Source organism: Mauremys reevesii, linkage group 8, assembly GCF_016161935.1.
Source record: "Mauremys reevesii isolate NIE-2019 linkage group 8, ASM1616193v1, whole genome shotgun sequence".
Taxonomy (NCBI): Eukaryota; Metazoa; Chordata; order Testudines; family Geoemydidae; genus Mauremys; species Mauremys reevesii.
This window is the reverse complement of record NC_052630.1, coordinates 10,770,740-10,842,828: the sequence shown is the minus strand read 5'-3', so window position 1 is coordinate 10,842,828 and position 72,089 is coordinate 10,770,740. Positions and strand designations below refer to the sequence as shown.

The 72,089-nt window shown below is 42.8% G+C and overlaps 1 protein-coding gene and 2 long non-coding RNA genes across 3 annotated transcripts; 2 read left to right on the top strand and 1 right to left on the bottom strand.

Annotated features, from left to right (window-relative positions):
* The first annotated feature begins 23,524 nt into the window (after positions 1-23,524).
* Positions 23,525-28,488, top strand: LOC120369876. The gene is made up of 2 exons (XR_005583480.1): positions 23,525-23,754; positions 28,242-28,488. It is a non-coding gene; the product is annotated as an uncharacterized LOC120369876 (long non-coding RNA).
* Positions 28,489-29,199: 711 nt separating this feature from the next.
* Positions 29,200-63,854, top strand: TGFBI (transforming growth factor beta induced). Its single transcript, XM_039483634.1, has 17 exons — positions 29,200-29,394; positions 34,597-34,695; positions 45,789-45,853; positions 47,847-48,004; positions 49,082-49,246; positions 50,761-50,907; positions 51,719-51,860; positions 53,620-53,832; positions 54,535-54,672; positions 54,980-55,125; positions 55,561-55,697; positions 56,530-56,660; positions 59,684-59,808; positions 60,138-60,240; positions 61,139-61,218; positions 62,392-62,416; positions 63,711-63,854. The coding sequence occupies exons 1-17, from the start codon at positions 29,273-29,275 to the stop codon at positions 63,749-63,751; spliced, it is 2,037 nt and encodes a 678-aa protein (XP_039339568.1). The 5' UTR covers positions 29,200-29,272; the 3' UTR covers positions 63,752-63,854.
* A 2,411-nt stretch (positions 63,855-66,265) lies between these two features.
* On the bottom strand, positions 66,266-69,330 carry LOC120369875. Its single transcript, XR_005583479.1, has 3 exons — positions 69,120-69,330; positions 67,059-67,184; positions 66,266-66,464 (listed from the first exon to the last, which is right to left on the bottom strand). It is a non-coding gene; the product is annotated as an uncharacterized LOC120369875 (long non-coding RNA).
* Positions 69,331-72,089: the final 2,759 nt, after the last annotated feature.

Genomic DNA, 72,089 nt, shown 5'->3' with positions numbered 1-72,089 from the left:
TCTGAGGCAATTCTTCCTTGTATAAAACAAACTGTATAGGCCAGTATTTATTTTTTAGGCCTGATCTGTGGTGGCTGCACAGAGAACCATCCCCCCGCACCTCCCAGTGTAACTGTATCTAACCCATAAATAAAAGTATTTTCTCCACTGCCACAAAACTGTACACTCTGAAAGCAGAACCTTGTCAGCTTTCACTTAGCTTATTTTACAAACTCAGTCCTTGCACCATAGCCCCCACTGGCAGTCTCACCCCCATTTGCCAGCAAAGGTTTAATAGCTCTGCTGTAGGCTAGTCTTACATTGCTTGAGCCTTCATTAGTTTTACAGAATAAACAGCAGTGCATTACTCATGTGCACTGAAAAAATTTAAACTAATCTCTTCCCACCCAAATTAGAGATGGGTTTTGACTCACAATTTCAGAGCCAATATTTTGGTTGGGGGAGGAGGGAGATTCGCATCTTGCGGCTTTGGCCCAGTTCTAATGGAAAGAAGGTACATTTTGTGATTGAAATATCCATGATTTTTTTAACAGGTTTGTCCACATGCTTGATCATTTACACTGTGTGAAAGTCCTGAGTCTCCCAATCCTTTGTGCCAAACACTGAGATTCTCTGGAATTTAGCATAATAGGAATGAGGAAAATGTGATCGGCTCCTTTTTATTTTACCTAGTCCTTTGGCCTGCGTAAATACTTCAGCATTTATCAGCTTGCCTTGAAGATGCACCATCTCAAAGCTAGATCTGGATGTGTGTCCATCTCGTATGTAAGGACTCATCCACGTTTAAGATGGGACCAGTAATGCCCACTTCTCAGAGCTGCAGAATGTCGAGTTTCCTCCCTTTTGGGGGCATCGGAGGTGCTGAGGTTGGAGGTGCTCTGGGATTTAAGCGTCCATATAGAAGATGAGCCTTCTGGTGCTGCAAAGCAGCAAGTTATTGCAAGAGCTGTGTAAAACTGTGAGAAGAGAGAGGTACAAAAATGCATGGATGAGAGCGGGAGTAGAGAAGGATGGTTATGCAGTGACAATGCTCTCCACTGAAAGATTTCATTTCCTGTGTAATAGCACATGTACCCTCGCGGGATTAATGCAGTTGGATTCAAGTTACATTTTCTTACAAATTCATTATGATTTTCAGCAAAATTTTTTTTTTACAAGAAAGACACAGAAGAAAAGCTAATACATGGCCGTATCCTGATCCTTGTTGAGACCCGTTTGCACTTCTCCAATGGCACAAAAGGGTCTTTAAAAAGTCTGCCCTAAACAGGCAGTTGAAGATTCATAGGGAAATGCTCTGATGGTGTAGCAGGCTCTGTGCCACCCCTTCCTGCTTATCTCAGTGGACTGGCAGAGGATGGTGTGGACTGGTGAGGCTAGAGTAAACCATGATCTGGTAAGAGAACTGTAAGATGTCATTATTTAGACTGCTAGAAATTACACCGAGAGCAGATCTGGCACCTGTCTGGCCCCAGCCACCTTCAGCCCCTTCATACGCTTGTCCCTTCACGGGTATTGAGCCCACAGTTCCCATATGCAGATATCTTAGTGCTTGTCAGGAATTTTACAACAGAGTGTTCATCTGAAAATGTTGATTTGTCGAAACTGAAACTGGTTGTGGGAAAAGGTTGGTTTCAGTCAATTTTCTAATTCAACTTTTTTTGACAAAATAATTGAAATTGTCAAAATGTCTCCTTTTGGCATTTTCAAAATGCAAAGGTTTGGGCTTTATTTTTGCTTCTAAGCCCATTTTTTTCCCCGAAATATTAGTTAATTTGTACTAAAAGAAGGTTAAACATTTTTTAAAGGTCTAAACTGAGACAAAATGTTTTGATTAACATATCTATTTATTTTTTTCAGATTAGCAATGTGTGACCATTGTCAAGACTTTGACTTTTCATCCCAGTTTGGGACAGGAACATTTTTTGAAACCTCAAAAACTCTCACAGTATGGAAAGCCTTACATTTCCCTCCTAGCTCTAATTTTACTCCTAAATCTCTCTATTGCCATATAATGAATTGAGCAATCTACTCCTTTACAATTATACTATTGTGAATGTGGGCACTCTTGTGTATGCTAAAAACAAAACAGAAACCCCAAATCAAAACGAACCCTAAGAAATGCAGGAAACATTAGATTTGTATGTCTTCCAGAAATTACTTTGCAGTGAATTTCCTCTTTGTCACTGTTTCAATATGAGTCTGTTTCCAAGTTCTGTGCATAGTACTCAGAGTTAGGATTGTAGGATATTATGAGGCTTCTTAATTATTGTAATTTATACTGTAGAGGAGTATAATTCACTGCTTTTAACACTAATCTACAGTCAAGCTTTGGACTAGTAAACTATTGCATTATCATCCAGGAATATGAAAAACAAACAAATCACAATTTAAGCTATTTGTGTAGAGTTTTGGTGCTAGTCAACGTCCTTCTTGCTACTTTTGCAGGATCTGGATATACACATCTTTGTGAAGTAGCATATGTTGTAGCAAATAGGAAATGTGAGAAGATATAAAGAACTCATCCAGTATTTCATCCCAGAGACATTAGTATTAGCCCCTATTATATTCTGCCTCTATATTTCTGCCTCTGATCTTAAATCAGTCCTTTTTCACTTGCGTTTCCAAAACTTTGGATCCACTCATGCAAACCCTTTTTATGTAAAAGTCCCCACTGGCACCAAGAAGAGTACTGCACATAGTGGATTTCCAGTCAAAGATCTGAACTTGGGCTATCATTCAGAAGTCTTCAGTACGTGCTGCAAAATGCTTCACTGGAAACTATCGGAGATTCTAAACAAGCTGTGATTTATTACTTCCCCATAAAAGGGAACTTCCAGGGATGTGCACTGGAAGAGTACAATAATTCTGTGTAAACTCGCTGGGAAGCCTGAGAACCACAGAAAGGTTGAGAAAACCTAAGATCCTGGTTTTGCAGACCAATTACCGGTGATCAGTAACTGGAAAATATTCCTCCAACCAAACTGTCTGCGTACTGAGTCTGACTCATCTAAAACCAGACTACTAAGACAAGTCACCTCTCATAATAAAAAACTTGGCTAGCCCAACACATAAATATTCTTTTCAAGTAGCCACATTACTATATCCGTAAAGCATGTTCTTCTAAGCCTGCTGTGGGTCATTTTCCATGAAAGCACAACCCAGGCATGATAATCCCAGCTACTATATAACATCTGCTCTACATTTTCACATGATTTATGTTAACTTATTGCAAACTATATATATATCTATATGGATGATAGCCATGGTTAAAATGCCAGCGTCACATAAAACAACATCAAAAAAATAAAAATTCTGCTTATTACTATAATGCAATCAAATGTGATGTATTCATTTAAAAAGCTATTTTGTGACCCAAATTCAAGCCAGGCACGTCTAACATTTAAAAAAATCCACATAATAGTTTTTGATATAAAAGACAGGGGGGCCAGATGCATACTGAGTAGCATTTTACTCCCTGAGTTAGCCATGGATTTCAGTGGGACTTAAATACTACTCAGTGTGAGTAAAGGTATCCGAGTATTTGACAGCTCCATTAAGTTGCCTGGTTTCGTGTGAACACTCGGGAACCTCTCGTTATTTTGTGTCTTGTAGGGGTTACAACATCAGTTCACGTTCATCACACGTCTCCACTCGCTCCCCTCTTTAATTTTATTCTTTCAAGGGCAAATCCTTTTTTTATTTTTCCCCTTAAGAGAAAATGTTTTTCTGGCTGAAGGGAAGCCTGAGTTCTATATTAGGGGGAAGTAAAATTCCCACTGAATGCCAGAGTGCCACAAAGGGGACTCTATGGACTGGATTTGTGTTTTTATTAGAATTCTTCTCTCTCTCCCTTCCTACTCCTGTCACTCAGTTGGTCTCCTTTTTTGTTGTACTTTGTTGTGCTCTACTTTTCACCCTGACTTTTCCCGCTTGAAGTTTTTTCTCTCTGCTGCTTTATTTCAGTCTCTCTAAGCAGAATGGCAACCAAATAGCATTGGAGTTGGAGTCCAGTTTTGAAGCGTGCCCAACTAGCGTGTCAAAAGGCAGATTGGGCACTCTTCTAATATTACAAAATTAAAAATCATCATTAAAAAAAAAACATACAGAGGAATTAAGTCAGACCTTGGGCCAGATCCTCAGCTGGTGTAAATCAATATAGCTCCATTAACTTCAATAGAGCAACCTCATTTCACAGCTGCTCAGGATGATGATGATGATGATGATTTTATTATTATTTGTGTTTTGGTAGTACCTTGATATCACCACTGAGATCGGGGCCCCGTTATGCTAGGTGATGCACAAACTCAGAGTTGGGAGAGTGGTCCTTCCAGGCCGTATGTAACCCTTTGATATAATAAACTGATGCAATATCTTGCACAGATGCTGTAACGAACTGTCATGGCAATGCCCCATAATGACTGGTTTGTGGAGAGTCACAATCCATTTGGTGACCAGCTGCCAGTCTGGGCATCCAGCACTGAATGCAACTGATTGATAAGGCCTGATCCTGCAAACTTTAAGTTGTGTGAGAGAGGACAGTCCGTGCGAGGGTTCAGTTTGCTTCCATTGGATGAAAGTCGCCCCAGAGCACAGGTTGAACACAAGGCCTGTGCACCCAGTAAGTCCCACTTAAGCATTCAGAACTGGTGGGTTGGCCTGTGCGGGGTGAATTTTACACAAGTGACCTATTTGATTGCTTTCTAGTGGACTAGTCACATGAATACAATTACTCATGTGACTAAAGGTTAGAAGGGCTGGACCTCAGGAGATCTAGGCTGAAATCCTGGCCCCACTGAAGTCAGTAGGAGTTTTGCCATTGACTTCAGTGGAACTGGGATTTCACCCTGGTTTCTATTTCAAGTTCTGCTGCAGATTTACCTTGTAACTGTAGACAAGTTGCTTAACTTGTCTGTGTGCATCCCCTGCATAAAATTGGGATAATACTTATATTCCTTAAGAGGACTTTGTAATGAGGTCCTGGAGTGGGAGGTGCTGTATACATGCAAAGCACGATTAAGTTTATATAGTAATTAAATGGTTGTGATATTTTTCTCCTCCATTCTCCTCCGTTAATGTTAACTAGTCTTTTTCTGGTATGATAACATGCTCTTAAACATAATGCACACAGCAGCACAGTGGGAGCTTGCGTCTCAGTCTCATGTTCCCTTCTAAATGATTCCACTTTGGGATGAAAATTAAAAGCAGCCCTTGCCAAACAGACTTCAATAGCAGCAAGAAATCAGCTGTAGGTGCTCAAATGGATTTGAATCACAGCCTGCAATCATGATATGCTCTACAATATGGTTTTCATTTTCTGAAGCAAGGCATCTATTAGACAATAGCATAGTGTGCTTTATGCTGAAAGGCAAGAAAATTGAAGGGAAGCTTAGAAGGTGGAATAACAAGAGGAAAGAGTGTCCTTGTTTAGTAAGGGACCTTTTTTACAATTCAGTCTCCTTACTGTTTTTCCCGGTAGGATCAATTTTATGTGACTATTTTTTGTTTTCCCTCCCTTTAAGCTGACTGGGGCCTTCCATTGTAAAAATGTTCTGTTATTCAACTATTTTTTTTCTTTTAAAAATCTTCAACTGTGAGTGGCAATTATGTAATTGGATTTTTTTAAATACTCCTTAATTATTACAAATGTTTTTTGGAACATGTTAGCAGCTCTTTCTATGAGTTAATTTCCTAGCAGATGCTCACCGTTGAGGCAAATCTTTGTGCCATGCTTTTGGTCCTATAATGCTGCTGGGAGACAGGTATACCTCCATGTTAAAGCAGGGCAAACTTTTTGCAGTTGAACAATGTATTCAACTTATCATTATTTACTTGTATTATAATAGTGTCTGGATGCTGCCACCAAGACCAGGGCCTCATAATACTAGTCATGTAATTGCCTATAATACACAACAGTCCTTGTCCTGAAGAGTTTACAGTCTAAACTGGGAAGCCAGACAAAATCTGGGAAAAAGGAAGTGGTGTTATATCTATTTTACAGGTGGTGGAAGCTGAGGCATGAAGATTCAGTGACTTGTCCAAGGTCACTTAAAAACCCTGTGACACAGCCAGAAATTGACTCCAGATCTCCTGATTCCCAGTTCAGTGCCTTAAGCAAAAAACTAACCTTCCTCTTGATGAATCATTGGACTGGAAGGGACTTCAAGAGGTCATCTAGTCCAGTCCCCTGCACTCATGGTAACTAAGTATTATCCCTGACAGGTGTTTGTCTAACTTGCTCTTAAAAATCTCCAATGTGCCCCAATTTTTGTTTGCAAATTATCCATGAATAGACAGACTTTTACAAATGTGTATATTGTTCTAAGTTACTCAGTTAGTGGTTTATAAGAACATATTCTGCCTCGAGGTTATTTATCAACTATTATTCACCATGACTATTACGGTGAATATTTGCTATTTCTAATGTGTGCTGTCACGTGGAATTGTTTCTGCTCCCTGCATAACTCACATAACCCAGATTGCTTTGTAGATGGCTGTGCAAAAGCTTCCATCATGAATGCAAATACATGATCATTCATAACACTGTCACTTTCCCTGGACCTTCTGGCTAATGACAGCGTAAGATCCCTGGAAAGTGAATCGCGGGGTTACGAATGCTGTCAAAGCAAAAGTTCACAAAGAGTTACCTCCCCTCTACTCCAATCTTTAATCTCTCGGATGTTATTCATTGATGAAACTTGCTCCTAAAAATGGGGTTTGTACCCAGAGTTAGAGTGAAATGATGGCTTGGATTTTCTAGGGCAGCAGTCAGATTTTCTGGGTAAGTCAGAAAGGAGAAATGTTGATGTCTTTCCATAACGATTGCAGCAGCACAAGAGACTGCTACTGGGATCTTGCTTTCTGCCCTCACTTCCCTGCATGACCATGTAGAACGGGGTCACAATCAAGCTCTGATTTATTTTCTCTCAATAATTTTTCTAAGAGCTTTATTCAGATTTCCTGCCCCCCTCTAAATACTGTATTATCCTCTCCAGTCCAGCAGATCGGGATTACTCATAATTAGTGGTAAACTGAGCAGTTAGCTTCTTTGTATTCTTGCAGTGTTATTTTTTACTTGATTATTTCTCCAGCTTCCAATCCATCAGCACCAGTCACCTCAGAATCTTTACATCCCCAAGAGATACAGATTACTCTGAAGCATGAAAGTTGAGCTTAAATGACACATATACCATATAATGTATGTGTGAAACAGTTGACAGCTCTACTCAGCCTTGGCCCTAATTCATCAAACCATCCCTATTTAGCTGAGTAGCTAAGCATGTGCTTGAAGTTAAGCTAGGGTGACCAGTTGTCCTGATTTCATAGGGACAGTCCTGATTTTCGGGTCTTTTTCTTATATAGGCTCCTATTACCCCCTACCCCCCGTCCCGATTTTTCACACTTGCTGTCTGGTGACCCTAAGTTAAGCACATGTTTAAGTGCTTTGCTGAATAGGGATGGACTTAGGCACAGCTTTGCATAATTGGCCTTTCTGATTACAAAGTGATGGGAAAATTTTGTAGTAGACACAGGGGCAGCTCTAGCCATTTCGCCGCCCCAAACATGGCAGCACGCTGCGGGGGGGGTGCTCTGCCGGTCGCCAGTCCCGCGGCTCCAGTGGACCTCCCGCAGGCGTGCCTGCGGATGCTCCACCAGAGCTGTGGGACCAGCGGACCCTCTGCAAGCACGCCTGCGGGAGGTCCACTGGAGCCGCCTGCCGCCCTCCCGGCGACCGGCAGAGCGCCCCCCGCGGTATGCTGCCCCAAGCATGCGCTTGGCGTGCTGGGGCCTGGATCCGCTCCTGAGTAGACATTAACATTATCCTAAGATTATTCATTGAAATCCTGATTTATGTACTTATAAAAAAGAAAAAAATAATTCACACTGATAGTAGAAATTTTTTCTGATGAGTGACTCTAATCTTCTGATCTTCACATTTGTGCAGAAGATCAGGAAACAATGTTGATTAACTAAAGCTAGTTGACTGCTACAAAACAGTTTGTGCAAACACTGATTTGAATTTTGAACCATTCTGCAACTTGATACAATCTTGCAAACGGGTCTTTGTTCACACTTATGTTCACCCCACTCTGTTGTTCGTACACAAGCCTGAGGTAACATGTGGACAGTGGTACTTGAGCATGAACAAGAGTGCTCATTATTTGCTATTCTTCTGTTTAAATGTTCAATTAGTCAGGAAGTAGAAACACAACCACCTGACTAAGAGTTTATCTACAATGAATATGTTTGCTCACCAATGTATCAGCACCGGTCCAGTCAGTCAGCTGGGTAGGGTTTCTGAAAATATTTTCTGCACAAAGTGGCAAAACACCTTGGGCTGGCCCTGTGTCCAACCCCCTACTGAAGATGTGCCGTGCCACCATAAAAAGTGATTTCCATTAGAACAGCTTCTCCTGGTTTCAGAGAGGTGTGAGCTGAACAAGTCATTTGTATGCAGGCTTTGGATTAGGCTGGTATGGGGTAATATGGCATACTGACTCCTCTCTCAAACTGCATTCTTGGCCTCTAGAATCCCACCTGGGCTTTTAAAAGCCCCATTAAATCACTAGTTGTTATGGTTGTGAAGAAAACCTCTCAAATGTGAACACAGTGTTACCAATGAGTAATGAGTCCATAAAGAGCATGGAAAAATAGCTCCTTGAGATGTGCTCTTCCCCATTCATTTCAACAAGGTGCCCAGTAATGACAATTTAAATGTAAATATTATTAACTCTTTCATTCCTCATGTAAGAAAGGAGGGAGAAGATCACAGATCCGCACAGTTTACTGTAAATGATGTAGCATTTGGGTGCCACACATGGGTGGCATTTGGGTGAGTTGATATCACTTACTTTTTTCTCATCCGGAAAGAGCCAAGCCCAAGATGCCCAACAGAGCCCATGTGCTTATTCAAGCCCCACTGAGGGGGATCCAAGGCCAAAGAGCTGAGTGGAGCTTAGGGAACGTGCACAATCATTTTGGACATGTGCACAATCTGCGGGGAGAGGTGTTTCACATTTTGTTGAAATGTCTTTAGTCTTTCAGATCTTGCAGAGTTTTCTCACTGCAGTAGTGGCTAGTCTGACTCTTCTATGTATGTCATCTTCACAATTCCCATTCTTCAATACTAGTCCTCCAAGGTACACAAATGTTTCCACTTGTTCTAGTTCTTTGTCTCTACCTCCTGTCTTCTGGTTGCTACACTTTTTATCATCTCTGTGCTGATGAGCTTCAATCTGAATTTTCTGCTTTCCTGCTCTACCTTGTCAGTTATTCTCTTTAAATCCTCCTTGATCAATGCTGTGAGGTCAATATTAGTCTGCAATTCTAAGTTGTTCACTGTCCTACCACATAAGATATCCACTCCCATTTCATGGCTCAGTGCTATAGCCATTACTGCTTCCATTACCGAGTTGAACAAATCTGGTAATCACATGCATCCATGTCTTACTCCTACAGTTGTCCTGAGCTATTCCATCAGCTTCTTGTCTAGCCTCACTGCACTCACTGACTTGCAGTAGATGTTTTCCGCCAGTTTGATCATTTTTTGCGGATGCCATACAGTCTCATAACTTGCCCTCATCTTTTCTGTCAGATGCTACCAAAAGCCTATTTGAACTCTATAAAGTTGTTGTAACAGATTCAGTTGTATTCTATGTACGTCACAAATAACTGATCTGTTGGACTTCATCCTAGTCCAGATTTTACATGTTCCTCTGCAAGTGCCAGTTCCACATACATCTTCATTCTCCTTTGCCACATCTTGACAAATGCTTTTCCCGGCACACTCAGTAAGGTGATTCGTCTATAGTTCAGTAGGCTGACTGGAGAAATAAAACAGAAAGCAACGGAGACAAATGACTGGATGAGCGAACAATGTGAAGAAGCAGAAGACTATGTGAAGAGAAATGTGAAACGGGGGTTGTATCTCAAGATAAAAGAACTGAGTGGGACAGACGAGTTGAAGATGTTGGCGGTGAAAGACAAACGCAGGCGAATAAGTGAGGACTAACACGCAGAGAATACGCCATGCAAAGAATATTTTGAAGATCTGTACAATGTGCAGAACACAGGAGGTGAAACAATCCTGAAGAAACTTCTCTGCCCAAATGAAGGAGAGCATTCGCCAGAATTCTTGGAAGAAGAAGTAAAGATCCCAAAAGAAAGCTTGAAAAAACAAAAAGGGACTGAAAAGTGAAAACATAACCACAGAGCTGCTGCAGGCAGGTGAAGAATGCATGATAAATATAATGCATGAGCTATTCAACAAGATTTACAAACAAGAGCAAGTGTTGAGTAAATGGGGGGTGGGGGGGAGGAGAGAGAGCAATTTGTAAAAAAGGAGATAAGAGTATGTGCAAGAACTACAAAGGAGGATTCATGAAAGCCACAATTTCCAGAAGTATTCACTAAGTTTTTGTGCCTCTGTTTTTGCATACCTAGGTTAGACACCGTGTGCCTGACTGCTGAGGAACCATAGCACAACTTCAGCTGCTATGAATTGTCATAGCTCTATAATGGAATTGTGACAATTTACACCAGCTGGCCCGTATGTTTGCAAGTGTCCAACCCAGAAATTTAAGAATAAGGCTAAACAAATTAGAGATAAGACAGCCTATTGCCCCACCAACTCAGATGATTTACATTAATGCTAGTAGAACTTGTGTGTTTGAAGCCACATGACTAAATCAAGGAGATTGAGGCTATGTCTACACTACCGCGGTAAGTCAACCTATGCTATGCAACTCCAGCTACGAGAATAACATAGCTGGAGTCAACGTACCTTAGGTCGAGTTACCACAGGGTCTACGCCGCAGGGGGTCGAAGGGAGAAAATCTTCCATTGACTTACCTTACTCTTCTCGTCATGGGTAGAGTATAGGGGTCCACTGAAGAGCGATCTGCAGTCGATTTGGTGGATCTTTACTAGACCAGCTAAATCGACCGCTGGTGAATCGATTTCAGAGTGTTGATCCCCACTGAAGTGTAGACCTGCCCTAAGCCAAAAGAGCAGACTTTACATTCTTAAGTCCATAAAGCATAGAATCCGAAGGTGGTTATAGTAAAAGCATACTGCAAGCAATCCACTGCTATTTTCTGCCCCTGTAAAGCAGCCACAATGCCCATACATGATGGGGACAAAGTTTGAAATGGCTTTCATAAGTCAAAGGACAAGCACAAAAACAAATCTCTCCAGCCAGAACACTAGTTTCATGTTAAAAAGCAACACGACCATTAAAAGAACATTTTTGAAAGACTTTAGCACAAGTCTTGGCCTGGTGTGTCAAGCCAACATCTGTGCCAAGGAAGGATGAGCTACTGAATATAATTTTTTTCATCTAATGTGGTGCTGGCAGTCATGGTTGGGGAGTGAGCCAAATGGATTTTAAATCACTCCCTCCTGCCACCTGGCCAAGAAACAAGATTGGAACTCTCTGTGGAAGAAACCATTTATCCTTACTGTCAAGACAAATGGTTCTTAATTATACCTGTTAACTAATATTGAAAGAAAAAACAGAAATGTAATGCATTTTCATATTGGTTGGCATTTATTTTGATCCAGAAGTGCTAGAAGGTGCCTCATACTGTCTCTCATGATATTGGGAAGAGCTGAATGGATAATTCAAAATCTAAATGGTGACATGCTGTGGGTAAGCAATGCAGCTCAGATTTCAAATAACACCATATTGATCAAAATTCACTAAACGTTTTGTCTAATAATTTTTTGAATAATGAAACAATCTGAGAAAAAGGTGATGCATTTGCAGGTCTTCCACAAACAGAAAAAGAAGGGAAATTCATCACATCAATTATGTATCATGAATAACTCATTCACCTCTAATATTCACTGTCATGGAACTGAATATATGCCTTGCAATTCAATCGAAAGAGTATCATACCAATGGTATGTCGAGTTCACTAAATATAGGAAAGAAATGAACCTCAGGAGACATGGTTCACATAAACAACCTATTGCCTGGATGCTTATTCAAATCAGTCCCACCATACATACCCCATCTGTTGTAATCCAGGTTTTCCTGGGAGTAAAACAGTTTTGGCAAAAATGCTGACCTGTATAACAGATTGTCTAATGTCAGTGAATGTTGTACACATGGCGCTAAATCCCATAGTCCATACAGTTGGCCATAACTCCCTCAAATTAGTGTGTACAACTCCAATAGGAGTCTATGAAAGTTGTACCTGGCAGAATATTTTTTGGGGAAAATCCTGCTGTCTTTATTCAGACAAAATTCCCACTGAAACTTCTGCCAGCCTTACCTGGGTAAGGATCTTAGAATTTGTCTCATACGAAAGAATATTCTGCACAATGTTAATGTGTGTGCCAGGTAACTAATATGCATGGTGTTAAAAAATCTGTTTTCAAATTTATATTAAAATCTTAAAATTCTCCACAAAAAAAGAATGTATTTATCCAGCACTGAAGCACATCTAGGTCTTTTGGGTCAGCGCTCTTCCTCCCGGAGCTGAGATCTTTGAACTTAGCAATAGAGACTACATTTTTTACTCACTGTAGCATTATCCTGCAGTCCTTTTGGTGAAGTTTGATTGATAAGAAAGCAGAAGGAAGAAATGCTCCCTGCAATATTACTTTAGCGACCTTACTGGAGTGGGGAAAAAACCACACACACACATACACTGTTCTGCCAGGAAACAGTAGCTGTCATTAAGGAACAAGGAGCAACTTGTCAGTAGGTCATGTCAGTGTGTGATACATTTGCTGCTGCAGACATCTGGAAGTGGTTTAGTAGAAAGGAGTCATTAAGGTCTGCTCCTCATGATACTGCTTCTCTTTTATTTATTTTTCTTTTGGAATAAGAACATAAGAACAGCCATATTGGGTCAGACCGAAGGTCCATCTAGCCCAGTATCCTGTCTTCTGACAGTCGCCAATACCAGGTGCCCCAGGGAGAATGAACAGAACAGGTAATCATCAAGTGATCCATCCACTGTCTCCCATTCCCAGCTTCTGGCAAACAGAGGCTAGGTACACCATCCCTGCCCATCCCATCTAATAACCATTGATGGACCTATCCTCCGTGAATTTATCTAGTTCTTTTTTAAACTATTATAGTTATAGTTAAACTGTTATAGTCTTGGTCTTCACAACATCCTCTGGCAAGGAGTTCCACAGGTTGACTGTGCATTGTGTGAAAAAATACTTCCTTTTTTTTTGTTTTAAACCTGCTGCCTATTAATTTCATTTGGTGGCCCCTATTTCTTGTATTATGAGAAGGCATAAATAACACTTCCTTATTTACTTTCTCCATACCACTCATGATTTTATAGACCTCGATAATATCCCCCTTACTCGTCTCTTCTCAAAAATGAAAAGTCCCAGTCTTATTAATCTCACCTCCTACGACAGCCATTCCATACCCCTAATCATTTTTGTTGCCCTTTTCTGAACCTTTTCCAAGTCCAATATATCTTTTTTGAGATGGAGCGACCACATCTGCACACAGTATTCAACATGTGGGCATACCATGAATTTATATAGTGGCAATATGATATTTTCTGTCTTATTATCTATCCCTTTCTTAATGATTCCCAACATTCTGTTCACTTTTTTTGATGGCCGTTGCACACTGAGTGGATGTTTTCAGAGAACTATCCACAATGACTCCAAGATCTCTTTCTTGAGTGGTATCAGTTAATAAAGACCCCATCATTTTTTATGTATAGTTGGGATTATGTTTTCCAATGTGCATTACTTTACATTTATCAACATTGAATTTCATCTGCCATTTGGTTGCCCAGTCACCACCCCGTTTTGTGAGAACCTTTTGTAGCTCTTCGCAGTCTGCCTGGGACTTAACTATCTTGAGTAGTTTTGTATCATCTGCAAATTGTTCCACCTCAGTGTTCACTCCCTTTTCCAGATCATTTATGAATAAATTGAACAGTGCAAGTCCTGGTACAGATTCTTGGGGGAATCTGCTGTTTACCTCTCTCCATTCTAAAAACTGATCATTTATTCCTACCCTTTGTTTCCGATCTTTTAACCAGTTACCAATCCATGAGAGAACCTTCCCTCTTATCCAATGACAGCTTACTTGCTTAAGAGCCTTTGGAGAGGGATCTTGTCAAAGGCTTTCTGAAAATCAAAGAACACTATATCCACTGGATCCACCTTGTCCACATGCTTGTTGACCCCCTCAAAGAATTCTAGTAAATTGTTGAGGCATGATTTCCCTTTACAAAAACCATATTGACTATTCCCAAACAAATTACATTCATCTATATGTCTGACAATTTTGTTCTTTACTATAGTTTCAACCAGTTTGCCCGGTACCAGCCTGTAATTGCCAGGATCACCTCTGGAGCCCTTTTTAAAAATTGGCATCACATTACCTATCCTCCAGTCATTTGCTACAGAAGCTGATTTAAATGTTAGTTTACAGATGGCAGTTAGTAGTCCTGCAATTTCACATTTGAGTTCCTTCAGAACTCTTGGGTGAATACCAGGACCGGCCCACAACATTTTGGCACCTGAGGCGGGGAGCTCAAATGACGACCCCATGCCCCTTTGCTTGGGCCAAAACTTTGAAAGATCTCAATTCTGCCTTCTTCCTGTTCTACTCCTCTCATGGCACTGCTCTGCTACCTACCCCAATAAAGGAGAACTAACAACTTAAAATGCTTTGTTTAAAAATTTTAAGTAATGCTTAACTTTGAAACACCTGAACAGCAAATGTAACTTTTCTTGTCTGCATAGTAAACACTGGCATTTTTATCTGTTTGAATAATCAAAGTGGTGCTTTCCGTGCCTTCGTGGTTGCAAAGATTTTAACTGCTTCCTGAAGATCCACAGTCTAGGCCAGCTCATGCTCTACTGAGATGGTTGCAAGGCTGACCAGCCTCCCCTGTGCCATTGTGGAGCGTAGATGTGTTTTTATTAACTTCAGCTTGGAGAAACTGCGTTCTCCATTGGCAACTGTTACAGGAAGTGTTAGAAGTATGCGCAGAGCAACAAAAGCATTTGGAAAGAAGGTGGTCATCTTATTTGTGCACATGTATTCCAGAACAGCCTTTGGAGTTGATCCTGCTGAAATGTATCTTGAAAGGGCTTTCAGCTCATCACCTAAATCACTCACATCAATATCACGCATGTCATCATGTGTCAACACTGTTTCTAGTGCCCTGCATTGCTGGTGTAGGTCTTCAGGTATAATGAGGAGTTTTGGAATATCATAAAACATCCCAAATATACTGCTGTGTTCCTTGAGCTGCATGAAATGTTCTTCAATTGACTGTATTGCACAATCTAGCACCTGGTTAAAGAATTCAACTTTGAATTGTTGTTTGGGGTCTCTTATGGGATTATCCCGTGCCTCGTAATCAAAATGTCATCTTCTTTGGTGACTCTTGTATTCTTGAATGGGTGGGAAAATAGCTTCAGTGTGAAGTTCCTCTGCCAACGTCTGTGCACTCTTCAGAACGTTTTGAAATCCCTCATCTGACCGGTAAGACTGTAGGTATGACTTTGCTTTGTCCAGTTGTTTCATTGCTCCAGATGTATCAAGGTCAACACCTTGGAGTCTCTTGCTTACAACATTTATTTCAAACAGTATTTCATGCCACAACACTAAGCCATACAGAAATTTGAAGTTATGTATGTTTCTGGTCATTCCATTTCCCTTTGCCACTGTTCTCCCATGAACAGTTCCTGTCATAGCATTATCCTCCATAATGGCAACTATGGCATCACCTCTCTTCCCAATTTGGTGTTTGATAGGCTTTATCGCCTCCACTCGACTTTCCCATTGTGTGGCACTCAGTGGTTTCAGTGTCAGAGAGGATGTTCCCAGATGTTGCTTCAAAATTTGCCATTGATGAGTTGATGCAGAGAAAACTACATAGATGCTTTGAATTACATTAAAAAAATCAGCAGTCTCACTAGAAGCTGATGCTGCATCACTGACCACCCAGTTCAATGAATGAGAACTGCATGGGACAAAAAAAGCTCGAGGGTTTAACTCTCGGATCCGTGTCTGCACTCCTCTGTTCTTTCCTCTCATGTTGGCACCATTATCATAGCCCTGACCTCTCATGTCAGCTATCACAATTCCCGTATCTTCCAGCTATTTAAGAAGCACATTTGTCATACCAGCAGCTCCTATAGTATCATCAATGTCAATAAATTCTAGAAAATGCTCTCTGACAGTCACTATTGCAGGGACATTTTCACTAGGGTCTGCTGTTGTTACAAAACGCACCATTAAAGTAATTTGTCCCATATGGCTGATGTCCGGTGTGCAGTCCAGAATAACAGAGTAATATCTTGCTGACTTCAGATCTGCCACAATCTTCTGTTTGACTTTTGTTGCCAGTAATTGTATGATCTCATTTTGAATTGTTTTTCCAAAGTAGTGGTGTGTGTACATTTCTTGGGTGGTGACTCTTCTTAGATGCTCCTGGTGTACAGCATCAAACTCAGCCATCAGCTCCACAATTTTAAGGACGTTTCCATTGTTTGGCACATACAGCTGATCTGAAGTGCCACACAGTGCTAGGTTTTGGGTAGCAAGCATTCTCACAATGGCAATGAGCCTTTTCAGAACATTTTGCCAGTAAAGAGACTCTGATGCAATCTTCTCTTGATGCTGATCATCTATGGTGGCCTTTAACCACAGTCTCATCTCAAGCTCTTTCCACCTATGGAATGCTATCTGGTGATTTGCTGCCTTCTAATGGCATTCCAGATTTCTAGCCAGATTTTTACAGTCCTTTGTTCCTGTAGAACCCAATGTGGCTGGAACATTAGACTGGAAGAGTTTGCAACAAAAACAGTATGCAGCATTCTGGGTTTTTGAGTACATAAGCCATGGCCTCTCCAGTTTGTCACCGTTGGGGATTTCACGCCAGTAATGTGTTGGATGGAAACTTCTCTTTTCATTGTCTTTGGAGAACATGAAGTTTTTCACTTCTTGTGGCCCATGCAGTACAAGGAAGTCCCTCAAGCTACTGCTAAAGTGGGTCCACAGTCCTGGATCATCTAGACTTAAGGAACTAAACTCAGCAGCAGCTGTTTCTTGCGCCTCCACCACACTCTTCTCTGATCTACACTTTTCTTTGGGAATGTGCCTGGTTACATCCATTTGAGATGGAGATATGGATGCTGCAGTAGCTGCCAGGTCACCTGCACTCTAACTGGAAGATCAGGCATCTCCTCACCACTCACATCCTCACTGGAGCCGGAAGGCTCACCGTGAAGATTTGTGTCTATGTATCTCAGGAGAGCGCCTCCCTGCTTAGATAGAAAAGCTTCCTTTGCTTGCTTTCTTTTTCTGAATGCTGCCCCCAGAGGGGCGTTTTCTTCTTTTACTCATGACTGCTGTTCTGTGCCAGCTAGAGTGGCTCTCAACATTCAATTGAAGGGAAGAAATAAGCAGGCTGGTAGCAGGGCCTGAGTGAGGGAAGATATCAGTGTCTTAAGGGCCTAACTGGCTCCTACTACTTCAGTTGACTGCCTGTTCTCCTCAAGTGGGTTCAGGGAAGCAGCAGGAAACAGGAAGCTCCCTGAGAAGCTGGTGTTAATCAGTCCAGGCTCCTGGGGGTGCTAGAGGGGTACATAAGAGGCTCCTCCTCCTCTTTCTCCCTGCAGCTTCTGCTGCTTTCTGTTATTCCCTCTCACCTTTTCTCCTGCCTGCCTGTTATGTCTCTTGTGCCCTCCTTCCTCCAGCACAGCACTCCATCTCTGTGTATGTAGAGCAGAGAAAATGCATATGCACCAGCAGCAGACACAATTTTCTAGACTCTGGGTCCTAGTGGTGCCCTTCCCAGTCTGGCACTTGAGGCAGCCGCCTCAGTTCGCCTCATGGCAAGGCCAGCCCTGGTGAATACCATCTGATCTTGCTGACTTGTTACTATTTAGTTTATCAGTTTGTTCCATAACCTTCTCTAATGACACCTCAATCTGGGACAGTTCCCCAGATTTGTCACCTAAAAAGAATGGCTCATGTTTAGGAATCTCCCTCACATCCTCAACCATGAAGACAGATGCAAAAAAATCATTTAGTTTCTCCGTAATGGCCTTATCGTCCTTGAGTTCTCCTTTGGCATCTCGATCGTCCAGTGGCTGCACTGGTTGTTCAGCAGGCTTCCTGCTTCTGATGTATTTAAAAACATTTTTGCTATTACTTTTTGAGTGTTTGACTAGCTGTTCTTCAAATTCTTTTTTGGCCTTCCTAATTATATTTTTCACACTTAATTTGCCCGAGTTTATGCTCTTTTCTATTTTCCTCATTAGGATTTAACTTCCACTTTTTAAAGGATGCCTCTTTGCCTCTCACTGCTTCTTTCACTTTGTTGTTTAGCCACGGTGCCACTTTTTTGGTTCTCTTACTATCGTTTTTAATTTGGAGTATACATTTAAGTTGAGCCTCTATTATGGTGTCCTTAAAACATTGCCATGCAGCTTGCAGGGATTTTACTTTTGGCACTGTACCTTTTAATTTCTGTTTAACTAACCTCCTCATTTTTGTGTAGTTCCCCTTTCTGAAATTAAATGCTACAGTGTTGGGCCTCTGTGGTGTTTTCCACACCACAGGGATATTAAATTTAATTATATTATGGTCACTATTACCAAGCGGTCCAGCTATATTCATCTCTTGGACCTGATCCTGTGCTCCACTTAGGACTAAATCAAGAATTGCCTCTCCTCTTGGGGGTTCCAAGACTAGCTGCTCCAAGAAGCAGTCATTTAAGGTGTCAAGAAACTTTATCTCTGCATCCCTTCCTGAGGTGATATGTAACCAGTCAATATGGGGACAGTTGAAATCCCCCTATTATTATTTAGTTTTTTATTTTATAGCCTCTCTAATCTTCCTGAGCATTTCACAGGCACTATCACCATCCTGGTCAAGTGGTCTGTAATATATCCCTACTGCTATATTCTTATTATTAGAGCATGGCATTACTATCCATAGAGATTCTATGCTACAGTTTGGTTCATTTAAGATTTTTACTTCATTTGATTCTACTCTTTCTTTCACCTATAGTGCCACTCCCCCATCAGCACAACCTGTTTTGTCCTTCCAGTATATTTTGTACCCTGGTATTACTGTATCCCATTGATTATCCTCATTCCACCAAGTATCTGTGATGCCTATTCATGATATTATATCAATATCAATATCATCATTTAATACGAGGCACTCTAGTTCACCCATCCTATTATTTAGACTTCAAGCACTGGTATATAAGTACATTAAAAACTTGTCCCTTTTTAGCTGTCTGCCATTACATGATGTAACTGAATGTGACTTTTTTTCTTTTGACATAAAAATACAAAAGTGTCACAGCCACAGTATTACTGAAACATTGCTGACTGTCTCATTTTACCATGTAATTATAAAATAAATCCATTGAAATATAAATATTATACTTACATTTCAGTGCATAGTATATAGAGCAGTATAAACAAATCAATATATGAAATTTTAGTTTGTACTGACATCACTCGTGCCTTTTATGTAGCCCGTTGTAAAACGAGGCAACTATCTAGATGAGTTGATGTAACCTGTAGAAGACCTTTTCATATCCCATGGTTGAAAACTCTGGCTTAAACCTCTCACTTACATGATGGGTTCTGAAATTGCAGAGTCCTCTAAGAAAAAGTACCTGGGAATAGATCGAGTAAAGAAAACCCTGATGGATGGAGCCACATGCAGCAGTAGCTAAAGATGCCCAAAGCGGGCTTGGGATAGAAAACAGTACTGCGCCCTTGAGAGTGACATTAGGGTGAAGAATGGCCCATCCTTATCTGGACTTCACCCCTATGCAGAGAGCCAGCGCTATGTATCAGTTAACTCATCAAACAAGGGAATGTCACCCTGGGAGCATGGCACTGCAGTCTGGGCAGCTCACGGAGGTTATGAAGGTCCAGCAAAGGCAGTGAAGGTGGTCCGAAGTGCAGCAGGACTTGCATGTTACGAGGGACCCCAAAAACTGACCTAATCTAGCCTTGAAATTAAATATGAAGCGCAAAAGGAAAATGGAGCAGTCTTTCCTTTTTATACTAATATGAGAGTAAGCCACTATTTAAGGGTAATCATGAACCAGTTAATAGCACACAGCTAAATCTAAAATCAGATTCAAACTAATACTTCCCCCTACAGATTGTAGTTACCATCACAAAAAGTCAGAGAGTCAAACAGTTATGGTTACTGGATAATTTTACACCAGTATTGGTATATTTACCTATGGATAGGTTAAGGCTTATTGTACATTGGGCATAGAATAAGCATATTGCTATTAGCAACGATCCCACTCTTTGTTTGATTCCCACTACGTTTATATACCACAAGGTTGAGTCAATCCATGTCATCCCCCTGCCTGAAAGCAACAGGATTCGCCCAGTGCGTTGTTGTATGCAGGTGATGGATGATCGTTCTTGGATACCTTCAGCATTCTCAGCACATCTTTGCCCCACTCCTTCCCTATTACCCAGCTGTTTGTCCTGTTCCATTTCCCTCTGCAGAAGGGCCACTACGAGACGTACATTAACCTGCTGTGCATGAAGATAAAAGTCGGGAGGGATGATCTGGAGAAAATCGAAGCCAGCCTTTTCATGGTGGAAGCTGATGATGCCTCCTTGTGGAAGACACATTCAAGCCCTTCCCTGAGCCAAGGACACTTGTCTGTACACAGCAAGGTGGAAAAGAACATTATCTAGCAGAACACTTAACAGATAATGATAGTGTGGGTGAAACCAATCAGTGAGGCTTAGTACTCCTTGACTAGATTGATGAGCACAATTAGACCCAGGAAACCATATGAACAAAACCGGTAGACGTACATGACGTGGTTTCTGATCCAGCGAAAGAAATCACAGAAGCTTTAGTTTACACTTTGATCATTATTAACCAGTGCCCTGATGTTTCAGTGTCATTGGCTGTCTATTTTCTCTTCACATCTGTTACCCCCTTCAGTGTTCATTTTACTGCTGCTCCTTGCGTGCATGCAATAACTGCAAACACTCACAGGTGTAAGTCAATGGGATTACTCATGGTAATAAAGTTTAAAATGTGCATAAATGTTTGTAATATGAGGTTCTTAGAAATTAAGTTCCAGAAACACTGCAAAGTATCTACCAATTCAAGTTTCTTTCTTCTTCTGAGAAGTAACTTTTCCTCTCTTACTGTGGAGTAAATTGAACAAAACATGCTGGTCCTTAATGCTGTCTTACATAGTAATGCTATACCAGTCTCTAAACAGTTTCTTGACTTAACATCACTCTGTAATTCAGAATATTTTAATATGTTTCTCAATATGACCATATGGTTTATATAAAACTTTTGGATTACCTCATAAATGTAATCATAAACTCTGGATAATACATTGGAGAATGTACAGTAGGGAACACTCTTGTTCTGGCAAAAGTATAGTAGACTGGATGATCTAATAGATCTTTTTCATCTTTAATTTCAATAATTCCATGTGAAATATATCCAGAAGGAAAGGAAACAGGTGATTGTGAAGATGTCTTGTGACCATTAAGTAATTATGGACCAAATAAAGCCCTCTGGGTTTTGTGGGAGGGGGGTAGGGGAATTATGTGGTTATGGGGTAGAGGTGGGGAAATGCTTTTATGTGTAGCCCTGTCTCCCTAAAAATCCACATGGAAATTCTTATGCTGAGCTGTGGAATCCCATCTCTGAAATTTGACTCTGGAGTTCTAGCCAGGCCACGTAGGGTGAAATCCTGGACCCACTGAATTCAATGGGAGTTTTGCCTGGCCGTGGGGCCAGGATTTCACTCACAGTTAGCGGGAGTGCAGAAGCAGAGTTCTGGCTAAAGTCCATTTCTAGTTATTGACACAGCATGGTTTGTGCATCTTTTTGGCAGGAAATGGTTATCTTCCTTGCATTTCAGAAGAATTTTCAGCCTCTTGTCGTTTAATTAAAGCTAATAAATCTCGGTTTTTTAGGCAATAGAACTACCTCATAATAAAATAAAAGAAATCAGATTTCAAAGTTTATCCTCCCAAAATAACAGTCTATTATAGTTTGGCTCAGGACACTTGAAAATTTACTCTATTGCTACATCTGAAAATGGCCTACAGCCAACCACAGCAGATTACAGCATTAACATTGGGCATCTATCAAACATTTAAATCAGTTGCAGTGGGCCAAGAAAAAAACTTTCTTTTATCCATTGTAAAGTCTGAAGACGCCACTCTCAAAGTGGAATGTTCTCCCATGGTGCCGTGGAGTTTTCCATTGCTTACGCTGCTAGGCCTAAATGCAAATAAATACAATGATTCAGGGTATAGGGTTGTATATTTTCCTTAGGTTCTTGATAGTCTGTTTATTGAAACATGGGGGGGGCAACTGAAAAATAAGAAAGAAAAGAGAACAAATGAGCCCTAGAAATGTTTGGTAGGAACTGTTTTCAATCTCTCTCTGTCTTTCCCTCGTAATTCTATATGAGGTAGAGTGGGTAAGAGGCCCTGTAGCCTCTGAACAGAGCTTGAGTACCGTCACATTATGACATTGCTAAATAATTTTAATGTATCACCTATCTCAGATGCTGGGAAAAAATAGAAAAAACAGATAAAGGACCAGATTTTTAAAGCCAGCCCAGCCTCTATACTTGTGCTTGCAAGTTTTTGTCTATTTTTCATGTGTGTGACTTGTTTGTATTGGGGATATCAAAGCAGGCACAATAACACCCCAAAGGGAAGCAGAATATTGGATAATAATTACCACTGAGGCTGAATATAGCAAGGCATGGCTAGTGGCCTCTCTAGTCTAGTGGTTCTCAAAGCCAGTCTGCCGCTTGTTCAGGGAAAGTCCCTGGCAGGCCGGGTCAGTTTACCCTTCCCGCCAGCACGTCCCTCAGCCCATGCCGCTTCCTGCAGTCCCCATTGACCTGGAGCAGCGAACCGCAGCCAGTGGGAGCCATGATCTGCCGAACCTGCAGATGCAGCAGGTAAACAAACTGGCCCGGCCCGCCAGGGACTTTCCTTGAACAAGTGGCGGCCCAAGTTTGAGAATCACTGATCTAGACCAGGAAAATAAGTCATGGTTAAAAACTTATTAATGGCAACATTTTAGCTAACACTTTCTAAGCACTTGTCTGGATATGGCTTAGCACCTTTAAAAATGTGTTAGCTGGTCGGAGTCAACCCTAAATAGTCCTTAAGGCCTCTTCTATACTAGAAACTTGTACTGCTTTAACCATATCGATATAGTTGAAGCAGTACAACCTCCTGGCTGTGTATGTAGTTAAGCTGGTATAATGATGCTTTATCTTGGTATAGCTATTTCTACAGGAGGAGGATTAACTTTACCAGTAAAAGTCACCTTATACTGGTATAACTGTGTCCACACTAGAGTTTTTACCGATGTGATGAGGTGTACCTACCCCACACCATCCCTGAAAAGGTTAACTCTGCTTTACAGGCCGAGGAAGCCCTGTCCCTCAACTCAGCTGCGCATGCTCAGCCTGGAGGCGGAGTATAAAAGGAAGCAGCCCAACTCAGTCTGGGCAGGCTGCTGAACAGGGAGGATGTGGACTGCAGGCTCTCTCCAGGGAGTTGCTACAGGCCCCAATTACAGAGCCACGGCACACAGAGCTCCAGATGGACTTCAGGCCTCCTGATGAGCCCAGATAAGGGACTGCGCCGGCAGGAGCTAGGCCAGTTGAGGACCCCAGAGGCCTGAGGGAATTGTGGAGCCTCACCAAGAGTGAAAGGGTAGGAAGCAGCCCAGGGGGCTTAGACTTTTCTCCGGTGAGTGAACCAAGCAATCAGTCAGTGTGTCTTGGGAGGATCTTCGCTGACTCGGTGGTGAGCACCCCCACCCCCGCCAGGGCCCTGGGCTGGGACTTGTAGGAGCAGGGAGGCCCCAAGTCCTCTTACCTTGTGTGCCACACACCCCTAAGCGGCACCCCACTTCGCCAATCGGCCATTCAATCACACAGAGGTGGGTTACTTTGACTCTGGCCATTAGGCTGCGTTGCCCTGAGTGGAAGGGATGCCCTTATTGACTCTGACCATTAGACCCCGCTGTCCTGAGAGGAAAAGCCACTTTACTGACTCTGGCCACTAGGCCCCGCTGCCCCGAGAGAAAAGGCTGCTTTACTGACTCCAGCCACTAAGCTGTACTGCCATGTTTTATAATCAGGGTTACGAACACAGAACCTAACTGGCTGCTACAGAGGTTTTTTCCCCTCTTCTCACCATACGTGACCCAGCACACAGGATGGAATGTACCTACCCCACAACAACCGGAATAACTATTTTTGTAAAAAATCACACCTCTAACTGAAATAGCTGTAGTACTAAAACTTTTAAGTGTAGACGAAGCCTAAGAGAATATTTTTCCCCTCAATGATTGGAAAGAAAATTGAAAAGGGAAAATAATATTATGTAATTTTATTTTGAGTTGCTTTTAAAAGGCTGTATTTAACAATGAGGGTTTATGTTGCCTTGGTAATGGATCATCACTACTAAAGTCAATGAGACTACTTGTGAGAGTAAAGCAAGCAGGATTTGGCCTTGGTTATGTGTTTAAATCCATCGTAAGGGGATCGGTACAGTTCATGGTGAAGACACTGATAGGAGAGGCTGCTAGTTTTCAGGGTGCAAGCCACAAAGGCCCTTAGGCACCTAAATCCCAGGTTGTCTAAGTTCAGTTTTGGGGCACCACTGTGATCTACCGAACTCCCACTCAGCTACTGCCTCACCTAGTAGGTGCCTAAACTTACTCAGCATCTAAGTTTTGGGTCCTAGGCAGGCAAACTGCAGCCTTACTCTAGGCACCCTGCAGGCATCTATCTCCAGCCTAAGCACGTGCAATGCTGCCTCACTCTTGGCATCTGGGTGTCTATTTCCCGCCTAAGCCCCAGAGCAATTCACAAACCAGGAAAGATAGGTATAAGGCTGCCTAAGTTGTGCACAGGGGTCCAATCCAACTGGTGTGTGTAGAGGCCTCCTGCTGGATCGGGCCCAAAACCACCAGGATGGTGGGGGATCCTCCCTTCTAACATTTAGCCTTGTTAGATAAGGCACTCACCCAAGATGTGAGAGACCCCTGGTTCAAGTCCTCCCACCTGAGGGGGAAAAAGGATTTGAATAGGGATCAGCCACTTCTCAGGTGCGGGCTCCCATGACAAGCTATGGTAGAGTCTGATGTGGTGCTCCTTCAATCTTGCCTATTGAAGTTCCCCTTTAATTAAATAATTAATTGGGCCAGTGACAAACTCAGATTAACGTCATCGCGTTGTGGTTAGGGCACTTACCTGAGAGGTGGCGGATCATCATTCAAATCAGGAAGAAGGGGGAACTTGGACTGGAGGGTCTGCCACAACCTGCAGCCTCTGCCTCTTTTATGGCGGTAGGCGGTCTCTGAGCACGCCTTCTGGGTCAGGCCCCACCAAGCACCTACCTTCCTCCAATTCATGGATTGCAAGCAGAGGTAGGTGCCCCCATGCATCCTAGACTTAGGTGCCTGTCTCCCTGAGGGGAAGGCGGCTTAACACACAGCACTCTGGTTGGTGTCTCCCACTGGTTAGCTTAGGTGGCTCCCCAGTCGAAGGCACCTAACTCTCCCCATTCATTCATAGACGCCTAGGTGCCTCATGCAGGCTTTTGGTGGATGGTGGTGGTGGTCATGTGATTTTTTTCAGTTGCCGTGATGCTCAGCATCACAATTCCTCAGTCCCATTGTGGAGCTGGGCTCCGGGAAGTGCTAGCAGTCTTTAGTGCCTTTGATCATGATGTTCCTGTTCTGTTAGAGGGTTTAATTTCTCAGGGTTTTACACAGGCATCCTTCACTGGCATTAAATTAACTAAACAAAATGTGCGTCAATTTGGTTTGTGTTCTGGGTTTGGTTTTATTCCCCATTTTTCATTCTACTATTACATATGTGTCTGACCAAAACTGTGAATGGCTTTATTTATTAGTCTGTAACTTTTTTTTAATGGCATTAACTATAAATGTATACTTCAAATACTTCCTAAGAACAGGTTGCATTTTTTACAAATGACGTTATTCTGCAGACTTTTCAGAGTTTGTAAAGAAAGCTAATATTGCTACAACATCCATACTGAACAGATATCTGATCTCGGTATTACTCTATGTAATAATAGTACTTTACACTTACATGGTGCTTTATAGCCATGGATCTGAAAGGCCTGGGGCATAAATCCTAGTCAAATTCCCCATTTGCAGCAGGCTGTGTGTGTCAGGCGCTTGCAGAAGGAAATTAGGATTAGCTAGTTTCCTCCTTTAGCAAACTCTGGATACATCATAGGGAGCTGTCTGGAAAGGGAAATTTACTAGGATTATGTGATCCTAATCAGTTTCCTTTTATAGCCAGTTCAATGTGCGAAAGCAAGAGTTTGCTGCAGAAGGGCATCTGCAATATCTTTAACACGTGGAGCCAGGAAAACAGGCACAAAGGGTGTGTGTGTGTGTGTACATCTTTAAAAAGACATAAAAAGGAAAAGGAACACAAAGGAAAAGGGGCGGGGGCCCCAAAAGAGGGATATTAATAAGGAAAACAGGAGAGAGAGAGGAGCAGGGAGAGCAAGAGGATAAATATCAAATACTGAAAATAAATATTACCAATGTGAATATTTGGCTTAACTTTCATCAGTGTAATAAAATCTGTGGTCTGGAATTTTAAAGAGAGGGCCAAATACGGTTCATCTCACTCATGCAAGTGGTCTTATTGATGTCTGTAGCCCACATCCTCAAATATATTTAGTAAAAGCAACAAAGAATCCTGTGGCACCTTATAGACTAACAGACGTTCTGCAGCATGAGCTTTCGTGGGTGAATACCCACTTCTTCAGATGCAAGACATAAATATATTTAGGTATTTCAATGGGAGTTAGGCACCTAAATACCTTTTGAGGATATGGGTCTCAAAGCCCACTGAGGTCAATGGGGAGTCTTCCCATTGACTTTAAAGGGCTTTGGATCAGGCCTCATTACACCCGTGAAATGGGTAGAGGAGTAGGTGTGTGTATGGTGAGTGCGTTAAAAAGTGGAGTGCCAGCCCTTTTGGTCCACTTCACCCTGCTTGGTGCAATATCACATTATATGAGTCTTTGAATAGTACAGTGGTTTAGAGCCCAATCCAGCAAACTCTTAGTCCCTAGCAAGCCTACAGTCATGAGTTGTCCTATTGACTTGGAACTAACTATTTGCAGGATGAGGCCCACGGCACATTGCTGTGCATACTGTTCAGTGTAATCTTCTGCCACCCACAAGACTTTGTCTTATTAAGGGAACATGCCCAGGAACTAGAATTTGAACAGCTGCTTTGTGTTTCCTGAAATAACAAAATAACTAAGCCTTGACTTGTGGCTGGCATCCCCTCTCTCCAGCTCATGCATTCTGCCGGCATGAGGACGTACACAGTCAGTTCCCTATGGAATGGTGAATATCAGAAATGGTCTCCTGTATCACCATCTCTAAGGGGACCATGTGCAGACACAAAAGCGGAAAAAGATTGATGAAACTAAAAAACAAGTGTGGAGAGGATGAGGAATTGGCAGGGGACCAACTTAGCCCCAAGTTCCATTTGCATCCTGGGCCCATGCTGCTTCCCGCAGCTCCCATTGGCCCGGAGCAGCGATCCATGGCCAGTGGGAGCTGTGATCGGCCAGACCTGCGGACACGGCAGGTAAACAAACCAGCCTGGGCTGCTAGGGGCTTTCCCTACACAAGCGGTATCCCAAGTTTGGGAAACACTGCTGTATGGTTTCATTTGGCTGGTTCGATTTTTGGTTTTAGCTTGTTTGTTTAGTCTGCAAAGGTACTAAGGTGTTTTCTAATTTCCATTGTCACCTGTGGATGGGAATTTTCCATGATCTTACAAATGTTAAAGAATAAAATAAATGAATGACTATTTAATGGCCTTCCACATCAATTTGTTCATTTGTTAGAATGTAGTCCACTGAAGTTAAAACAAGCAGAGGCTGAAAAGTCCTCAAAAATTCTTCAGTGCCACTTTATGGAATGAGGTCTGTATAAATGAAAGTTGAGGGTAATCTGGGAAAACATAGCACTTGATGTCAGCACTACTCCCAACAAAGATTAAAGTTAAAGGGAGATTAAATACTTTCTGGAAATGAATGTGGCTATATTGACTGTATATAGTTTATAATTACCGGATTACTGGACAATAGTTATGGCCAACCATGTATTACTTGTTAATTCTAGGCTGTTGATCCTAATTAAGTGTTTTCCATGTCTATTTCTCCAGAAATTGGTTGGAATCGTTTTTCAGAAACTCTCCAGAAGTGGCCACCAACCTCCTGCTCTTGCTATGCAGCTCACACAAAAATGTCAACAATATTTATGATCTAAACAGTTCAATCCTTCCAGCCTTCAGATTTGTTTACCACAGAAAAAGCTCTCCAAATAATGTCTTTATTATTGCCGAAAGCTTCTTCTGTTTGGCTTGGTGATACCTCTTAAAATGCATTAAATTCCTCTCTTCTGTTTAAGCAGCTGCCGTTTCTGGCCATTGCTTAGCCGAAAAATGTATATGAAAGCCTTTGTTTGTATGAGTGCAGGTTCATATAGGACTGTTTCTAGAGTATTCATATATGAGTGCATGGAAAGTCGATTGGGAATGTATTTCCATTCAACCTTAACATCTATCTGCTATGCCTAAAAGCAAAGGGTAAAAGGAGTGCAAGGCAGAATGATGGTAATTAAAAAATACCCCCCCCCCCCAGGGGTGGTTGTGGCACTGGGCGGGGGGGGGGGGTGCTGGCCCTTCCTTTGTGCTGAGGGCCCAGGAGTGGACGGGCGGGAGAAGCTGGGTGGCAGCGACAGAAAGGGGGAGAAGCTTTGGGAGGGATGGAAGAGTAGCTTGGGGGAACGTGGGCTGGAGGAGCCGATCAAGAGGGAGAGGGCAGGGCAGGGGCTGAAGGGAGGGAGACGGACTAGATCAGCGTTCCCCGCTCTGCGCTGGCTTGGGGCAGCAGGACTCCCTCCTCGTTGGCTGCTGTGTGAACGCTCCCGCTCCGGTTTCAATGGGCTGCCAGAGGCTGCTGCCCGGGGCTCTCCCAGAGTAGCTCCCCCCACCCACGCTCCCTCTGGCCGCGGCGGGGCTGGGGGTGGGAGCTGCGCTCCCCGGCCCGGGGCCAGCGCGAGCCCATTGCCTGACCCGGCCCCGCCCCCTGCTCGGTCCCCTATATAAGCGCGGCTGGCCGCCCCGCCGGGCTCTCACTTCCCCGCCCGCTCGGTGCCGCCCGGTCCGGTCCCGTCCCGTCCCCGCGGCGCGCCATGGAGCGCGGCGTGCTGCTGCTGGCGCTGGCCTGGGCTCTGGGGCTCACCCTGGGCGGGGCGGCCAGGAGCCCTTACCAGCAGGTCCTGCACCACAGCCGGCTGCGCGGCCGGCAGCACGGGTAAGGCGGGCCCCGGGCCGGGGGACGCGCGTCTGCGGGCCGGGCTGCGGGAGCCCCGCGCTTCGCTCCTCGGCCGGCCCCGAGCGGGGGGGGACGGGACGTGGCGGGCGCTGGGGAGTCCCGGGGCGCCAGGCTCCGCCGGGCGGTAGATGGGTGCGCTGGTGGCCAGTGCTCAGTGATCCATCCCTGCAGGGCCGGGCAGCCTCCGTCCCAGGTGCGGTTAGTTGCCCCTGTCGCTGAGACAGGACTAGCCGCAAGACAGCGCGACTCTAAGGGAAACAACCCGCCTGGGACAGTGAAGGGGGCAAGGCTTATTTACCCCCCTGTGTTTGCAAGTACGGGGGTAGAAGCTGCTTAGTCCGTTTGATCATTTGTATTGGTACAATCAGACTTAGACATATACAATGAAATCTACTCGAATGCGATGCTGCCTGTAATCAATCAGGACTCTCAAGTGAGTGGGTGCACACCCATACATAACATTTCCCCTGTGTGTGTGTGTGTGTGTGTGTGTGTGTACACACACCTTTTGAAACTTGGAGTGTGGTAGGATGAACACATCGGCTACAACCTGGAATAATGGTAGAGACACCAAAAGTCAGCTCATCTCCAGTAGCGTTAACCACTTAAATACTGCAGGATGTACTGTTGTCACCTATGGACAAGTTTAATCTTTCTGTGCCCCCAAAGTAGGAAATAATTTGTTGAAAAATATTGGCCATAACATTTTAATGGGAAATCAGAAATTCCAAAGTGTGTAAGCCGCCTCTATTTTCCACCTAATATATCTCAGAGCGGTTTCAGTAGCTTTATTAATGGTTGTAAGGCATCCTGAGCTGCTAAGAGGAAAGGTACTTGCATACAAGTAAAGTTACATGGATGCTGTTATGCTGAACAAATGCTTGCAAAACTAATAATATGATACTGTGTATTTAAATATAAACAGTAGTGAGATTGTGTCACAAAATAACAACAGATTGTATGCATGACTTATTTTTTCCCTTTGGTGCCTTGGTATTGCATGGGTCATTTTAGACCAGTTTACGTTGTTATATTTATGTAGCACTCATAAAATAATTTCTGTTTAGAATGGCCCTTAGTGGCTGGGACTTTATTGTCAGTTCTTGTCTATAAAGACTTTAGAAGCAGCAAAGAATCCTGTGGCACCTTATAGACTAACAGATGTTTTGCAGCATGAGCTTTCGTGGGTGAATACCCACTTCTTCGGATGCAAGCAGTGGACTTTGGCACAGTTCTGATGCTAGACTACTTGCTCCTTGGGGCAGGGACAATCTTTTAGATTTGTGCCTGCAGACCACCAAGAATGTTATCCACACTTAACATCATGTAAAATCAGGACTAGAGGATCTAGACAAAGCATGAGAAAGAGAAGGTGTTTGTAGTGAATTTTACATGGAGTGTTTGCATGATGTTTTAATTTGTCTTACATTTTGTTGATCTGTGGAGTTGAAGTTCTCCATGTCTAATTTTGGTTTAATTTTATATTTACATATTCTGCAGTAATGTCAGACAGATTTTAAAGGGCTTTTTTCCCCCCTAATCAACTGTTGTGTTTCATGCAAACCTTTTCGATAGATCTTGAAAGCATTCTTGACAAAAGTAATCCGCTCTTTAGTTGTATTTCTCCTATGACTCTTCATTCATGGAGACAGAGGAGAACGTTGCCAGTACAATCAATAGAAGTAGAAAGAACAGGAGTACTTGTGGCACCTTAGAGACTAACAAATTTATTTGAGCATAAGCTTTCGTGGGCTACAGCCCACTTCATCGGATGCATAAAATGGAACATATAGTGAGGAGATGTATATACATACAGAGAACATGAAAAGGTGGGAGTTGCACACTTCTGCCACTGCTTTCCTAGCAGCACTGGCATCTCCAGGGGAGAAGAAGCGAGTGTTTATGGATGAAGTGAATAACATGCTGCTGTCAGTTACACTGATGAAAGTGGGGTTAGGGCTAGGGATAGCTCAGTGGTTTGAGCATTAGTCTATTAAACCCAGGGTTGTGAGTTCAATCCTTGAGGGAGCTATTTAGGGATTTGGGGCTAAAAAAATAGTTGGGGATTGGTCCTGCTTTGAGCAGGGGGTTGGACTAGATGACCTCCTGAGGTCCCTTCCAACCTTGATATTCTATGAAATCCTGCATAACTGAAAGTCAAATTTGGCCCACAAGTCCCTTTCTGAGGGACAGAGCTTTATAAAAACAGTTCAGTTTTATCAGCATCAAGTAGGAGCAAACAAAATATTTGGATGCCAACGTATGGCTGTGTCAAACATGTAGCAATAGAGAAACAACCAAAGGATTCTTGGCCGTAAAATGCATTCATGTATCATTAGCAGAGAACTTAAAAGGGCCAGATTCTGTTACCCTTACTCATGTTGTATCACCTTACTCTGGGAGTAGTTCTATTGAAGCCAATAGTACTCATTGCATAGGGAGATACTCCTCAACAGGAGTAAGGGAGACAGAATCTGGAGCTATAGAAGTAAGTGGCAATTTATGCACATTTTAAAAGAAGTGAATGGGAGCAGATCTGTGAGTGGGGCTGCAGTTAAGAATTGCAGAAGGTAAAGTAACACCAACATAGAAATATTTGCTTGGGAAAAGTATTATGTAAAATAGGCAGTGACTTACTCCATTGAAGGCAGGTAGGTAAATCATTGTGATCGAGCTGCATATTATTTTTGGAAGCATCCACTATGTGCTAGGCTGTTTCCAAACTTTCAAGGACAGTCCCTACTCCAAGGATATCAGTTAAGGACGTGATCGACGAAAGGAAACAATTTATATATGTCAACTTGTTTCACTGTAAATTGTTGCACAGCTGAAGTAAGGGTAGACAGTGTAGAGTACTGACAGATTCATTTAAATCTAAACTGGGCAGAACAGTATAACATACACTGCATCTACTCCAGCGTTGTTATGGGAATCACTGAAAACACAGCAGTATTTTTTTTCTTTAGTGGGGCTTGAGCTGAACCTGTATGGCATTGTACTGATAAATCAAAACCTGAACAGCAGCAGCATGTAGCTTCAGTATTTTAGCTTAAAAAAAGGTAATTGGTTAATATGAAAACAATACAGTACAAAGTATTTCTTCATCAGCCTCTTAACAAGTAGGAGACCATTCCAAAGGATGCAGAAGACACGATTAAGCTAGTTCTCCAGTAGCCAGACACACAAAGGATGACGCCTGGAGGGATTGTCCAGTCAAATGGACACTGAAATCTAGGAGCTCTTTGGCTGGCATGTATTAGTAACCAGACTTGCTCACTGAAGTGTGAGAGTAGTCAAGAGAGGCTGAGTCAGAAGGTGCAAGAGTGTCTGTGAGTTGTACTTTTGGGGCAGGATGCTCCACTGGTATCTGTTGGGGTAGCTACACTGAAGTCAATGAGGCTAGGCCTGGCTACACCAAATGAAGAGCCGGCAGTCTGATTTATTTTTAGTTGTTTTTAATTTTTTCCCCTGCATGCCACATTTTGCACGTAAAATGCAATGAACACTGTCAAGCAGAAATGCATTGTTTTTAATTGGAAATGGCAGAAATTATGGAAACTGAGTGTGAGCTCAATACTGTGAGGCACTGAGAACCCTCACCTTCCATTGACTTCAGTGGGTGGCAAAAGTGCCTGACACCTAGCAGGGCTGGGCTCTGTCTCTATAGATGAAAGCTGCAGCGAGATTAACAAAGACTTTCTGAAAAGAAGCCAAACTCCCACTGAGACCAGCAGTGAATTTAGCAAACCTATAGTAGAACCTCACTAATTCATACTAATGGCTGGGAGACCAGCCACTGGAGAACTGAGCTTTTGTGCAACAGTGAGAACATGAAGCACACAGGTGGGTGAGGACGAATCCATACTACACCACAAAATCTCCTGTGTTTATTTGGACAAAGAAGCATTGTTCGCAATACCTCAGAACATATGTGCAAACAGGCTGTAGTCATATATTTTGCCTGAGTAAATCTAAGTAACAGGAGACCACTGTGATTGGTTTCTCCTCCCGCCTGGCAGGTTTATGGCTCAGTGAATTACAGCTCAGCTGATTCCTGTAAGGTGCAGAGCACCTCTTGGGGAAAGCGCTGGCAGTTGGTGCTCTGCAGGAGTAGGCCGTTAGTAACCCGCTGCTGGAATTGTTGGGAACTGATTGAGGCAAGCAAACAATGTATTGGAGCCAAGCTACATTCAGAGTTTGACACCCTGCATGGTGCTGAGCTTCCACAGCTCCTGTTAGTTTAGCTCTGAGTTGTGGGTGTTCACCATGTCTCGGTATCAGGACCCGGGGCAAAAGTTTGTGTGGGAGACATCCCATCCCTAAAGGCAACAAACTGTACTGCCAGCATTTACCATCCTTTTGTCCATATCCTGCTACTCCTGAATTCAGCATAGCTTAATGTACAGACCTAGATATGGACCCTATTCATCAGTTAGCAGGGATGCTTCTTGGAATGTGCTCGATTCCGTCAGATGCTGAGTACTTTGGCCCTGAGCCATTGACTTCTGTGGGATTAGTCATGTGCTTAAAGTTAAGCACATGCTTAAGTGATTTGCAGGATTGCGGCCAGAGTGCTCGGCCCCTTGCAGGATAACGGATGGATACTAACAACGTGCTCGTATTAATCCATCATTTAATCTATGAAAAAGTTACTGGGTTGAAACAGTAGCACACGTTAACCATTAGTAATGCAACAATTCTCATTTCATGTACAAAATAGTTCTAGTCTAATCTTTAGCTAAGGATCCTGATATTTTTAATTAAAAAATAGTGGGTTTTTTGTTACATTTATTTAAATACCTTCATCCTGTTATCTACTCTATCAAGTCTTTATCCGGAGCTTATTTTCCTTTGTGAGTTGGTGTCCATAGTGGAACCCCCGATGCAACTGTAATTTTAGCTGTAATTTTTTTATTGTTGAGGGGATGGAAAAGGTCAGGTTTTTGCATTCAGGGAAGAAAAATCCTGGCTTGATGAAGGGATAACGCTTTCTCGGTTTAATTTATAGTAGTCATTATGCAGTCTGATCTCTTAGAAAGGTAAATTGCAGCTATAAAATATTCCTTCTTCATAAAAATCAAAGTGCTGCTTTCAGACCTACTGTCAATGGGGTCTCTTAATGTTATAGGTCTGAATGAGGGAGAAACTTACAGTATCTTTTCTGTCTTTCTTTATCTATAGCCCCAATGTGTGTGCTGTACAGAAGCTTCTTGGAACAAACAGGAAATACTACACAAACTGCAAACAGTGGTACCAGAGAAAAGTCTGTGGAAAATCAACGTAAGTACTTGAGAGTATCTAGAAATCTCACTAAAAAGCTTCAGTCTGGAAACACACATCAGGCTTTTTTTGGCTCAAAACGAAGTGTTTTTATGAAAAAGAAACCGCTGTTATTAAACATGCTGGACATGAGATTACAATGTAGGGCTTCTTGTTGATATGTACTTCAGATCAGTTCAATTAAATGCTATTGTCGGCATTTTAATTGATTTTTAAACAGTGCATTTTGGGGGAAGGCACTCATACTTATCATCTTATCATGTGCTAATTGGAATGACTGGTCAGACAAACTCCTGCTAGACTCCCAAGAGTTGAGAAATCATTGCACAAGTAAGGGCCACTTGTGCTGAGGCCTTAAATGGGATTTAAGTAGTGTCATATCCTTGGCAGTGATGTGTTAATTTCACTCTTGGTGAACAAAAACATGGGGAGCCTTCTTATTCTGTATGCATTATACATTGAGTCTTCAGCATTCATTCCCAAATAAATCTTTCTGTCTCATGATTGCCCATCTGTCAAATTTTGATGATGATTCTCAAGCACTTTGGTATGTTAAGGATGGAAAGGGCTGTATATATCCAAAGCCCAATTATTTATTATAAATTGGGGTGTGTTTTTCTGCACTTACAGAGCTCTCAGTGCTGTAATGAAGTATGTACAGGTGTTATCTGGTACCTAACTGTTCATCTCCCAGATCTAGACCTCAGAGCTGATGGATTTTGGGAACAATATAAAATGCATCTACATATGTAGATTTTTTGGGTGAAGGAGAAAAAACAAAGTGAGAGGGTGCGGTCAGATTAAAACAATAGTTTTCTGATGACTCTTTCAGGAAAAATGAATTAGGCTTTCAGATCAGTTCTGTGCCCAAACCTGCAAATATTTATTTTCAAGTAGCCGTTGCATAAAGTAATCTATGGAACTAGCTTCAGCACTTTCTTTTGAAAGGTGCAGTTGTCACATAATTAATAATGTGTATGCCATGCTTGCTGCTGGATTTGAGATGAAGTCTGTCTGTCTCTTCCAAGAGACACAAGCCTTTGCAAGGTCATGCAAGCCCCCCAAATCATCATTTGGGTCTGAGATAGCTTCACAAGCTTCTGAGAGACAGATGCCAGTTGGAGAGTTTTATATGAGCAAGTCCTGTGTTTTCTAGGACCAATATTAAAGGTTTCTATGCAAATTTAAAAAAAAAAAGCAAGAGTTGAAATGAAAGGATTAGCAATTTCTACTTGACTGAGCTTGTGTAGAAAATCATTTAATCAAGAGAACTGACATCAAATCACCCAGATGTTTGTGAGAACAGTTGGGAAAGTATTTTACTGCCCAGTCCAGTATGGAACCAAGTCTTTTGGGATGTGTTAACCGTCTCAAGTTCAGATGAAATAAGCTCTTTCTTTGCTAAACAGCAAACTGAGAGATCTTTCACAGTGTCTACCGGAACGGACAAAATGGAGTTTAAGTTGGCTTCTAAAGAAAACAGTAGATTGGCTCAACAGGATGTCCTGAGCCTCAGTTCGGTTCCCTGTGTTAATTGTATAGTTAAGAGGTAGGAAAACCAGAAATCGCCACTTAGCACAGTTTCTGGACTTTCAGCATATTTCCATTTGATTCATCTAAAGGAGTGGATTCCTTAGTCTTTACTTGGAGGTGCTGTAACTCATTAAAACTGGAGAAAGACTATATTGGTCCATAGGAGGCTAAGAGCCCATCCCCCGGCTTGCTCACTCCTCCACTGACCCATCCCATCTCCTCCCTTCTTCCCACCCTCGCTGTGGATGCTGGATGAATGGAGACTGTTCCACCAGCTTTGCAGAAGTGGCTGAGACCCCTTGATGCATGGGCTGGAGGGCAGGGGGGCAAGTCTGATCTGGCCCATAATTAGAAGATATAGAATTATACATTTTAAAAGGAATACTTATTTTGATTTCCCTTCCCCTTTTTCCCACATAGTAGATGTGACCTCCACAGGGAAGTGTCTCCAGCAAACGTCTCTGATTAAAGTTGCAGTACCGGAGCCAGCTGGGAGTGTATCAGGGAAGTAGGCTTCATGCTGTAGGCAAATTGCATTAGGTGCTTGGATTTTTACCAAACATTGAAATAAGATCCCTGTACCTATCTTGCCAAGCATGTACTTATGAGAGATGTCAGTGGAAGACCATGTTTCCTGGAGAAAGCAGTGTTAAGATCCTCCATGTGAAGCAGAGAGGAGATTGTCGTCAGAATGAGACAGGTAGGCAAGTTGTTATAGCCCTGAAGCAATAGTAACTTCCACTCCCAGTAGGATCAGCAGGTTTACTTGCGTAGGTCCTGTGGAATGCAATAAAAGGACCTGATTCTGCCACCCTTGCTTGCATTCAGTAATACCTGAATTCATGAGCTGTTCCACTGATTTCAGTGAGCCTATTTAAAGAGTTACACCTGGCTCTCTTGCAGAGTGGCAAAATCCATCTTCAAAGGATTACCCTGACAGTCCATTCATTGCCCCCCCCACACACACACACAAAAACATCTTTGCGAATGCTACAGCAACTGGACAGGAAAAATGCTGTGCGTATTTTAAGGCCATATTAAATGGCTCTTATTAAACTAATATTTAATTAGCATTTAAGTTATCTTCGACTTCTATGTAACTTGTTTATGATCTCGGGCATTAGGAGATGAGTGGCTCATTTTTCTAGCCAAGCTTCCTTTTTTACATTTACAACCTGTATGTATTTTTGAAGCTGCAATTCCCAGTGGGTAGACTTAGCATTTACACATGATCTGGTGGAGTAGTTACATCCCTGAATGATCTACATTATTCCTACACATCATTGCAGGCACAAAAGGGGAATCCAGGTTTTAAAAAATCTGGCCTAAAAACTCTTTTTTTGATATGTGTATGTTGCCCCTCCTTCATTTTAGAAATCACATTATTCTACCTTGATGGTTTAAAACACAGCAGTAGTACTATGTTAGGGTCCACTCATGCAGATGCTACTGTGGGTTGTCTCATAGATATCAACAGACTACTTATGGTAGTAAGCACCTGCCTGGTAGTAAATTTTTGCAGGCTTTCATCCTTAATTCATATTGTTTTGGACCATTGCTGTAGAATACTTGAGCATATATGCAATACACTGTATCTGATGAATAATGGACATTTCAACAGATGTATCAAATGTGACTCCAACCATCTTGTCTGCTTCTTTGGTGTTCTACACTTTGCTAAAGAATTGAGTTGTGGTGTTTGGAAGAAATGAGATGATGTGAGATAACTCACCGGGCAAGATGTCTGATATTACTTTGACTTAATGAGCAAGGTCTTTGTGTTGGCAATTAAGCAATTTTCCGCTTTTGGTTATGTAGCAAATCCAAAGGCAAAGGGGGGGTATTTTATTTATCTATTTATATTTTCCTAAATCCAATGGCAGCACTATTAGAGCCTTATGCTTTTTGAATCATGGACATAATTAAACTCTATACTTTTCTGTTAAGAACAAAGAGAGAGCGCCTAGATAACTTCACTTTTTAAATCCTTCAAAAATCATTGATCGTATGAAGCTGCCCCTTAATGCTTTCCCTTGTTCCGATGCTGATTTAACATTCTTCTTTTGGCTGACGTAATTTCTCCAGCTCAGGAAAAGAACAAGTCTCTGGTTCTGGTTCTCGTTATGAAACAAAACATACGAGTTTAATTACAGAAAATTATTATAAATGGATCTTTATTTGGTAATGTATGCTTGAGCTTATTTTTATTACCTTGAAAAATGCACTTAAATTTTCATTTTGGACCTGAAGAACACAACAGTGTGAAACAATGACTAATAAAAATGCGGAAGCTCCGTGTAAGTTTTACTGCATATTGAATTTTACAGCGGACCCTTTGGAAACTAACATCTGATTTAATAACTATAAAGATTTTACTTGAAACTACTTGACTGGGAGGGCAGGAAATTGTGGTCAGAAGGCATTACAGAACGTATGACAAACGCTCTTTGCATTCTGACGGGGTTGCTTATTTAACCTGCATAGCTGGCACCAGCCTTGCTGAGATGTAATGATCTGTAACCAACGATCAGACATCATAAACCTGTACTGTATTTGGCAAATTCAATTGCTGTCAAGTCGCATACTTGTTCTGTAAGTTGTGAAGTGTATTTCACGATTTTTGTTGTAAACTATGCACCGTGTAGCCGTATAAGAACAAAACTGAACTGAATGCTTACACTGACTATAAACACTCATACAGGCTCATATGGGACTATGTACAGAGGGCAGAATTTGGTCCTGTATTTGGAACCTTCCATTTGCTAGAAATATCGCTAAAACCCCTTGTGTCACACTTAACTTTCTGCAGTTTCATCTGCCTTGACATTAACAGTACAGCTACTAACAACTGCTGCATTGGCACTTTTTTTCACTCTTAGCCAATGTCTCTCCTTTTGTTGTGTACTGTGATATACTGCAGTCTTCTTCCTTGCCTGCCTGACATACCATAGTTTCATCCCCAGTGGCATCATGCCAGTGTGACCTTTTACTCCATGGTAGACCTCTAGCAGGGTTAGGAGCGATGCAGATCCCATCCACTGTATGACACTGAATGGGTTAAAACCCTATCCCTGACTAGGAGTAGTTTCATCAAGTATTTGCTCTACCTGGGTCACAACTGACTGTGGGAGAACATGGCTGACTTAAGTGAGTTAGCAGGTCCTAGCTGGGAGATTGCCCAGGCATTTGAAAATGCAGCTGAGCTGAGGTGGAAGCAAATGGCCTCATTGTGTTGAGCAGCAGGGAGGTTTTGGGAAGCCCTTACACTCATCAGTGTTGTGCGTAGGCAGAGCATGATTTTTTTTTGAACAGCCCAGGAGGGTGTAAAGTTATTTTCAGGTCCAGCCACAGAAGACCAAAGATCACTGGGTCTAATTTATCCCTGGGGGAACTCCACTGAGGTCAGTAGTGTTACTCCAGGGCTGGATTGAACCCACAGTTCTGTACTGCCTTTTAAAATGTGCTTATGTGGCAAGCTCCAAGCAGAGGCACAAAAATTTAGACTGAAGATCTCATTAACAAGCGGACTCCCTCCCCTGAACAGCTCCTCGCCCTCCCTGCCATCTCCACTCCTCACCCCAAAGGCAAAAGCTGGAGGAGGCAGATGAGTCTTATTCCATGCCCTGAAGCACAGAATCTGGCTCTGATGGACAGAGAGCCAATTTCACAGCCAGAGTCTTCCTCCTAATAATACCTTCCCTGCTTGTGTAACCCACACACCTCCTGGGTGTGATGTTCTGTCCCACGTAGTGGCACCAAGACCACTTAAGGTATGTCCACATTACCTGCCAGATCAGCGGGTAGCAATCAATCTATTGGGGATCGATTTATTGCGTCTCGTCTGGATGCGATAAATCAATCCCCGCCGCACTCCCTGTTGACTCCGGAACTCCACCAGAGTGAGAGGCGGAAGCGGAGTCGATGGGGGAGCCGCGGCTGTCGATCCTGCACCATGAGGACGGGAGGAAAGTCGAAATAAGATACATTGACTTCAGCTACGCTATTCTTGTAGCTGAAGTTGTGTATCTTACATCGACACCTCCCCCGCCCCAGTGTAGACCAGCCCTTAGAGAGAGATTAGTGAGTCTGCTCTACAGCCTTAGCTAAGAGGCAGTTGGCTCTTAGCTCATGCGGTAGAGGCTCATGCACTAAGCTTCAGAGGTCCCTGGTTCAATCCCACCTGCTGACGAGCTGGGTCTGTTGGCATTACACTTGCAGCACCTAGCTGTTTAAAGCCAGGGCCCACTAGTTGATCTCAACGGCTACAATGATAATCTACCCCAGTTGAACTCCCCATGTGGTCTAGAGGCAGTTGCTCAGATAGCCAGTATTTCAACCATTTAGGGCTTTTATGGATGAAAATCAACATGTTGGATTGTCCCCAGAAACTAACAGGAAGTTAGGGGAGGCTCTGGAGAAGTGCTACATCCTACAGCTTTGAACAGCCCACCTTCTGTACTGACTGAAGCATCTAAGAAGGTATTGCGGGACTCCAGTTGAGAGGTTGTCATGGCATAGCTACTACAGATATGAAGACCATATAAAGACCTAGATAGACTGATATGGCTACAGCAAAGTCCGTGTTGGAGAGGAGGAATGTACAGCATTTTTTTCTTTTCCAGTTGATATGGAGCTGGCCACTCTGCAACAGAAGATCAAAACTCTGTCCCTGGTGGTTGGACATCGATATCATGCTCTAGTCTGTCACCAGTTCCATTGGCCAGTGAAAGTATTTGATGTCGTCTTATTGGCTGCTGATGTCCCAACCCTGCCTCCCCAGGGATGTTGTGACAGCAACAATTTTAAAGATCAATATTTTACACAGCTGTAACTTTTGCATGGTGCCTTACAGAAGTGAAAAAAGGATGACACTTGCCTGGAAGAGCTGACCCTCTATATAGGCCAGACACAAGAAAGGATGGCTGTAGGCGACAGGAAGGGAGGGAGAGAGAGAAGAGAGAGAAAGAGATGAGAATCACGTTAGGATAAAACTTTTTTTTTCTTTTTTTAAATGGAAAATGAGGTAGTGCAGAAAAGGAGTCGGGAGATAGACAGCCAGGTGGGAGGACAATGGACATCTTTGGTGCACAGGGTGGCTGGTCCAGGCACATAGGTCTGTTAAGTGACACCTTCCTGTGACTGCAAGGAGGAGAGATTCACTCAGGGCAAAGGCAGGCAGTGGTGCTATAGGAGCTGGCACTAAAGCCATTACCACATTCCAGTTAGCATCACCCTCTGTTGAGGGGCACAGTGGTCCTCTCCTTTGTGGGAAAGAGGCTCCAGCCTTTACATGCTGATATAACTTCACCATCCTCAGCAGTCTTTCCATCGCTGGGGGCAGCCTCCAGTGGTGTTACCCTGGAATGAGTTTAGACCACATTCTGTGATGCGTCTCAGCAGCTTCCTGCTCTGTTAGTCATAGCTCATTAATCTCCAGTCAATCTGTAAATGAACCTTTTAACGACTACATCAGAGCTCAAGAATTAGTTATGCTGAGCTTTGGAATGATTTCTGTTTAATCAGCTCCCTGCCTTTGATTATGGTTCTGAACTGCAGAACTGTCTAGACTTGAGTTAGTGCCTTTGGTGGAAAAAGGGAAATCAGAATTACAGGGGTGGGAAAGCGGAGAGGCAAAAGCGTGTGTTACTAATGAACATGGAAAATAGGAGAGCTGAGAAAAATGGACCAGCAGGGTGTTAAGATCCCAAGTCGTCAAAGGAAGGGATTGCTTTAGGCAAATTCTTTCCCACGTGGCATATATAACGTCCAGACAATCAGTCTGGATTTGCTTTGTAATTTTGTTAGGAAACCATGACACAGTTATTTGCTGCTGTCACAGATGTGCAGGTATTTGTTTCACTTACTGACTCCTAATTACCCAGAGGAATTCTGTTTAAATTCAAGGCATTTTCACTGTTTTTTGTTGGGTTTTTTTAACAGTGTTCAAATGATGGCAAATATCTGAGGGCTTTGGGTTTTGCTTTCTGTTTTTTAACCCAGCTCCCTGAAAGTCAGCTCTTGGGGGTGGGATGTTAGACCTGCCTCCAATCCAATTATACACTGAAATTCTGCAGAGGGGGATGGGTACTTGTAAGAGGAGTGTCTGCTGTTCTTCACTATGGTGACACTAAGATCAAATTATTTTGTCCCCTTCTAACAGCTGTAAAGGTGACCAGTAAAACAAACCTCAGAGGAAAAATAAACTGTGTTGATTTTCCCCCCTATTAATATAGACATGTATTTTCATAAGGGGGACAGATCTGAAAACAACGCTTCTGCCTGCACTTATTTTTTAAACTATAAAGTGGCACATGCAAGGGCTGGTTCCTCAGTTGATGTAAATTGCTGTAAGTCAAAGCAACTACATTGATTGACAACACGTGAGGATCTGGTGGGTTGTTTTGTTATAACAGACCAGGCGGGGAATAAGTGGATGGTGGTTAAATTAAATCGACAGTTCTGTAATCGATCAGTGGTTCAGTCCTCGCTATAAATCTTTGGTATTTACTAATTACTATTGGTGACTAGTTCACAAATAGCAGTCATTTACACAGCTGCTGTAGATGTAAGTTTGCCACTTCCAATGATTTTTCTGGCCCCTTATTTCAGTGTGTGAGATATTGCAGACTCCCTTCCCACTCATCATAAATAACTGCAGTTGGTGAACTAATCTGCTCTAGCAATTAATAAAGTTGCAAAGCTTTGGGTGTAAATGAGCTAATAGCTTTTCTAAAGGGAAGACTTGGTCTGACAACAGGGCTGAAAGAAAACATGAGGCTGCTTTAAGGGAAACCTGATAGAATTGCAGCCTGTTCTCCAAGCAGTGATTAAATGTGGTTTACAAACCCAGGAGATATCAGAATAGCTTGTTTTAATGTGCCAAAGTAAACTGGCGCTTGCAGCTTCATTCCTTACCAAGTAGACACAAGGGACTGTTACTGAGTGCTCCAGACATTGTTTAAGAGACATTGTAACTCCAAGCCAAACAAAGTAATTAAAACGACTAAAATTTAATAAAAGGGGTTTTCTTCTGCCTCAAACGTGTCATAATATTAATGTACAGTGTCAATCAATTTATACATTTCCTCCCCACCCACAGAATTCAGTTCTTGGCTTTATAGAAGAGAAACACTGTCTGAACAATTATTCCTAGTTCTAGAACATATGGTTGCACCAGGGCCGGCTCCAGGCCCCAGCACGCCAAGCGCGTGCTTGGGGCGGCATGCCACGGGGGGTGCTCCGCCGGTCACTGGAAGCGCGGCAGGCAGCTCCGGTGGACCTCCCACAGGCGTGCCTGCGGATGCTCCACCGGAGCCGTGGGACCAGCATGTCTGCAGGAGGTCCACCGGAGCCGTGGGACCGGCGACCCCCAGAGCGCCCCCTGCAGCATGCTGCCGTGCTTGGGGCGGCGAAATTGCTAGAACAGCCCCTGGGTTGCACCTCCCGTGAGGAAGCAACATTGCATGGAGACCATACTTGAATCCTGTCTGTAGGCTTTTGGTGCCCTAGTGTAGTATAGTTGTAACTATCTTGGGGGTTGTTATTTAATGACCCCCCAGTGAATAGGAAAGTAATAAAACAAACTGTCAAGCGTCTCTGGTGAACTGCTGCATGCAGCCTGTGTGGTGTTCTCAATCCCTGCCTTCAGGGTACATCTCCAAATTCTATGTTCATAATACTGCCCCTTATGAGGGAGTGTCTCCTAAATTATCGTCTACAAACATCTCTCTACAGTAGTTGTCATTGCGTGTATCAACCACCATTGTGCTATTCACTAGGCGGTGGTTTAGGATGTGATATTTTGCTCTAAAATGAAGTGTCATGTATACTGCACAGTGATTAATTTTAAAATTAATCACTGTGCAGTATACATGACATGAGTAAGGAGTGAAGGACTTGCTAGAGGAGGAGGGAGGTGAATAGGTAAGGGCTATAGAGGTGTGATCTGTTTGTATTAGGGGGCACTGACTCCCCTTCACAGTAAATGAAATACACAATGACCCCTGTGGCCTTAATGAATATGAGGGGAACAACTGGCTATGAAGGTGTAAGCAAAATATCAATCAATGCCTGTTTACCATCCTTCCTTTTTCCCTTAGTAATTCCATTGTTATGACTATTGAAACTGATGAGACTTCTTAACAATGAGCAATTCAGAGAAGGAATTTTGTCAATTTCAGTTCCCTGGTGTGGGCCGGGGGAGCCCAGTGGTGGAGCTGGCAGGGAGACCAGATGGAATATACGGTGTGAACGCATGTGCTTCCAACTTGTGGACATACACCTGCTGTGTTGCAGACTAAGCAAAATCCAGTTGGCTAGTAGACTGGGATAGACCAAACCCAGGTCTGGTCAAGTGAAATATAATTACTTGGTTCCAACCAGACAAACTGCTTACCTCTGTTGTTAGGCATGTTGACCTGCCTTAAGCCAGAAAAAAAAATGGCTTCCCACCTCTATTTTTGTGTTTCACCAATTGTGTACTTGGCTAGAATTCTCCTTTGGGAATAGAGTGCACTTGGCTAATTAGATGATTAGGTGAAATGGATTCAGCAGTATATTTTGTCACTCCTCTCTTGGGGACAAACTGATGTGACCAGCACTTAAAAAGTCTGGATGCACTGTCAGCACGGATGTGCTGAATAATAAGACTGAATCTCTATCTCCATTTTCTTGCAAATACCATTGAATTGCACTTGTGCTCTGTAGCACGCTTCAAGGAAACACAGCCAAGACCAAATTTAGGCAGGCCTCTTTTATTGCTATATCTCTTTGAAAACTCATGTCTAAATTGCCATCCACTGTCACTCATAGATTTCTTTTAAGGGTCCCTACATACAGTGTAAGTATGATTTGCATCCTACACACTTTACTTTTTTTAAATGAATCAGTGTGACTTTTTTGAGTTCCAGGCTGTTTTTAGACAAGTCACCTTATTTGTATTTTAAATAAATAAAATAAAAATCTTCATCTTGTTGTGATGGTAGTTACGAATCAGTCACCTTCCTACTCTATCAGCTGGCATTATAAGATTGTTTTCAGCCCTCTATTTGGATATATAGTGAACAAACCCTCAAGGGAAATTTTGTTTGCTTTATGCCGAGATAGAAGCTTGCAATCCTGAAAGAGATAATGGTCAGGTCTACACTATAGATTTATATTGGAAAAATCCACCCCCCCGAGCCATGTAGTTATACCGACCTACCCCTGGCGTAGACAGCACTATGACAGCAGGAGAGCTTCTCCCGTCAATATAGCTACCGCCTCTCACGCTGACGGGAGAAGCTCTCCCCTCAGAGTAGGAGCAGCTTCATATAAGCGCTACAATGGCCCAACCTCATCAGTGAGCTGCACTGGTGCAGTATTTTAAGGGTAGACCTGCCCAAAGAATAGCTAGTTATTTAGCCAGGAAGGATTTGCTTTATGCCAAACCTACATAGGAACTGTAGTCAAATGTAGAGAACAGCCATTGTCCCTCCATGATGATCTTGGGCTGCCTGAATAGAAGTGGCATGGATTGAAAAATGGTTTGTCTTATCTGCGGTGTCTGTGTCCTATTACAGAGTGATCAGCTACGAGTGCTGCCCTGGATATGAAAAGGTGCCTGGAGAAAAAGGCTGCCCAGCTGGTAAAAATGTGTTCTATTTCTATAGATGCTTTATAATTCTACAGCTCTAGCATAGACAGTTGTTCAAAGTGAATTTGATTCTTGGGCATTGTGTGTGATTTTTGTACTCTCCTCTCCATGGAAGGGCGAACCCACCAAGCGAAGCACTAAGTTATGGGGCACATCGGCTCCAGTACATGCAAAGTTTTGACAGAAATGTTCTATCCACTTAAAACTATTAAACGCAATTATTCTAAGTTAAGATGGCTTGGCTGTTAAAAAAAATACTCATGCCAGTGGGTAATATAACTCTACTGGAAATTTAATATAAAACTATCTACTGTAACACACTGTTTTTCCAGAGCATGCTTATTGTTTTAGTGAGTATGAATTTAGCAAAATATATTTGATTAGAAGATACAGTTTAGTGACCTCAAAAAAGGTGGGAAAAAATCCCTGGATACAGTAAAAAAAAGTTTGTGCTTTGTCATTGTCTTTCAATCATTCCCTAGCTAATCCTTTTGCTACTGTGGGGGTTGCAATATTTCATTTTAAACGCTGCAGACCAAATTCTCGGCTGGTGCCCATTGGTGAAGCTCCCCTGAGATCAAGGTATGGTGCAGATTTATACCAGCCAAGGATCTGGCCCGCTGGAATTTGGGGCTCATGAAAGGGAGAGGCTGCTCGCATTGGATTCGGTCAGGCATATTCATTAGTGTGTCCTGCAGGAGGCAACTTTACCTGGTGGGATGTTGCAGCAGCACAAGGTTCTGCAGTCTCTGTACAGGGCCGCCCAGAGGATTCTGGGGGCCTGGGGTCTTCGGCGGTGGGGGGGCCCCGCTTTGGCGGTAATTTGGCTGCGGAGGGTCCTTCCGCTCCGGGACCCGCCGCTGAAGTGCCCCAAAGACCTGCGGCGGGGGCCCCCCGCCACCGAATTACCGCCGTAGCGGGACCCGCCGCCAAAGTGCAGCCGGGTCTTCAGTGGTAATTCGGCGACGGGGGGCCCGCAGCGGGTCTTCGGGGCACTTCGGCGGCGGGTCCCGTAACGGAAGGACCCCACCGCCGGCGAAGACTGGGAACGGAAGAAGCTCTGGGGGCCTGGGCCCCACGAGAGTTTTCCGGGGCCTCCCGATCGAGTGAAGGATCCCACTCCAGGGCCCCGTAAAACTCTTGTGGGGTGGCCCTGGGTGGGCCTGTCTCTGTACTAGTGAGGTGCCTGCAGCTAGTCAGCTCTGGAAATGGACAGTGCTTGCCCAGAGTTGGTGTGGTTGGAGTAGCAGGGGATGCATTGATTCAGTATATCCCACAGGCAGCTTCTATGAGGGTGAAGGGGACCCAAGGGAGATTAGACCAGCCCAAAGGGAAGGTGATACCACCGCTGGCCAGGGAGATTCCACCTGGGACACACTGTACTCGGCAGTTTACATCTCCTAGGACCAAAATGTACAAATCTAAACCTCAAAATGTGAACCCCCATCTCTAAATGTGAACAATCAGGGAGAAATGTAAAACCTCAGGTCTAATGACAGACCATGTGAAACTGATAAACCTCTTTGGTTCTTGAGTTTCTAACCCCAGTTACATGGGGCCCAATTTGGACAAGTATAAATCCAAAGTAACTCCATTTAAAGTTGTTGATTCTGGATTTAAACTGCTGTAATTGTGATCAGACTCTCACCCAGCTTTAGGACAGCAGCGAAGGATAAACTAGTATTCTAATACCAACAAATATACATATGAGAGGGGGGCCATTTCAGAAGAATTCAGGGCTGGGGGATGAAGTTGTCAGCATACAGAACATTGTGTGATTGTATATTACATCCTGCTATGTCTTGAGGGAGGTGGGAAATCGAGTGGTGCACCTAGACCTTTGGCTGAGTTCGCTGATGTGTTTCATTTCCAGATACGTTTTTGCCAGCAGCTCTGTTTTCATTCAGCAATGTGCAGGGAGATAGGAATGGCTGCGGGCTGGAACTGCTACCGTGTTATCAAATTTGATATTTTCTTCTTTCAGCATTGCCACTGTCAAACATCTACGATACCCTGGGGATTGTTGGAGCCTCCACCACACAATTGTACTCTCTCAGCTCTAACCTGAAACCAGAAATTGAAGCACCTGGAAGTTTTACAATCTTTGCCCCAAACAATGAGGCCTGGGCTGCTTTGCCTGCTGTAAGATTAAATCCATCTTCCTTCTTGTTTCTCCCCGACTCTTCTAGATTCACAGCACTGAGTCCTCATAATAGGTACAGCCCTGCCAGAGGCAGCGTAAGCTTCCAGCATAGGAATTGCCCTGCTAGATCAGAGCTAGGTCCATATAGTCCAGCATCATATCTCTGGCAGCCCCAGATGCTTCAGAGGAAGGTGCAAGAACCCTGGAGTAACAGATCTGCTTCCTATCCCATCTTAGGTCTCATGACGATTTCTAACAGTTAGAGGATGTCTGAAGCCCTGAAGCATGAGTGTTAATATCCCTCCTACAATTTTTTTATGGATCTTTAATTAAGATCACTCTGGATATTCTTGTTAGCCATATAAATGTCCAGTCTGTCTTTGAGTTCTTGACCTCAATGAGTTCATGTGACAGTGAGTTCCTTAGTTCAATTACACGTTATCAGGAAAAAGTATTCACTGCAAGTCACATCAGTGTGCCTCAGCCCTGAGCCGGAGAGACCATTCCTAGGAATGGGAGAGAATTCAGACTCGTTCACCTAGTGTGCTGAGACGACACCAGATATGTACATTTTAATAGTAAATAAATAGATATTGGGCCAGGGACAATCTTTTCATTATGTGCACCTGCTGTGCCTAGCATAATGGCACTCCGATCCTTGTTTGTAGACTTTCTAGGAGCTACCGCAATACAAATGATGATCGTAAATTAAAGTTCATGGCTAGACGCATACAAAGTTATGGCTAGTTATACATGAAAGTATGGCTTTAAAGTCCAAGACAAACGTGTCCCTTAGGTTTGCCCAACTTTCATTTTAAAACAGACATTTGAAGTATTGGTTCACTGGATCAATAGTTTTCCTCAACAACATTTCAATACACAGATTATTGAAAGATGTTACCAGGGAACTTTAGTGGCATGGAGGGCTATAGAATCCATTTGGGAGTCAAGATCCATGCTGGAAGATCCCTGTGCAATATCAGGGCTCCTGCTATTGAAGGAATTCTATTTATACTAGATTTAATGGCACTAAGTAATTTTCTGGCAAAATTTTGATTTTTTTTGCTTATTTTCAGGAAATGTTGGATTCATTGGTCAGTAATGTTAACATTGAACTGCTAAATGCTCTTCGCTACCATATGGTGAACAGACGGGTCCTAACAGATGACCTGAAACATGGAACGTCTCTTCCTTCAATGTACCAGAATATTGATCTCCAGATCCACCACTATCCTAATGGAGTAAGTTAATTACTTGTACTACTGTAACAATGGGGGCCAGATCCTCATATGGAGTAAATTGGTGCAAGTCAATGGATCCATGCTAGTGACCCCAGACTTCTTGTACTGTATCTTTTTTTCGGTAAAATATTAATGATAAATAGACCAAAAACTCTGAGGAAGAGGGTCTGATGCAGGAAGGTGATCAGTGCCCATTGACCTCAATGAGAATTGAAGGTACTCTGCATGTCTCAGGATTGAGCCCCAAATTAGCTGAGCAGATATTGGCACACACCGTAGACTCAGCTTGATTCTCTTCTGTTGCGGAGCTCTACTTAGTGCAGCATGGGGTGGAGCGTCTGAAGGAGCTGATTCTCAGGTGAATATAAAGGTAATAATTGGAGATATACCAATCTCCTAGAACTGGAAGGGACCTCAAAAGGTCATCGAGTCCAGCCCCCTGCCTTCACTAGCAGGACCAATTTTTGCCCCAGATCCCTAAGTGGCCTCCTCAAGGATTGAACTCACAACCCTGGGTTTAGCAGGCCAATGCTCAACCCACTGAGCTATCCCTCCTCCCTATTACATAAGAGATTAGATATAACATTGTTCTATATATAAATACCTGGTTCAGTATATAGGTGCACAAGGAGTATTGTATACAATTTTTATACACAGGTGATGTTGCAGTAATGTTACACTCAGGTAAGCACTCTGATGTTACCTATACTTCATACTATAGTGAGAATAGTTTTTCTGCAGTATAATTATGTCAAATGGGTTTTAAGCTTCTGATTTCAATAAATGCTACTAGTATATAGTTCTGTAAAGTATAACTTCAGAGTCATTACAGTATTAAGTATAAAGCAACAGAGTCCTGTGGCACCTTATAGACTAACAGATGTATTGGAACATAAGCTTTCTTGGGTGAATACCCACTTCATCAGATGCATGAGTATTAAGTATGAAACTAAAAGGCAATTAGATTCATTATGTTGCTAGTCTTCTAGCATATATGATTTAGAGGTATCATAAAGCATAATCGCACTGTAGTTTGTCACTCTTATAAAGGGTAACCACTTCTTTAGAATATATATGAATGTCATCTTTCTAGATATAGGGCCTGAGCCTGCAACCCTTACTTATGTGAGTAATTCTTATTTACAGGTACACTGAAGTCACTGGATTACTCATTCGAGTAAGGGTGGGACCTATAGTACAGTACAACTTTAGCTTGGCCAGTAATTTTTTTTTAATTATTATTTCCTGTATATTGGGACTGGTTAACCAGGCTGCATGCTGTTGGGTTTCAGATGCAGTGAACAGTAGAGTTACCTATAGAGGAATGGTTTGTAAAAGAGCTCCTGAGAGCAGTTCCACAGAAAGACACTGTTGCTTCCTGATGCTTAATAGCATCGCATCCTCTCTACACCGATTTCTTTAACTTCTCCTTGTACTAATGCAGTTTGTGGATTGTGGTTTTTTTGTTTTTTTATTAATTGAACTCAATCCCCTCTGGATCGTTTCCTCTGCAGATCGTGACTGTGAACTGTGCCAGACTTTTGAAAGCAGACCATCATGCCACCAATGGAGTGGTCCATCTGATAGATAAAGTCATCGCCACCACAACGAACACTATCCAGCAAATTGTTGAGACCGATGAAAATCTTGAAACTCTTAGGGTGAGTTCATCTCAAGGGTATACAAGTGTGTTAGTTCATGCTTTCATTCATGATTTTCAGAGGTGTCCAACTCCCACAGAATTTCATTAGGATGTACGTAACCAAGGACTTGTCTGCACTTTAAAGTTTTGCTGCTTTATCTTTGCCAGCAAAGTGCCTATGCTGATATAGCTTATTCTGATTTGGAATCTATATCAATATAAAGCATCTCATACTGGTATAACTGTCTACACAGAGGCTTTTACTGGTTTAACTCTGTCAATAAAAAAATCACTGCTTACTGACAGTTATTTTGGTAAAACTTTTTAAATGTACACCAGGCCTCATGCCCTTATTTCCTTTTGAAAATCCTGGCATTAGATGTTACTGTTCAGAAACATTGACCCAATTGATTTAATAAATAAAGTATTAATTGTTAATGCACATCTTATACATTGAACTTTAACATCTAAACATAAACTGGCATTTCCCAGTTAACCAGGTTAAGGAGCTGAGCCAGTGCTGTTTGAAGTCACTCGGATCCTTTTCATTGACTTCAATAGGTATTGGAGCAAGCCCTAAACCACTGGTTAGGAAGTCCCCCCTCCCCCGATGTGTTCCAAAGATTGCCTGCCTGAAGGGTGAGGCACTGCGAAGTACATAAGGCCAGATTTTTAAGAAAAGGTATTTTGGTGCCTATGGCTGTAGATAAGCACCAGATGCTTTTAAAAGTCTGCTCCTTAGCCCTTGTCTGAGGGGCGGGGGGAATGTTTTTCCTTCTTTGTGTTCTTGTTGAGTGTATCCTAACCTCTCTCCTCCCATTTCTTTAAAGGCTGCTGTGGCTGCGTCTGGTCTTAATACCTTGTTAGAAAATGATGGTCAGTTCACACTCTTGGCTCCAACCAACGAAGCCTTTGAGAAGATCCCACAAGAAACACTGAACAGGATCCTTGGGGACCCAGAAGCTCTCAAAGGTAAATGACAGTTTACCAAGTGTGTTGAAAGGTAGAAAAGTATTTTTGCAGCTCAGGTAGGTAAGTAAGAGAACTGACCCTTGATACGCTCTGACATAGGCTGGAATAATCCACTTGACATTATCCTTTTTTTTTAATGCTAGATGGCACATCCTTTTCTTTAGGACAGAACATGGGGAACTTAAGGTCCACATGCTGCACCAAGCTCTGTGTGTGTGTGTGTTAGTTGGGCATAGGAGAATGCCATAGGGGAAAGAGGAAGCCATGCACTCCCCAGAGCACGCAGCGGTTCACAGGGGACCTGAGGCTGGGATTTCCGAAGGCATTGGAGAGTTTGACTCCAAACTCCTTTAGAAATCTCTGCCTGAGTGGGCAAAAAAAATCATAAGACACACACAGCAACTAATCCTCCAGCTCTACCTTACTGCTACAGAGCCAGTGTGTGTGTGAGTGCACTGGGAACTCCACTCTATGGCATGAAGAGGGCCAAGGTTCCTTGCACAAACAGCCTACGCCCACACTGTGAAGTGGAACTACAGCTCTTCTGCTGTGTAGGACAGCCTTTGCACCCACACAGGGATGGGGCAGGATTTGGGCCAAAAAGAATTACTATCTTCAGATCAAAACGAATGCACTTCTTGGGCTGCTGTGTAAAGAGGGGAAAGTGTTTCTCCTGCTATAAACATCCAGGCAGCTTAATGATTTTTTTAAGAAAGTAAAATTATGGGCCACGCTACCTTGGTGATGTGATCGGTTCCACAGCTCCCAGTCCATCTGAATGGCCATCTGGACACAGACCCTTGTATCCAGCCAAGTCCTGCTTATTGTAGGACCTTGAGAGTGGGCTAAGATCCACCTTTGCACTCCCTCCAGCCAGTGACCGCTTCAAGTTCCAGATATAAGTTACAACAGTCTGTGAGATGCTGGTGGTGGCCCCCTAGGAGCTGTTATGCAGCCTGGGATTGCATGCCATCCAACCCCAAGCTCTGAGATTGAGAGGAAGTAATGCTGAGCCTACGAGGGGTGGGAGGGGGAAGAAATCCCTAGTTGCATCCCTTTGGGTTACTGGAGTGGCACAAAGGGGAGTTTGTTGGGGCTGGTATCTGGCCTTTATCACCAGCAGAAGATTATTAATTTTTACTAGGGAAATTAAATATCTCAGGCCAAAACCTACCCTCAACTATAGCACAGTAAATCTGGAGAAACTCACTGATATCAATATAGCTCCTTCAGGTTTCCACTGATGTAACTCTCTGGATAGCATGTAGACCCATATCTTGGAATAGAATGGAGCATCTATTCACATTTCACTACTTCCTCGGCAGCTTTGAGTGAAGCGTGGCCTCCAAATGAGGATGGTTGCTATTGCACTGAATTATGGTCTTCTGCATCTTGCAGAGTGAAGATTCCGCTACTAAAACCTATAATAACGTCTGCCCGTTTACACGAGTAGAGAGAGAGAGAGAGAGAATTAAATTCTAAATCTTTGCTAATGTAGCAAAAACAAGATTGTATTCTGTATAAAAACTCGAGTACCGTAAATTACTCCTTTTGTGCAGGTTTCGTCACTTGCAGGGGTCTTAGTCCATAGGCTGTAAAATCTTATCAATCGTTGTAAGCTCTTTTGGGATAGGTCTTTGTATGTTGCCTAGCACAGTGGGGTTCTGGTCCTTGACTAGGGCTCCTGGGCACTACAAATAATGATTTCTAAGCTGACTTTCAACACTTCTATTTACCGTGTGCGTTTTCTCTCTCCTAGACCTGTTAAACCATCACATATTGAAATCAGCCATGTGTGCTGAGGCCATTATTGCTGGCTTGTCAATGGAGACTCTGGAAGGTACCATGTTGGAAGTAGGCTGTACTGGTGATGAACTCACCCTGAATGGAAGGCCTATCATTGCTGAAAAGGATATGCTAGCTATCAATGGTGTAGTCCATTTTGTTAATGAGCTTCTGATTCCAGACTCAGGTAAAATCATTGATCTGTATCCTGGATTTTTTGTTGTTGTTTGGAGCAGTACATTTAGTGGAGTTTTTTATATTTTGTGATAGAATATTCACTGGGCAATGTAACAAGCATGCCGGTGCACATACTAATATGTCTGCCCACCTAAGCTGGTATTTGCGCATACAAATTAGGTAATTATGTATGTCATTCGGTTCCCAATTACCTGACCTGTATGTGCAAATACAGGGTTTTTCGTGATCCTTTAGGGAGGTTAACATGCACCTTTACACTGATGTCCTTATGCTCCTCCTCTCCAACCCTGCTTTGGAAATCTGTTTTTTCAGTAGAATTTTATATCATTACAGTTTAACAGGGTGTCTAATTTAAAATTCTAAGGTTCTTTAATGAAGGACTCATTGGAAATAACTCAACAGAAGGCAAAGAGAAGATGGGTGTTGTATTCAGTCCAAAAAAAATCAAGGCTGGGACTTTCAGAGAAACCTAAGAGTTGGGACATCCAACTCCCTTTGAAATTCAGTGTCTGCTTTGAAAATCCCAGGATGACTGCTTTGGAAATAAGTAGTGCTCGTGATTGATCATTTTTGCATCCCTTTGCTTTCCAGCAATATGCATTGCTCCTTAGTATGTATTTCTAATTACAAATAGATGGTACTCCAGGCTGAAACAAATAACAAGTGATTTGTTCTTTTTTTTTTTCTTTAGCTAAAACTTTGTTTGAGTTAGGTAAAGAATCTGATGTTTCAACGTCTATTGACCTTTTTAGACAAGCTGATCTCAGCTCTCATCTCACTGGAAAGGAGCGTGTGACACTTCTTGCCCCAATAAACACTGTGTTCAAAGGTAAACTTTGGAAATCTTCTAAATGTTCCATTGGTTCTGATCATAGACCTGCTTCTGGGAGGAACCAGAGTTGCATGTCAGATTTTTACTATTGTTAATGATTGCGTTCTTCATTGAGATCTCTGCACATGTATATGCACGCTCGCGCACTCTCTCTCTCTCATGTAAGCTGGTTCTACTTGGGGAACAGACTGGTTTTGAAACTGAAAGGCAACACAGATACCACATTTATTATTTAGATCCTTGTGGAGTCTTAATGATAGTGTTAAAATCAATCACTGTGTGTTGAAATGCTTTTTTGCTGCAGATGGGACTCCTCCTATGAATCGGAACACGAAGAGTTTGCTTCTAGATCACATTCTTAAAGAACAGCTTTCTTCTAAATATCTTTACCATGGACAGACGCTAGAAACTCTGGGTGGCAAAGAACTGAGAGTTTTTGTGTACCGCAATGTGAGTGTCTATTTAACTCTTTCTTAGTCTGATACCGTATTATTGCTCTAGCAGGGCTGTTGCTCTGTATTAGTGTCTCACTGATAACACATCAGGGGTGAAATACTGGCCCCAGTGAAGTCAATGGGATTTCTTCCTTTGAATTCAATGGGGCCAGGTTTTCAATGCAGATCTGCAAACTCAGTGTGGGATCTGAGAGTCAGGCTGCATTCTTTCTTTCTCATCCATCATCATCTGTAGCAAAGATTATGGAGGCCAAATGGTACCCTCAGTTATACATATTCAAGCCTGCTAAGGGCTAATTTACATAATAATATAAAAAAATAGCTTGAATGAAGTATCAAAGTGAAAAATACAAATAAACAACGTAACAATTAAAATATTCTGTCCCTTGAAGTGTATTTTAATTTATTTTGTCTGTGTTTATATTTGAAGAACCTCTGCATTGAAAACGGCTGTATTGCTGCCCATGACAGGAGAGGAAGGTTTGGCACCTTGTTTACGGTGGACAAAATGTTGACTCCACCAGTCGGAACAGTCATGGATGTTCTAAAGGCAGACCAACGTTTCAGGTGTGCAGTCCTATTGCTTAATGCACCTTATGGAAAGTGCTCTGATACTGTGGTGGTGAGCACAATATCAGAATGCACAGAGAACAGACGAGGTGACATTTTGTTCTCACTGTTAGTCTTGCAGTAGCAACAGAGTTTTCAAAGCAATTCCAATTAACTATGGGTTGAAGTCATTTCTATATATAATTTGTTAATGAAAAAGCATCTCAATGTGTGTCTTGCTAAATTATAAGCAGCATAAATTTAAATAAAAAATGAATTTTAAACCCCATTTAAGTACGAAATGAGTCCAGAATATCTCTTGCATCCCCCAATTTGTTTCCAATTATCAAAGGGCCATAGACCAACTCAATGGGAGCTGGACTGGGATTTAAAAAGAATCATCTGTAGGTGAATACAGTCAGAATGTGATTCAAAGCCCCAGAGAGACTGCCATTAACTTCAGTAGACTTTGGATTAGGCCTTAACTTCTTGTCAATCAACTTTTTCAATTAAATTATTTGCCAGAACCTATTGTATTTTGTAGCTTTAACATTATAATTCTTCTTGGAAATAACTACAGCAGTTACTCTTTCACTGAATGTATCTGCCATTAGAATGATAATGTGGGCTTAAACAAATGAAGCCTACAGCCAGTGTTTAATTTGTGCCAGGGCTGAGCTGTGGCACCTCTAGGCTGGGCAGCTTCTAACCTTGGCACTTCTGGGCTTGCTGCATCGGTTATGAATGTAAAAAATTGCTTGAGCCCCTGCATGTAATTGCTTCAGCCCCAGCACCTCTTTCATTACAAATTAAGCACTGCCTACAACTGTGTGTTGTGTGTGTCTTGCAGTACGTTGGTGGCTGCCATCCAATCTGCAGGTCTAATGGAGACATTAAATAGGCCAGGTGCCTTCACGGTGTTTGCTCCAACAAACGAAGCTTTCCGAGCTATGCCACAAGGGGAACTGAACAAACTTATGGGTAAATATCCATAGATCTGATTTTTAATGTTGTGTAATGTTGAAGGACTGACCAGGATAAATATGCCTTCAATATTGCATTCTTTGAGCCTTAAAATTCGTGCGTCTCCCTATCCATTGAAAGCTCTCCTCCTACATAACCAACTCATATGCCATGCCCCAACAGAAAGCTTGTGATCTGTATAGCAGGCATCAAAAAGTGGCCTTAAATTTTCCAGTGAGGCAGATACAAGGTCTCTGGGAACATTGGGGATACAATGGCATCTGTATGATTGTTCAGAACATGCAGTGAACACTCCCCTGCCTGGGCTTAGCTCTGCTGGCAAGTGTAGACTGGTTGGGACCATGGAACCACAATTCCTTCACCTGACCATGGTGTTTCTAGCAATGCTGTTGGCACTTGCAGTCTCTGGTCCTCACATGCCGGGAGTGCAAGACCTATGAACCTGCCTGCAGGGAAAGAAGAAAACAAATCTGGCTATAAGACAGAGACCAATATTTTGGACTAGGAAAAGATAAAGACCAGGAGGAGACTGATGCCTTGTAAAGCAGGAGTTCTCAAACTTTTACTTTCTGAGGCCCCCCTCAACATGTTATAACAATTGTTACAACAGCTGTTTTTTCTGCATATAAAAGCCAGGGCTGGCATTAGGGGGTAGCAAACAGGCCAATTGCCTGGGGGCCCCTCGCAACAGGGGGCCCCCACGAAGCCACATTGCTCAGGCTTCGACTTCAATCCCAGGTGACAGGGCTAAAGGCCTCGGGCTTCAGACCCATGCGGTGGGGCTTCGGCTTTCCACTCTGGGTCCCAGCAAGTCCAGCACTGGCCTTGCTTGGCAGACCCCCTGAAACCTGCTTTGTGCCCCCCCCTTAATGGCCCTGGACCCCTGGTTGAGAACCACTGTGGTAAAGCACAGGCTTGCAGACATGACATGGAAAAAGTATGAGAACTTTTACAGCCATCTTCTGTATAAGCAACAGAATGGTGTCCCTTTTTTCGAGTTAAAAATGGATGTGGGTTGGAAAGAATGCTGGGTATTCATTTAAAACCCAACCAAACACTGACCTCATAATCTGTAAAGCGTCTGTATATGGTAGCTGGCTATCCTTTTAAGTGCATGGAGCTGTAATCTATTACATCAGCCTGTGCAGTCATTCTAGTGTTTATACGTATAAATATTTCACAACTGTTTTTGCAACTACTGTAACCAGCTCCACGGGTGAAATATCCCAGATGTGAGTGCTTGAAATGTTCTTGGTTTTTTCTAAGCAAATATTTAGCTTATGGTTCTGAAGGGGAAGTGAATCATGCTGGTGAGGATATGCAGTGTGAACTGACACACAGACCACAGAGGAAAAGACTTGCAACTTCATCTCACTAAGCTACTGAAATAAAATATACATCTCGTTAAATGGGCTGCTTTCATTTTGGACAAAGGCCCAGATTTTTAAATGGATTTAGGTGCCTTCCTCTCATTAAAATCAGTGGAAGTTAGGTGCCTGAATACCTTAGCATCTCATGTTCTGTCTGACCTAGAGTTTAGTTGTTGGCACTGCATCTCTAAGGAGAAAATGAGAGAGATCGATGTCCACTATTGCCCCACTCTCTGGCTAACCAGGGAACGGATTGCGAGGAATACATCAGCTTGGTTCTTCCAGACCCTGAGCCAAAGCCTAGTGAATTCAATAGAGACTCTTGTTTGATGTCAGTGGGGTTTGGATCAGACTCTGTGATACCAATGTCTGTGAACTCTGTTGGTTCCATGAAAATAGTGACTCTTCACCTGGTTCACCTAATGTCACAATTTAGCTCATTATGAGCAAGCTTTGCATCTATTTTAAAGTAATATTAGTATCAGCAACTCTGGTGATATGTGAACTAGCAGACGAGATTCTGAGTTCCTACTTTTCTTTTCCTTTTTTTTTAAACCCAATCAATACCAGGAAATAAAGCAAATAATATAAAGAAACACTTAATTTTGGAGAAAGAGAAGATGAGGGGCATGTTGAAAAACAAAGTGACTGGGAGTGGCTCTGGGTTGTCATCTTGTTAGATTTCATAAACTAAGCAGGGTCGGGACTGATCTGTACTAGGATGGGAAACCAACTGGAAGCAGTAGGAAATATCTACAAGTGACTATTGACCCAATACCTCTGCATGGGGTTTGAGGGCACTGCACTATGCTATCTTTTGGACCATAAATTGGTCTTGACTACAGTTGGGTGATGCTTTCCAGATAAAACTCCCCCCCCCCCGCCCCTTCCCAACAGATGCAGATTTGGGTCGACTGAAACATTTTGTGAATTTGTGTCGATTCCCTGGATCGTTTGGGTTGAAATGTTTTTCGCCTTTTTAAAAATAAAACATCTCAATTTTTCAACTCAAAACAAAACAATGTTTTGCTTAGAATTTTACTTCAGTTTTATTTTTAAAAGTTTTAGAAAAACTCAATTACACACTTGGTTTTGGGTCAAGTAAAACACTACTTTTGATCTGGAATTATTATTTTTTTTAATTTGTTTAAATTGCGTTGAAGTTTTTGGTATTGGCTCAAACCGAAACAAACTTTTTTTGATTCACCCCCCTGCCCTGCCCCAGCCCACTTTGGCCAGCAAACAGGAAAAATTGGTTATTTGCACAGCTCTAGTCCTGCCTGTTTGTGGTTAAAGATCCCAGGGCACTTTCTGTACAGATGAGTGTTAACCATGATGTTCTATCTATCCAGCTAAGATATTTACATTTTACCTCCCTAAATTACCTCTGTACTTTGAACTATCTATGATATTTTCCATTTGATGCCAGACGTGATTGGATTTCAGTAGAGGGTGAAGTGACTTTATATGCATATGCAGTGGTGTACACATGTTGGTCCTGGGATATTATAGAGACCAGATAGTGAGATAATCTTTTATTAAAAGATATTACCTCACCTGCATATGCATATAGCATTTATCTCTTAAAACTATGCCAGTGTATAGGGAATAAGCTGTAATATTATCCTGTAAATATGTTTCTTCTGCCAGGTAATGCTAAAGAACTTGCTACCATTCTGAAGTACCATATTGGGGATGAAATCTTGGTCAGTGGAGCAATTGGAGCTCTTGTGAGATTGAAGTCTCTGCAGGGTGATAAAATTGAAGTTAGCGCTGTAAGTTTTTGTGTGTGGTTTTTTTGCGGGGGAGGGGGGATTTCCTTGGATTTTTTTTTTCTGGTTTGTTTTCAACAATATGGTCATGCTAACTTGGACAGTGTCAAAACAGCTTCCAAATGGACATATGCTCTCACTAAATGCCATCACTGGTTCCTAGCAGAGAGATGTGTAACCTCAGGAACCCACCGGTCTTAACAGAGGCTACTCTTTCTTGAGATCTCAGGAAAAGCCTTCTAGGGAAAAAACAGGCTAACCTTATTGTAGAGGTTTGGCGTTTTTTGTCCCATCCATTAAATGGTGGTTTCACCTTTTTTTTCCACCTCCAGAAAAACAATGTAGTAAATGTTAACAAGGAACCTGTTGCTGAAACTGATATCATGGCCACTAATGGTGTGATTTATGCTGTGAATGCTGTCTTACAACCTCCAGGTAGGTCAACGTTTCTAAATATATAAAGCTGCTGGGTAGGAATTTCAGTAATGTTTTGCACAGTTGATAAAAGGAAATATGTTTTCTCTTCAGCAGGTAAGAGAAGGGGTATTCAGTGCAGGTTTAGTAGGAAGCAAAATTATATATATTGTATAGCTGCATTTGCTATAGCAAATAGACTAGTTCTTTAAGTTCTGCTAGTAGAATAGGTACAATTTTTGATATTTTGTGAGCAGCTGTGCAATATACCATCAGTCATACAGTCTGTTCATTTTACACAATGCAGTTACACTATAAAATATCAGTATCCAGTGGTTTTAATCTATTTTACCACATATGGTGTCACAGTTGAAACTGTTCATCTGGGTTCTATTCAGGTTCACACAAGTTTGGTCCCAGTTCAGCAAGCTACATAAGCCTGTGCCTAGCTTTAAATGTGTAAGCAGTCCTGCTGAAGCCAGTGGAACTCGAGATGTGCTTAAAGATAAGCACGTGCTTAAGAGTGGTCCTGACCAGGGATGAATCAGGGCCTTCGTATATTGTGCTCCTGCTGGGAAGGAGCTAATGGTAGCGTAGTGACTCTGTACAGCTATCGGCTACAGTGAGCAATTTGTAAAGGACAGTGGGACTATCTGGCTATTGTTATGTACTCCTCAATTAAAGTACAGTAGAGAATGGGCTGTCACATGAATAGTTCAAATCAACCCAAGTTACTCAGAACCAGCTGCAGGACCATTGCATGCTTGGCTCTCTGAGGAAGGGGGATGACCTAGTAAGTATTCTAATTCAGTGGGTGCTGTTGTATTGACGTGTGATTTCATGCCTAGCTACAGAACACTAGTAGAGGGAATCAGGAAATATTTTAAATATATTAATGATGTTTGAATTACACCCTCAGCTTTTAGACCTCAAGAAAGAGGAGATGAGCCTGCAGATCCTGCACTAGAAATCTTCAAACAAGCATCTGCATTATCCAAGGTAAACAAAATGTATCTCATGTATTGGGATACTTCTGAAATTAGACATAATAATAATTTTTAAGCATCATTATATTTATTCAGTTTTTGATTGATGAAAATACTAATTCCATAACACTCTGGACCCTGAGCAGTCTTCTCTTTCTTGCTTACAGTTTAAAAAAATACATTTTATAACATATTGCAGATAAAATCCTGGTGCTGTAAGACACGTGCCAAACCTCAACAGCATATGTTGTATTCAAATGTCATTATTACATCACTTTCCCTGCTCCTTTGTTCAGATCCAGTAAGTTCTCTACTGCAGGGAGCTTCCCCTCTGCATTTGTTTGTAATGTGCCGGGCACTCCTAGATAATTGTAACTGTAGAACTAAAAACCAGGAAGTAACATGTTTAACTTGTTGACCGATGGGAGAAGTAGAAGATTCTTATCCACCATTAAACTATATGTCATACCCCATAACTACCTCAGACCTTCCCTCAGGAAAATGCCTTGGAGAGGAGATGGACCTGACACTGATCCTGGATCTGTAGTGGCAAAGGTCTTTTAGCGCACTGGGGCAAAGAGTTCCATAATCGTGGGACCTTCCACTGAGAATGCCTTTCCACCTGCCTCTTGATGGCACACTCTAAAAATCTCTAATTCCCCAGCTGATCTCTTTGGCCCTGGTGGTAGATGGAGGGGAGGTGTCTCAGGTAACCAGAACCCCAATCATATAGGACTTTAGAGTTTGATTCTACAAAGGCAAGTGCTTAACGTTTGTGAACAATCATCCATTGACGTCAGTGTATAAAGTTTAAGTACAGACATACAGAAGCCTGTTCAGGATTGTGACCTTAGCCATCATAGTCAATACCTTCGCTTGCCCCCAAACACAACTAGGAAGTCAGCGTTTGTCTTTGACGTGCCAGTGTAATATGCTTCCTGCAGCTCACATCACTGAACGCAGGATGCAGTTGTATTCTGCACAAGCTATTGCTGCTGAGGCTTCGATATTAAAACCGGTTTAAAAAAATGACTTGTATTTTTCAACAAATCCTTTTTTGCTGGTAGTTTTCAAACATTTTGACTAGTTCTGTTCAGTGATACTTGGAAAATATTGATGAATTAGTTGCTATCCAATATAGATAAGCGTCAGAATTATTTTAGTTTTAAATATTCTTTTCTTACAGGTCTCCCAGAGGAGTGCTCGGCTAGGTAAATAACACATCTTACTTTCTCTCTTGTATTCTCTGGGATGTTTCCAATTTTACTAGCCCTTTGTCACCTCTGCTTTCCCTTTTTAGGAGTCAAATTCAAATAGGTCTCAGTTTGCTATTGTGCTCACGGAACTCTACATGTCACCAACTTCCACTCATCACTTTAAATCAATCCCTTCCCCAATAGACATGTTCTAAATAGGTTGCCTTCAACCTATTTCATAAGTGCTGAATAAAAAAAAATCCATGTGGAACCTGCAGTTGGAGTTGCACTGTGGTCCTCTAAAGCAGGGATCGGCAACCTTTGGCATGCGGCCCGTCAGGGAAAGCCGTTGGCGGGCTGGGACACTTTGTTTACCTGCCATGTCCACAGGTTTGGCCGATCGCAGCTCCCACTGGCCGTGGTTCGCCATTCCAGGCCAATGAGGGCTGTGGGAAGCAGCGCAGGCTGGGCCACCTCTTCCCGCAGCCTCCATTGGCCTGGAATGGCGAACCGCAGTCAGCGGGAGCTGCGATCAGCCGAACATGCAGACGCTGCAGGTAAACAAACCGTCCCGGCCCGCCAGCGGCTTTCCCTGATGGGCCGCGTGCCAAAAGTTGCCGATCCCTGCTCTAAAGGGATCCTTAATATTTTCCTACCCACCCTGATGCTGGTGTGCAGTCACATATTGTAGGTGTTACAAGGCCAGACCATCAGTTACCATAAGTTTTTTTTTTTTTTTTTAATTTCATAGAGTTTAAGGTCAGATGGAACCACTAGATCATCTCATCTGACTTCTGTATATCACAGGCCATTTAAATTTCACCCAGTTGCCATTATATTGAGCCTAATAACTTGGGTTCGACTAAAGCATTGCAGGCCTCTGGAGATGTAACTATTTGTGTGCCACAGGAGAGACCAAGGTGCCACCATACAACTGCAAGCTTCGTATTAACGATGTTCCAATAAACAGGAAATGCAGATCAGAAATAAAACTCTTGCCTCCTCTTATTGGACTTAAAGGACCAGATCTTTGAGAGGCTTTGAACACCTGCAACTCCCTGTGCAGTCAGTGGAAGTTATAAGTGCTCACTGCCCCTCAGGAATGAGCCCAAAACATGCACTGCGAGCATAACCAAGAGCCCATTAAAATCAGTGGGAATCCTTCCACTGACTTTAGTAATATGGCTGGTACTGATTTCTTCTGTCCAAGTGAGATTTATTATATTGTATGAATCCAGGGGAAGGTGGAATTAAATGTTGCTGTGCATTGTATTTTTCACATCTGTCTCTTCTTCCTTTCCCTTTTCAGCGCCTGTATATTCCAGGTTATTAGCAAGGATGAAACAGTAAAGTGAAGAACATTCAGCAGAACAATCCGCTTTTGCTGTGGTTTTAAGGGAAGGACAGAATTTGTTTTTTAAAACCAAATATCACACTTAAGTTTATTTTGTTTCCATTTGAATGGATAGGAGAAAAAAAAGCCATATTCTTTAAACCATTTTTGCTTCCTTTTTTTACCTTTAGGAGCTGTACATTAAGGCTAACACTTTTCAGAAGTAACCCCTGATTCTGGATGCTTCAAGTTTAGGTATCCAACCTGTGGTAGTTGTGGGCCTTATTTTTCAGAAGAACAAGTGCTGATTACAGCTCTGGTTGAGGAAAGCACTTAAGCGCGTACTTGGGTCCATCCCTGTTCAGGACAGTTAAGAGCTATCCTGAACAAGGACACTTTCCTGAATCAAGACTTACCTTCACCTCTGATTTCAACTGCAGTTGTGGATTCTAAGCACCCTTGAAAATCAAGATCAAAAGTATGGTCTCACTTTGTGCATCCACTCCCTCCCCCTCCCCCAAAAAAGCATCCGAAGTCTGCCACCTTCTGAAAACATTCACCCTAATGACCAGGCTGTAACTGTACATGATCACCTTTCAAGTCAATAGATCACCTAGGTGCCAACCATATCATTGATTACACAGTGATTATTTTAACTTATCCTTTTGTTGAACTCACTAAATGTTTTCTGATCAATATTGTGTTTTAAACCAAAGAATACATCTTTCCCCCCTCCCCACGTTTTGAAAGCCTTCCATGCAAGGCTGAGTTTGAGGTTGGCTTTTTTTAAAAAAAAAAAAAACAACCTTCTGTTGATATTAGGGGATTTGCATGATATAAACTGCAGTCTGAACTGTTCTAGTTTTGTTTGGTTTTGTTTATGCATATGGATTTGACTTTGCTGTCTTGGTTCACCAGAAGACTGAAAATACATCATATCTGCAATGAGACTTCTCCCTCTCAGAAGCCTTCAAATAAATGATTCATTTGTAATAACTTGTTTTTTTAAAAAAAAACCAATAAAATAAAAAACATATGACCAACGACAGCAGCATGATTTTTATTGCTTGAGGGTACAGTTTGACTTTGGACTTGCTGCGAATCTAGGTTATATTTGGCCCGGTAAATACTGTGGGCCAAATCATGTCTGCATTAGAGTGGGGATCAAAACAAGAGACCTCTTCCTCTTTTGTTTTCTCTTGCTGCAGTTCTCTCCCCAAATCCTGAGCAGCCATAATTTGGCTGGTTGCACCGCAGAATGGACTGGAAGGTGGGAGTAGTCCTGGCTGCTTGTAGGAGTAATGGTCCCTCTGAGTGAGGCTGGAGGCTTGATTCCATCAACTGGCAGGGCAGTATTATTTAGCTCTGAATGTAAAAAAGAGAAAAACCAATCGGTTTGGAAACTCCCACTTGTTTCTGTTTTGAAATCTTGTTCCTCTTTACAAGTGGCTTGTTGAAAGGGATCATCTCTAACCTTGCACTTGTGCTTCTCCTGAAGAGATCACCTTGCAGGATTCTCACTCCAGGGTCTCAAGCCTCCACTGGGTGACTGGCTCCATTTTCCAAAGCAACAGGGTTTTGTGGTTTTTTTTTTTTTTTTTTAAGGGCTGCAGTCCCACGCACAGGAGGTGGGACATTCAGCCCCTGCAGTCTGGGTGGTACACCCCTGAGATTTCATAGCAGTTTATGCACTGAGACTGGCCCTACATGGGACTAGGGCAGCTGGCTTGAGGCTCTGTGAGTGGCTTCAGGTGCTAGTGTAATAAAGGTAATAATTGGAGATATACCAATCTCCTAGAACTGGAAGGGACCTTGAAAGGTCATTGAGTCCAGCCCCCCCACTTCACTAGCAGGACCAATTTTTTGCCCCAGATCCTTAAGTGGCCTCCTCAAGGATTGAACTCACAACCCTGGGTTTAGCAGGCCAATGCTCAAACCACTGAGCTATCCCTCCCCCCCAAACATCTCCTGGGTGGGGTGTTCTGTCCCATCTAGTGGCATCGAGACCACTTAGAGAGCTGCAGCCTTAGCTAAGGGCCATATGGCTTTTAGCTCATGCAGTAGAGGTTCATGCACTAAGCTCCAGAGGCCCCAGGTTAGATCCTGCCCACCGATGACCAGGGTCTGTCCAGTGTTATACTAGTCTTCTACAGTGCCACCAGGTGTCAATGCTGAAGGTTATATTCAATTGCTCCACAAGCCTCAGAGGACCTGAAACCCCTGCAAGCTCTGACAGGGATACACCAGTGGCGATCACATTGCATTGAGTTTAAAGTCTCAGGAGTCAGCTCAACAGGTGAGGTGGGTGGAGGCTTAAATCACTAATTCCTGCTACCAAGCGTTGAGGCATGTCCAAAGACCATCTAAAAGGCAAAACTCTCTGGCCTCTCTGTATACCAGCCAGAAAACAGCCCCTGGACCTCTCCACTGATTTGTGGTAGCCCCAGTGTCTTCACACTCCAACCAATAACCTATTAGAAGAAATATGAAAAATGAGTATAATTAGCAGATAAATTAACTTTAATGCCTGGAGGCCTCTAGGAGCTTAATGAGCATCAAATCAATCTCCTTATACGTTGAAGACTTGGAAAGCAGACGTGGCTGCCTCCTCTCCTGGAGTTCTGCTGCATTTTCTAAACATCTGGAGTTAAGCTTTTGATATTAGGATGCCAGGAATGTTCCTTCACTGAGTTATAGTCTTTATATTCACTGTTGGGCCCATCTGTTAGCCTGTATAAAACAAATAAGGCAAATGTATAAACATCTCACTTCAGAAATATTAAATCTAACCTCTCTTGTTTTCCAAGCTGAGAAAAATGCCAATTTATTTTTCTTCTATTAAATGCAAAACAAGTTTCCATTTTATCTGAGCCATGTGTACAGTAACTCCTCACTTAACGGTGTAGTTATGTTCCTGAAAAATACAACTTTAAGCAAAACAATGTTAAGCAAATACAATTTCCCCATAAGAATTGATGTAAATGAGGAGGTTAGGTTCCAGGGAAATTTTTTTTCACCAGCCAAACTCTCTCTCTCTCTCTCTCTCTCTCTCTATATATATATATACACACACGTAGTATAAGTTTTAAACAATTTAATACTCTACACAGGAATGGTGATTGTGAAGCTTGGTTGAGGTGGTGAAGTAAGTGGGTAGGCCAACCTGGCCCACAGTTTGAAACTGAGGTCACTAATTCTAGGGAGGCCAAGGGAAATGCTGCTCAGCATAAAACAGGGCCATGGGGGGGGGGCTCATTTTAACTTGTTTTAATCTATGCACAGCTCGATCATGCTAATACCAGCATTTCAATTAGAAATACTCACATTTTATTACTTCTATTGCAGTAGTGCCTAGGTCAGATCCCCAGTCATGGTCCTGGTCCCACAGCATACCACATCCTGTACAAACACTGAACAAAAAGACGATCCACACTCCAAAGAGTTTTCAGTCTAAGATAAAAGGTAGTAACAGATACAGATGTGGGAGCAAAAGGAAACGGTGAGACGATACTGGGTAGCAGGAGAGGGAGTGATCTCAGCCCACTGAGGGTCTAGCCATTGGGTTTTTTGTAGGCATCGAGGCAAAGGAGAAATCTAAGGGGCTGATTTGAAGGATGGCAGTGAGGTGGTTTTGTGGATGTTTGAGGCACTTCTCCCATGCACGTGAAGCAAAATGGAAGAAAGCACAACGGTACTTGTTTGAAAATGTAACAAGTGGGCAATGAAGGCCATCAATGTTGGTTGATCGGAGGTGGGAGTTAGCAGCTTGATAGTGCACGAGAAATGTTCGGTAGGGTGGGGGTAGGCTGTGAAGGATACTGAAAGTGAAGACAAGTCACTTGTGCTGGATGTGATGGGGAGCCAGCAGAATGATGCAAAGATGGGTCTGGCAAGATCAAAGCAACAAGCCCGATTTCTACAGAATCAAAAATATTAAAGTTAATTTTCAGTCTTTCCATTTCAGATCTTGCCTTTCCCATCACTGACCTGTCCTGCTTTTGTGATTGCTCTAGACCAGATGGCATCTTTGAAGACTCCTGTGCCCCTAAATGACCAACTTGGCATTCAAAATCAAAGGGACTTGTGCTTCTAGGTTTACCGAGGGCTTTTGGGAATTCCCACCCATTCATTCTTATTCCTTCACTTTGCTTTGCTTTTTCTTGTCCCTTAACCATGGATGCCTCCTCCTCTTTCACATCTCTTTTTTTTGTCATCTTTCCCTTCTCTTTCTCCCTCCCTCCTGCCACTCAATCTTTTCTTTCACTCGCCAACTGTTCTTCCTCCTCTCCATCCCCTCTAAGCCTTGTAACCCCACATTTCCATACTCCTGCTGTAGCCTCTTCACCCCTTCTGCTGCCTAGCCAGAAAGCACCCCTGGGCCACACCATCGTGCCCTGCTCGACTAGGGCTGAAAGTGGCCTGAAGGAAATAAAGACTCTGCTCCGATCAGCACTGGTATCAGAGACGGGCATGCTCCTTCCTTCCTTGTTTCTCCTGTCGTCTCAGCTGTGAGCAGGCATGCTCTTAGCTGAGAAGAGCTGGGGGCTGCAACTAAGAATGGGAAATATTTTCTCTGGCAGCGCTTTTGGAAGCACCGAAGTGCTGTTGTGTGCTTGTGCGTCTTTGGCAATTTTAGAGGGGAGCTGCTCCCTCGCTTCCCTGGCCAGTGCTATCCTGCTTGTTTTCTCCCTCCAGCTGGAGAGAGCTTACACAGATAGCTCGGGCTAGGGAGAGCTGAAGCATTGGCTGACCTGAGTTTTACCCATATTCCATTAACGCTATTGCTGATTTTTTTTTTTAATCAGTTACATTTTGCGGGTGTAGGAGTGTGTTGCTTAGGTTTTTGAGGGGTTAATGGGGGAGAGCACAGCAGCTGGAGACACAGGGAGAGCTGAGATGAGAATGTTGAACTTGCTCTTTGTTTTCTAAAGGGAAATCATTACATAATCTGGCTAAATAAGGAAGGGAAAGGAAGATCCTTCAAAGAAGGAACTGACCCTTGCTGAGAAAAAACATAACTCTCCTAGGGAAGTACAAGTTTAAGAGCAGAGGACTCCCACAGAGACATGGTCAAGTGACTGACCCTAATAAGTGACACTGGAAAAACAAATTTACCAACTGAGAAAGATACTGGACTATAAAAATTAGGCCTGTCCAATGTAAACACTCCATATTGCTATCAGCTAAGCAACAGGAAACCAATTTGGTAGCCTATGTACTAGCTGTAGGGGTTTCCAGATACTAGCTAATTTATACTACTACAGCATAACCAAGTATGTTCACTGCAGTACTAGGTGATGGGACAATGAGTCTGCAAAGTTAACCACAGACTCTAACCAGGTGTTGCCCTAAACACCCTCCCATCCACACACCCAAACCTCTCACCTGAGTTGGGTGGTGCTTTCAGCCTAGGCTAGTTCCACCTGGCTGGGGGTGTGGGTTAGAGCCCAAGATCCACATTCACTCTGGCTGATAATTCACCCACTTTGCAGGGAGGATGCAGGCTAACTCACTCAAGTGCTGCTAGTCATCCAATGCCTTCCCTCTGGGTGCCCGGAAGGACAGAAAAATTCTCCCACAATTCACTGGGAAAGAATCCTAGAGCAGCTCAAGTTACTGCAGCACAAAGAGCCATGGGCTGAGCCATCCGAAGGCCTAGCAACACACACAGGTGAGTGCAGCACCAGTGAGGACACAGCACCTCGGGGGTAGCCGAGCAGCGTGGCTGTTCACACCTGGGCTAGGTTAACCCAGATGCCGTGACAGACATACCCAGCGAGGCTAGAGCCAAATAACAGGGGAACAGATGGAAAAAGAGGAACAGGAACAATTGAATAACATTTCAAAAGCAAAAAGTTTGCTGCAAGAGTCAACCAAACAAAAGTGAACAACGGTAAAGAAAGGTGAGCGTCTGGACTCCCATGTGTCAATGGGAGTGGAGTTTTGTTATTGGTGTCAATCAGACTAGGATTTCACCCCTAGTTTTGAAATATGTATTTTCCTCTCATTTGGCTCCAAACTAGTCTCAGTTAAATGAGTCTCAAACAGTGGATTCCTTCAAGTGATGAGGTAGTTAGGCAACTGGCTGTGGGTTACAAGCCTTTTGTCTTTTAGAATGCTGGTTCAAATCCAGGCCAGAGATGGAGTGAATAAAAACTATCAGCTAATGGCTGTTGAGTAGCCTATGTGGAATGGAATGATGGTTTCAGTCCAGTTTCCAGAGAAAAGTTCCATCAAAAAAAAAACAATCCCTGCTCTAACACCAATATTTGCTCCTGTGATGGGCAGTGTTAGGAGAAAGCCAAAGGGAAATTCACCCACTCCCTTAAATCTAGAGTTGGTGACTCCAGTCAAGGTTAATTGTCAACTGCAAGTTTTTGTGCACCTCCTCTGAAGCAGCTGGTGCTGGCCCCTGCTGAAGACAGGATACTGAATTTGCATGAGACCTATGGTCCACCTATGTGATATTTCCTAAGGTTGAAACACATTGGCAGGGCAATGTGGAGAAATTGGTTTGGCTGCTGCATATGTTCTTCCCATTGTGTGAATAAACTGAGGACTTTGCTCTTCAAGGCAACAATAAACTAAGCCAATATGATCTCAAGAGTTATTAGTCACAGTAGCCAATAGGGTATTTCAGGATAATCGGGAAACAGGCTGAAACTTCAAATTTGAGCTCCATTGGTTTCAGGCTGATCCTTTGTAGACCAGGAATCTTGGACTGGCACTTTAACGCATACCCCAGCAGCAATGATTGTGACATCTACAGAAGCTCCAAATTTCACCACTTAGGCCTGGTCTACACTAAGAATGGGGGTCGAACTAGGGTACGCAAATTCAGCTACGTGAATAGCGTAGCTGAATTCGAACTACTAGTTAAACTACGACTCGTCCAGCAGCGCGAACCGAACGCCGCTCCTCCTCTCCTCTCTCTAACTCCAGCTGCCGAGGTGGGAGTGGAGGAGTTCAGTCGAACGAGTTTTCGAACGGAGTCACTAGACTCGGCTAGATGCGATCAGATCGAAAAAGTCGACCGACAAAAACCGACCCGTAAGTGTAGACTAGCCCTGAGAGATGCTATAAATCCACTTTCACCTTAATGTATGTGGTGAGCTCTCTACCATTATCCCTGTGTCATAGTCCTCACTTAAATTGGCATCAGTGGAAGTTACGTACACGTCAAGGCTTAACCAACTGGAAAAAATGCAGTTTGCTCAGACAGCCTCTGCTATTCTCTTCTCCATTAAAGGAGTTCAACTATTTCACAGGGATCACTCCGTGCCAAGTTCAGCACTACTCCAGGCTCAATGCTTATGAAATATTTCTCGCCTGGCATGGTTACCTGTGACTGCTGTCCATCAGAACACTGTGCTGGAATCTGTTTAATCTCCAGAAAAGCAATTAACTTCCACAGTCACCATATTGGCCTCAGGTGTAGCAATATATTGCCTTGCATGTGTTCTTTTAAGACAATCGTTTGGAGCTTAACCTTAACACAGTAAGCTTTGGCATATGACCTAGATAGCAGACACCTAGCTTAACTCTTCGGGGCTTAATTGGAGAGGTTCTACATGAGAGGGGGAAGAACGTACCATAACTCAGTGGTGTTCGGCTTGTAGTTTCTTGCACACTTAAGTAAGGTTTATTGATACAGTGCATTAAATTTTCAGCACCTGTATTTTGGCATCTTTATTGTCTCTGCAATAATTATTGTGCAATAATAGTGACTGCGCATGTTAAAATGTCCTTGCATGATGTTATTTATCGATGATCATGGATGCATCCATGGAGTGAAAAGTGAAAATCATCAGCTAGAATTTGCGTTCCCCTCCAGAAGTTGATGAGATGTTGCACCAATAAGCAGTCTGAGGTTTTTCATTTCTCTGGTGTGAAATATTTTTAACGAATAAAAGATCACTCAGAATTCAAGGTTTCCCTCTCACCAGTTCATTATGTGCTCTAAAATGGGCCAGTTTCAGCTGAAAAAAATCTCAGTACGTTGAAATACCTCAGTGAAAATAGGTCAATCGATGAGCAAAGATGGGTCTTTTGGGGAGCCCACTTTTTTATTTTAGGGAAAGTATTTTCACACTGAAAACATGCAAGAATGTGCAGTTTCACTTTACCCATCTTCTCTGTAATAATGGCCTTCCAATTAAGAAAAACACTTAAGTGCATGCTCTTGCCCATCCAGGGGCGGCTCTAGGCACCAGCGGGCCAAGCGCCCGCAGCGGCGCATGGGCGGAGGCCATTTGGGCTCTCGTGGAGCTCGCCGGCATGCCCGCCTAGGGTCCACCGAGCCCGGGGACAGGACGGTCATGCCCGCGTCATGCCGCGCGCTCCCGCCTTCCCCTT

Coding starts and splice junctions, on each gene's coding strand:
- TGFBI (XM_039483634.1), top strand. CDS start 29,273: ATGGAGCGCGGCGTGCTGCTGCTGGCGCTGGCCTGGGCTCTGGGGCTC. Junction 55,126..55,560: donor GAGTTTTTGTGTACCGCAAT/GTGAGTGTCTAT, acceptor TTATATTTGAAG/AACCTCTGCATTGAAAACGG. Junction 60,241..61,138: donor TGCTGTCTTACAACCTCCAG/GTAGGTCAACGT, acceptor TTACACCCTCAG/CTTTTAGACCTCAAGAAAGA.